Raw genomic sequence first — 72089 nt, forward strand, 5'->3', positions numbered from 1 at the left:
TTTTAGTTTTCTGAGGGGTGCTGTTTTGACAGATTGGAAACTTTTTTCTTTGAATAAAAAGCCATCACTCTTTCATTAAATTCAGTGCCTAGATGTTTCCTAAGAGCCTTGGGTCGTTGTTCCAGGAATCTGTGGAGAGTACTGACTTGGCCTGCTGCTGCAAAGACAAAGGAATCCTTTCTCAGAAAAAACTCAAGACTGAATATGGTACACTGGATTTTCCAGAGACGGCTGTGGACAAGGCCTATCGAAGTCTTTTTGGGATACACAGTCCCACATCCCCCTTCCCTCCCACTGCATTCACAATGGATCACCTCTCAATTAAATTTCACCAGCTCATCCCCTGTATTTTTTTATTTGACTGAAAACATGGGTTTTTTAAACACACATGGGGCTCTCCTTTAGCCTGCACAATGTGGGTATATCTTCACTATTTTTTCCTGCTCATAAAAATACATGCTTTCCACTAAACAAGTTAAATAATCACCCATAATTCACCCACAAGTTTGGTGTACTTTCTCCCAGTATTTTAAATATGCAAAGATATTGTTTTATTTGCATTTACTACCTGTGTAACTATATGCTTAGCCTTTCCACCACCCCTTTTATTTTTAATTCAGGGACAAGGTAGCGAGAGTCTGGCCTAGTGACTTCCGACCTTTCACTTGTGATCTCTTATCCATCTTTGGCCAGAGGCCTCTTTTTGTAGCCCAGCCTGCTCTCTTGTGGACCTTGAACAAATATCTCCAGCTACTGCCAAATGCCTGAGATTTGTTAACCACACCATTACATTTATTTTTGCTAATACTAGTTAACAAACAAGCTTTTCTAGAAGAGCTAGGGGGAACATGTCATCAGAGACAGAATTAAAACAAAATAGCCTTGGTAACCTACTTGCACCTGAGTCTTCCTCAGACTGCAAAGTGGTCACCAGCAATTCAGAGAGAGGCTCCAGTAAAAAGCAGCTTCACTTTTTATCACATAACCTAACCATCTTGAGGTTATGTGTCAAAGGAAGAAGACGTCTCCTTTTCTACTATAGAAAACCTATGAATCTGTGCCTATTCATTTTTTTAAAAAGTCAACTGCTTTCTTCTTTACTAAAACAATTTAGAGGCCGGGCGCAGTGGCTCACACTTGTAATCCCAACACTTTGGGAGGCTGAGGCAGGTGGATCACGAGGTTAGGAGTTCAAGACCAGCCTGGCCAAGATGGTGAAACTCTGTCTCTACTAAAAATACACCAGGTGTGGTGGCACATGCCTGCAATCCCAGCTACTGGGGAGCCTGAGGCAGAGAATTGCTTAAACCGGGGAGGCAGAGGTTGCAGTGAGCTGAGATCATGCCACTGCACTCCAGCCTAGGTGACAGAGTGAGACTCGTCTCTTTAAAAAAAAAAAAAAAAAAAATTTAGGTTTGTCCTTCCAAATTGTTTATCAAATTGTGGTAGATTCAGGAGTTGGGTTACACACAGTAACTGGGTAGCTGATAAAAATCTGTATTTTTATAACTAGAAGAGCCAGGAAGTCAGCTTTCTGCTAGCATCTTTCTCCTAATATACCATTGGCACATGAAGCTATTATTTCAGAGCTCAATTCTATTTCCTGACTACACAAAAAGCCAATGCATTAAAAAAAGAAAAGGCCCCCCTTTATATACGAATTAAAGTTTATTTTAAACTGTTTTGTACATCTTTTTAAAAAATGAAAATTCAAAAGTCTTAGAATTAAGCAATGAGTCTTTGATATCATAAAGCTGTGTAGAACAGTAATTAAAATACTGGTAACATTTTACCCTCGTAAAAATGTCACAGAATTCAAATCTCAACTTGGATCCTCAATGATTCAAGTGGTTTATCTTACACAATAAGCATTTGGTCAGTTGCAAGATGAAATTCCCCCAGGCGTGCTGTCCTTAAGTCCTTCCTCCTCACCATCCATCAGCTCACACAGTGGGGTAGCTGGCTGCTGTAGCGATTCCACAGTGGTTGTCCTTGTCTTTGGCTATTTTTACATAGCCATTCGAGCCCCATTCTGGACCCCAGCTGAAAGAGGAGCAGGTTTTCCATTTTATACAAAGAATCAAGGGAAAATTGGCTCCATTAATAATAATAGCTAATACTTAAACAGTGCTTTCCATGTGTCAAGCACTATTCTAAGTGCTGTTAATATCCATTTGTAAATGTCTGGAGGCCGGGCGCGGTGGCTCACACCTGTCATCCCAGCACTTTGGGAGGCTGACGTGGGTGGATCACCTGAGGTTTCAGGAGTTCAAGACCAGCTTGATCAACATGGTGAAACCCCGCCTCTACTAAACTTAAAAAAAAAGAGTTAACTGGGCATGTAATCCCAGCTACTTGGGAGGCTGAGGCAGGAGAATCATCATTTGAACCCAGGAGACACAGGTTCCAGTGAGCCAAGACTGTACTGCTGCACTTCAGCCCAGGCAAGAAGAGCAAAACTCCATCTCAAAAGAAAAAACAAACAAACAAAAAAACCCCACAAAAATTAGCCAGATGTGGTGGCGCATGCCTGTAGCCCTAGCTACTTGGAAGTCTGAGGCAGGAGAACCACTTGAACCTGGGAGGTGGAGGCTGCAGTGAGCCGAGACTGAACCACTGTACTCTTGCCTGAGTAACAGAGCAAGACTCCATCTCAAAATAAAATAAAATTGGCTGGGCACGGTGGCTCATGTCTGTAATCCCAGTGCTTTGGGAGGCCGAGGTAGGCGGATCACATGAGGTCAGGAGTTCGACAGCAGCCTGGCCTACATGGTGAAACCCTGTCTCTACTAAAAAAATACAAAAAAAGTTAGCTGGGTATGGTAGCACACCCTTGTAGTCCCAGCTACTTGGGAGGCTGACGCAGGAGAATCACTTGAACCCAGGAGGTGGAGGTTGCAGTGAGCTGAGATTGCGCCACTGCACTCCAGCCTGGGTGACAGAGTGAGACTCTGTCTCAAAAAATGAATGAATGAATGAATGAATGAATGTATTGATTCTTGTGGGTCCTTCACTTTTTAAGAATACTGAGGCAGAACTGGAACTCCACTGCAGCAGTGTGTCTCCACATGCTACCTTATATCACATCTCAATTAAAGAATGCTAATTGTGAGAAAATGGATTCTGACAACCTTCAAAGCCTGAGAGCTACGGAGTGAAATTCGATGACAAGGCATCCAATGACAACAGAAGGACGCACACAGACCACTGGACTCCCAGATGATCTTTTAGACTCAGCAAAGAACCAGCAAAGGCAGATGTTTCTGCTTACTATTCCTTGTTGAAAAATTAGAGACAGAAAAAAGCAATCAGCTCTCAAACCTACAGGTCCACAATCCTTCGTCTGAAACCTTTGGGGCCTAATGTGTTTCAGAATTTAAAAATTTTCAAAACTTAGCAATAAAATATTACACATACATAGCAGTAACTCCAAAAAGCTTGGTACAGAATCTTCTAATCAAACCTTAGTTATTTCTGTGTTCACTCTAAGTAGAAGAAAGACTTCTGGAATTTCAAAATGGAGCTTTTGTGAACTTGTATCCAAATACTGATTTGAAACAAAAATTACCTTTTCAATTTTGAGTTTTATACCTGTTTTTGATGAGCCAATACTTGTTGTTATTTGAATTTGCTCCTTCAAAGCCGTAGCCAACCACCAGAACACCATGATCCAGGTTTTTGCTGCTGCAGTCTGGTTCAAAATAAATGCCTGGAAGAGTAAAATCAGTGCTGGGGTGAGAAGCTCCAAGTGACATGTTACAGTAACCCACCCAACCACTCTCCATAAGGGAGGCATCTCTAAATTCCGTGAAATGCCATAAACAAAAGCCAAATAAGGACCCAAACAATACTGGCCAGAAAACAGTAACGGCTGATAAACGAAAAAAGTCAACCTCAACTCACTAGAAATCAACTAACTTCAACCAAAGTTTAATATATTTTCTACCAAAAAAAAAAAGAAAATCCAAAAGATAAAACCTATTGTTTACAGCTAAGGTAATTTAGATACTTATCTCTGAGCCCAAATACCAATTAGCATAATCCCTTTCTACTCCTAGGATGTCAGTCTAAAACAACCCCAAAATAAACAAACAAAAACTTGAAGGGGGTTCTGGGTTCTTTACAGTTTTTCACTAATTACAGTAGTAAAAAACTTTGAGAAAAAAAGACCCAATAACCGGAAAACAGTTTGGAAAATTAGGTTGTCTCTATACAATTACATAGCCATTTAAAAATATTTATGAGAAGTTTAACATAACTAAGCATTTTCTCATGGCAAATGCAAATATCACCATGTTAAATGCACACTCTCAAAATACTCCATTCCTGCAAAGCAGGACTTCATATCAAAGAATCAATCATGATGATGTTTCCCAATTCTGCCTAAATTTCTATAATAAAATGACACTTACCTGATTTGTAGAACTGGAAGGACGAATGGCCTGCATCCATAGCAACAGAGATGGGCCCCACAGTTGCCACTGCTTTCATCAGGGCCTTCTCCTTTCCAGCTGGGACCACCTCGAAGCCGGTGTCATTAGCAACAGAATTCTCAGGTCTGTACTTACAGATTCCATCCTTTTAAAGTTAAAGGGGGAGATCACTACCATCTACCACCTGGGGAACATTAGCTCTAGAACCAAAACACTCAGCAATTTGCAACCTAGGATTTCCAAATTAACACCCTCATAAATCGTCCCATGAAATAAAATGCTATCATTGATTTAAAAATGAAAAATTAGTCGACATTTCTTCAATGAGAACCCCTATGTCAATCTGTCCATAAAGAATTTTCACAATGGATCAAGTTCTATTATATGTAGAATGGTTTGCTTATTCTCCATGTTACGCAGAAGCAAGAACAGCTATGTGTTAACCATCTAATGTTACTTATATGTTAACCATTAGCTGTTGACCATCTAATCGGAGAACTGTGCAAAGGCTAGTAATTTTTTTTTGTTTTTGAGACGGAGTCTCACTCTGCTGCCCAGGCTGGAGTGCAGTGGTGCGATCTTAGCTCACTGCAAGCTCCACCTCCCGGGTTCACGCCATTCTCCTGCCTCAGTCTCCTGAGTAGCTGGGACTACAGGCGCCCACCACCTCGCCCGGCTAATTTTTTTTTTGTATTTTTAGTAGAGATGGGGTTTCACCATGTTAGCCAGAGTTGTCTCAATCTCCTGACCTCGTGATTCGCCCGTCTCGGCCTCCCAAAGTGCTGGGATTACAGGCGTGAGCCACCATACCTGGCCAAAGGCTAGTAATTTATAATGACAATACTCACAGTTCGCAGATGTAGATTCTACCATATAAAATGTGAATTCTGAAAAAAGTATCTGTTATCTCTGAAAGGGTTTCACCTTCCACAAGCAGAGGATGAATGACAAGGAGCTCCATTTACCATTGCTACGTATGGATAGGATTCCTCCGAGTCCAGGCCTCCGTTCTCCTTGACATACCGGAAGGCGCTATTCATGAAGCCACCGTTGCAGCCCTGATTGCCTTGAGGATGCGAACAGTCCACCAGATTCTGCTCGCTCAGTGAGACAAGTTTCCCAGTTTTCCGGAACATCTGTCCCTCAAGAGCACCAGTCGCACTAAAAGCCCAACAAGAACCACACTGTTTCTAAAAAGGGGAAAAAAAAGCTGTCAATTTACAAGACCAATATAAATACAGTAGCCCATATATTTGAATTATCTGAATATTCTTTAAAAAAAAACAAAAACCAAAAAACCCATCACCACACTTTGGGAGGCCGAGGCGGGCAGATCACTTGAGGAGAGCAGTTTGAGACCAGCCTGGCCAACATGGTGAAACCCTGTCTCTACTAAAAATACACAAAAATTAGCTGGGCATGGTGGTGAGCACTTGTAATCCCAGCTACTCAGGAGGCAGAGGCAGAATTGCTTGAACCCAGGAGGCAGAGGTTGCAGTGAGCCGAGATCATGCCATTGCACTCCAGCCTGGGCAACAAGAGCAAAACTCTACCTCAAAAAAAAAAAAAAAAAAAAAACACCAAAAACCAAAATACAAAAAACCCATCATCATGTGTTGTGCCACCATCTACCACAGCAATGACACCAATTCCTTCTTGGCTTTCCTGTGGAGACGGGAGGTCTGAATCTGACGCTGTCTCACCTGATTCTTCACTGGCGTCACGTAGCCTTTCTTTCTCCAATCCACAGACTTGGGAAGATCAAGAAACAGAGGCTCACGGAACACTTTCCCCTTCCTGAGTTTCTGGTTTCGAAAGCAACCCATCACCTGCCTGAATTCTTCATTGGTCTTCAAAAGAAGTAAATACAATGTTAAAAGTGAGACTATTTTGGTGAAGCACTGAGGAGAAGCAGCACAGAGTTCAGCAATCCTCGCCACACTCACCATGTCACCAAAAGCATTCATGGCCATTGTGAAGCCATGCTTCCCTTGGCTGTATTCCCCATTGTGCAGTTCAATCATTTTCATATTCTTTTCCCACACTGCTCTCCTCCATCCTTCTTCACTCTAGAGGCAAACACACAGCTGATGGACTTCATGTCTACTTACCCAACCCATGTTCACCCAGCCGATGTGCAGGCAGAAATGAAGAGAAACCATGGCCAGGGATGGCTTGATACATCTCTGGGAGCTGTTCTCCAAGCTGAGACACAACGGAGATAGATGCCCAGACTGCATCTATAATGGGTGCTGTTAGGTTATTGCCTGGTAAGGTCTGGCCTCTAGAAGCTACTCTCTGGCTATCAACTCCCAACAGCAAGGACCATCTCTCCAGAGTCCCTCTGGACAGTTTCAGATGTTACCAACCGCGCCATATAATCTTCTGTGTGTTGCCTTCCACTGGTACCACTTTGTATCCAAATTTTGGTCAAATTTTGGAACAGCGGAGGCTATTCCCAAGCAAAAGGCAGCCAGGACGAGCGAAAGATTCATGTTTCAAAACCTAGAAAGGGAAAAGAAATGCGTATCTGATTAGACCAATCCTAAAAAGCCATCTTACAGTCTCCGTGGAGTAAAAAGATTCCAATTCTTCTCCCTGGCATTTCCCCAAGGACTGGAACAGGCTGAAACAGGCCTACTGGAGGTATTTGATGCGCCCATCAAGATGAAAAGCAGCCTGCGGAGCTGGAGGCGTTGCAACAGCATATGCGATAATTCAGGGTATGAGAAGGGTGTGAAGATACCTGACGGATGAGAAGCTTAACGCGAACACTAGGGAACAGCTGGTCCAGGTTTCGCACCAATTGCACTGAGGTCATTCAGGCAAAACGTCACTAATGAAGACATACCATCCCAAGCAGGTGCAAGCGGATCCCCAAGGAACACCACCTCACACCTTCTTGGCCGATACACAGCAGGAGATGAGCTATGTCTTCCAACCTCTCCTTTTGGAATAAAACCTTTCTGGAATCCCTTTCCCGGAGACACTGGGAAGGAGGGCACCCACTACTCCCGCCGTCCCACACCTGGGTCTCTGCTTCTCGCTCCCCTAAACCGGGGCAGGGTCACGAGGCCGCGCCGTTGGAAGCCAGGGGCCCCAGGGCCAGGGCGCGGACGGGGCAGGCAGCTCCCGGGGCTCCGGGCGGGCCAGGGCCGCGTCGCCTGCTCTCGCCCTCCGCGCCCCGAGAATGTTTGCGGCGGCGCAGGGAGTGGGGGCTCCGCAGCCGGGATGCGGGGGTGAAGCCGCCCGATCCGCCTCGGCGTCAGCCCGCAGGGTGACTGACCTGCACCGCCTGGGAACTTCCAGTGGTCCCGGCGCCTCCCTGGGGTCCCCAACCGCCCTCTCCCGTTCCCCACCTCGAGGCTGGCAGAGCGCTGGGCAGAAGCTTTCACTCTCGGGGGTCGCGCCCGCCTCCGCTCAGTGTCCCTGGGTTCCCCCTTCTCAGTGTCCCTGGGTTCCCTCCTCCAGTCCCCCTTCGCCCTGCCCCTCGGTCTGCTGGGGGGCGCTCACCAGCAGCCGTCGCAGCTGCGCAGGCGCCCTCGGCTAACAAACCTCCGCCTCACAAATCTCCGCGGTTCTGGCTCAGGGTCGCCCGACTCGGGATTTAAGTTTCCAGGCGGCCTTCCCCGCCCCACCGCCTGCCCGGCCTGCGATTGGCTGCGCCGGCCACTGGGCGGGGCCCCGGGCGCTCTGAGCCCGCACGTGACGCAGCCCGGTCCCAACCTGTCTCAGGTCTGGGCGCACCTACCCCAATGAACCCGGGCTGCTGGGAGCGCAGCCAGGCGCCCGGGGGCTGCGCGGAGGACGGGGAGGCGCCTCCCTGATGGGCTCAGATCTACCGAGTATCCCGACCTACTGCGCTGAGCAGCTTGAGAGTGGTGGAAATTGCTTTTACTTACCTACTGTCTGCTTGTGGGTTACAACGTCTCTTCCTCAGTATTCCAAGTGTGCTTCTTTTGAGATTTAATAACTTTACTTTAAAAATATTTAATATCCGCCGGGCGCGGTGGCTCAAGCCTGTAATCCCAGCACTTTGGGAGGCCGAGACGGGCGGATCACAAGGTCAGGAGATCGAGACCATCCTGGCTAACATGGTGAAACCCCGTCCCTACTAAAAAATACAAAAAACTAGCCTGGCGAGGTGGCGGGCGCCTGTAGTCCCAGCTACTCGGGAGGCTGAGGCAGGAGAATGGCGTAAAAAACCCGGGAGGCGGAGCTTGCAGTGAGCTGAGATCCGGCCACTGCACTCTAGCCCGGGCGACAGAGCGAGACTCCGTCTCAAAAAAAAAAAAAAAAAAAAAAAAAAAAATATATATATATATATATATAATATCGGCCGGGCACGGTGACTCACACCTGTAATCCCATCACTTTGGGAGGCCGAGGCGGGCGGATCATGAGGTCAGGAGATCCAGACCATCCTTGCCAACATGGTGAAACCCTGTCTCTATTAAAAATGCAAACATTAGCTGGGCGTGGTGGCGGGCGCCTGTAGTCCCAGCTATTCAGGAGGCTGAGGCAGGAGAATTGCTTGAACTCGGGAGGGGGAGGTTGCAGTGAACTGAGATCGTGCCACACTGCACTCCAGTCTGGCCACAGAGCAAAACTCTGTCTCAAAAAGTAAAAAAATAAAATAAAATAAAATATTTAATATCAGGGTTGAGGTGATGCAGTTTGAGGAACTACTCCTTTATGGAGAAATATATGTAGCTAAAGATTTAAGGAAATCAATAATTCAGAAACATTTCTAATTCTTTTTAAAGTTATATAAAAAACATCCATTATAAAAAATATGTTTTAGAAAATAAACGTCCTTTGTCCCCTCTCCATAACCCTTTCCTAGGCATATCTTTTTTTTTACAAAAATGAAGTTATCATGCATATTGATTAATAAACTCTTAAAGATTAAACTGAATAATATGCACAGTTTTTACTTGTTAATTTGAAAATTTGTTAAATCAAGTTTAGCCTAAAGCTGCCTCCCTATATTATTTACATTTGGCCTGAAGGTTTCTCTGTACATAGCGAATTGTCACGTAAATGGAGGTGTAAACAGACTGTAGCCTGCTCTTGTGCCCATCCCCGAAGTTCTGTGAATCAAAGAGGTTCAATTGTTCAAACCATGTTCAAATAAGGCAAACGTGAAGCTGTAGCCAATCCTGCAGTTTCTGTGCCTCACTTGCCCTTTTCTGTCTATAAATCTTCCCCTATGTGGCTGCACTGGAGTCTCTCTCAGCCTAGTCTGGCGCCAGAGGCTGCCAGATTCACGAATCGTTCTTTGCTCAATTAAATTCTCTTAAATTTAATTTGGCTATGGATTTTCTTTTAGCAAATTAAAAACAAACCGACAACTTCTCAGAAGCACCATCAGGCAAATACATGCTTTTAAAAATCAATTTATTAATAATTATATGTCCTTCCTTTAAAGAAATAGCAGCTTTTCCCTCTCAAACACAACTGGGGCCAAAGCTCTCAGGTGGTTGTATAAAAAATACAAAAGTATATTGTATTGCAGGCCAAGGTAGGTGGATCTCCTGAGCCCAGCAGTTTGAGACCAGCCTGGGCAACATGGCGAAATCACACCTCTACCAAAAATACAAAACAAACCAACAAAAACTAGCCAGGCATGGTGACGCAGAGCATGCGCCACTGCACTCCAGCCGGGGATACCTTCTCAAAACAAAACCAAAACCAAAAACAAAAGCGTGTTGTACTACAAATAGCTGGAGTTTTTTTTTTTTTTTTTAAGAAATCATTGTGTTGAACACAATCACCATTCACATGTGGAAATAAATGAAGACCACCACATAAGAACAAACAGAGGCCATATATTCAGAACTTGCTATGACAAGGGAGATAATTCGAAGACAAGGGAGAAGAAAAGCTTTAGGGGAAAAAGGGGCAACTTCAGATATGTCCTCTTTGCAGAATGTCATCATGGAGAAGCTGGAGGAGGGATAACTAGAGATGGAGCATCTTATGTGATTTGTTTGTGGAGCATGTTTGGGTTTTCTGGTTTGTCCTGGGTTGGAAGCAGAGGCAAAAATGAGGAAGTTGTCAGTCACTGATTAAGTCCTGACTGTTCTGAGTTGGTCTCTGCAGATACTACGCTTCATTTCTTCCGTGGGTCAGAGTTCTATTGCCATATACTGTGGCCATTGTCTATTTGGTTACTCCGTCTATCACAAGAAAGCTAAGTTATTCTAACACGTGGGTTTTACAGTTGCCCTTGGGCCACAGCTCCCTAAGATTGTAGGGTGGAGAAACCTGCCAAGACATGAAGATCTGCGCCTTAAGCAGTAGCCTGACAGCAGACAGTGGCAGGTGCTGCCCTGATAGCGCCTGACAGCAGATGAGTGGCAGGTGCTGCCCTGAAGAAGGGCATCCCCTTGGTTTTTTGGAATGTGAGACAAATGTAGTGGAGAAAACATAGACACTTTTCAAACCAAGTGTGCTCAAAATCTAAAATTATACCAGAAATATGTAAAAGTGGAAGAAATATGGGAGAAAGCCAATAAGCAAGAGGGTGGAAGACGTTATTGCTTCGACTTAGGACACCTCTTTGTATCTATTCATATCTGTAAAAAAATGCATTACAGAAATGTGGTATTACTAGCCAGGACAGATATATTTAAATATTTGTTTCTTTCCTTACTCTTCTCTTCCTATTTCTTTGCAAAATAATTTTGATGAGTGATACATTTTAAAATGGTCACATTTTAGTGAAGCAACCGAGCCTTGGCTATGCCTTTAATACAATGGAGTTGGCAGAACTTCCTGATTCCTATTTAAAACGCAGTGCCTGTGAAAGTATATTCTCACGTGCATCTGTGTGGCTTTCTTTTACTCACTATTAAAAGAGGATATAGGCCAGGCATGGTGGCTGACGTCTGTAATCCCAGCACTTTGGGAGGCAGAAGTGGGTGGATTACTTGAGGTCAGGAGTTCGAGACCAGCCTGGCCAACATAGTGAAACCCCGTCCCTACTAAAAATACAAAAAACAATTAGCCAGGTGTGGTGGTGCATGCCTGTAGTCCCAGCTACTCGGGAGGCTGAGGCAGGCGAATCGCTTGAACCCGGGAGGTGGAGGTTGCAGTGAGCCGAGATTGCGCCATTGCACTCTAGCCTGGGCAACAGAGTGGGACTCTGTCTCAAAAATAAATAAATAAATAAATAAGGATATAATTCTTTACCCAGTCTCTGGAAGTTTTAAACCATAGGGGAACTGGTAAGCTTAGTGTGGTGGCATTCAAGACCCTGACATCACTTAACACCTCTCCCCAGTATAACCACCTCCGATTTGTTTAAATTCACTGAGCCAAGAATTACTCGTAAGAAGCATTATCCAGCAAACTGTCCACTTGTAAAATGGTTTATCACCATTGATAATCATACAGGTTCATATGAAACCACTTATGAAATAACTACTTTTCTGGGTTACTGTAACTGTGCTTTTCCTGTAGAGTTCAACTATCAGCCAATTCATCAAGCACGTAGTACATCAATCAATGAGAATTCAGCTCTTACTCGGTACCAGTTCTCTTCTGGTGTAGCATGAGCATTCACTTCCACATTCTTAGCTTTCCTAACAGCTTTCTGAGGTTCAGTCTTTCCATATTTAAATATGTGGTTCACTATAGTAATTTCAGTTCTACAGCAAATCGAACAGGACAGATATATTTAAATGGAACTATGGTGAAGCACTTTTGTATAGTAGGTAACAAGGAAACCAATTCACAAGAGAAATGGTGGAATTTCTCTCCTCCTCTAAAACAGTGATCCACAAACTCTCAGCCAAATCTAAAAAATTCGTCAAACCTCAAAAAGTCTTTTCAAGAAACAAGGTGTATTCATTTCCTGTGTCTGCTGTAACAAATCCCCACAAACTTGGTGGCTTGAAACAGGAGTCCTTTATTCCATCACAGTTATGGAGGCCAGAAGTCCTAAATCAGCATCACTGGGCTAAAGATCAGGTGTGACAGGGCTCCCTCCTTTCCTCCCTCCTGAGGTTCTAGGGGAGAATCTGTGCCTTGCCTCTCCCAGCACTGGTGGTTGCTCGCATGCCTTGACCTGTGGCCGCATCACTCCAATCTCTATGACTACATTGCCATCTCTTCTGGCTGTGTCTAATCTCCCTCCCTCTTATAAAGACATCTGTGATTGCATTTAGGGCTCACCCAGGTAACCCAGGATAACCGTTCCATTTCAGAACTCTTCATGGATTCACATTTACAAAGTCTTTGCTGTATAAGATAATAGCTTCAGGGGCCAGGAATTAAGACCCGTTGTTAGTGGGGGCTATAAACATCCTGCTACATATGGCATAAACAAAAATCAGTTTCTTGACAATGCTGATGAAAACTTTGTGTTTATTATAACTCAAGGCTGGCCGGGCGCAGTGGCTTGCCTGTAATCCCAACACTTTGGGAGGCTGAGGCCGGCGGATCACTTGAGGTCAGGAGTTTGAGACCAGCCTGGCCAACCTGGTGAAAAACCATCTCTACTCAAAACACAAAAATTAGCCAGGCGGGGTGGCGGGTGCCTGTAATCCCAGCTACTCTGGAGGGTGAGGCAGGAGAATTGCTTGTACCCTGGAGGCGGAGGTTGCAGTGAGCCGAGATCACGCCTCTGCACTCCAGCCTGGGCAACAGAGTGAGACTCTGTCTCAAAATAAAAATAAAAAAAAAATTAAAAATTAAAAAAAAAAAAAAACTCAAGTCTGGCTTGACTAGATAGTTGGGCCCTACACTCCCTGGGAACTTCCCATACTGTGACTTCTTTGCTCCATCTCAGCCTCAGATCCCTGCCTCACGTACCTGAATACTGGCAACATTTCCTGCCTTGCGTTTCCCTTGCAAAGCTTGACATAGCCTTTTAAGTTTCAAGACCCTGGCCAGGTGTAGTGAGTGGCTCATGTCTGTAATCCCAGCACTATGGAAGGCGGAGGTGGGAGGATTGCTTGAGGTCAGGAGTTCGAGACCAGCCTGAGGAACACAGGAAGAACTTGTCTCTACAAAAAAATAAATAAAAATAGCCAAGCATGGCAGTGCATGCCTATAGTCCTATCAACTCAGGAGGCTGAAGCGGGAGGCTGGCTTGAGCCCAGGAGGTTGAGGGTGCAGTGAGCTATGATTGTACCACTGCACTCCAGCCTGGGCAACAGAGGGACACCCTGTCTCAAAAAACAAAAAAGTTTCAAGATCACCACATAGCAGCTTTTACCACCCCTCCTTCCTCTTTTCACAGCCAGCTGTCCCGTGGTCTCTGCATAAAAAAGCATTGCTAACCCACCCTATTCCTGAGATACTTGCTGGTTTCGGCTTTGAGCATCTCCTTGTTGCAATATCTTGCATTAATAAAGCCTTTCCTTACTAATGTAGGAACTTGCATTTTTTCCCCTTGACACTCTGCATCACTTTAGTGAGTGGTGAAGACAGAGAAGGCTCTGTGCTGTGAGAGGCTCGGCCTGCAGATGCACCTGTCCTGGGGTTGCTCCAGAGGAAGAGTGTCTCTATCTGTGACTTCCTGGGTTTCCAATAGCTAAGGAACTCTTAGGCGTGGGCACTGTTCTGAGTATTTCACACGTGCTCCTGAGGTCATCTTCCCAACAACCCTATGATGCTGCTTCTCAAACTCCAGCTTTATCAGAATCACCTGGAGGCTCCTGACAGCTCAGGTTGCTGAATATAACCCCAGTTTCTGATTCAGTAGGTCTGGGACAGGGTTCCAGAATTTGCTTTCTAAAAACTTCCCAAGGTGGGCCGGGCACAGTGACTCGTGCCTGTAATTCCGGCAATTTGGGAGCCCGAGGCGGGCGGATCACGAGGTCAGGAGCTCCAGACCAGCCTGGCCAACATGGCAAAACCCTATCTCTACTAAAAACACAAAAATTAGCTGGTGTGGTGGTGCATGCCTGTAATCCCAGCTGCTCAGGAGGCTGAGGCAGGAGAATTGTTTGAACCCGGGAGGCGGAGGTTGCAGTGAGCCGAGATCACGCCACTGCACTCCAGCCTGGGTGACAGAGCAAGATTCCGTCCCCTGCCCTACCCCAAACAACAACAACCCACACAAAAAACACACAAACAAAAAAACAAAACTTCACAAGGGATACAGGGGAACCCACTTTGAAAACCACTGCCCTAGGAGATGGGGGCTCTTCTATGCTGCATTTTACAGATGAGGGTGGTCAGGGCAGTGGGAGGTACAGAATCAAGGGTGGGGACAGGCTCTTTTCTAAAGTGAATAAATAACTTAAATGCACGTTAGGCCAGCAGGGCTTAGAAAAGGAAGCTGAGCTTGTGGGCTCTTGCCTGGTCCCTCCCCCAGTGCCCATCACTTGCTTGGCAAACTGCACTCTGGGAGCCAGAGGGTACTAGGAGAACTGGAATGTGAGCACCAAGGCTGTGCAGGTAAAGCCCCGAGGCTCCCCAGGGCAGTCTCTCCACTTCAGTGTGAATGAGGCTCAGCTGGATTCACACTGAAAGGAATAAAAGGCAGGTGAGTCACGCAGCAGGCAGGTTGCCCGGGCAGGGCTAGGCCTCCACACCTTCCTACCCCACCAGCTTCCAGGAGGGCGTTTTGCCCGGTGCTTCGTGAGTGCTTTTGTGCTTGATCATTTCTAGGAGACAAAGGCTCTGGCTCTTACCTGTGCTAATTAAATGTCAGATTTTAAGCCTGGCTCCAGTGATAATATGTCAGTGACTCATGGTTCTGAGAAGCCCAGCTATTATAAAAGGTGAGGTCTATTCATTCACCAATTTTAAAAACAAATACATAAAATATTCTTTTAAAAAATTTGAGACCACAGAAAGGAAATAGAACCAGATAATCAAGCCTCCCTGATTATCTGTATGATCCCCTTAAAAACCAAAACAGGGAAATCTTCTCCATATAAGCTCGAAAGTTTTTCTGAGCTATAAACTCTGCACTGGTGGTTTTATTTGTTTTTTTTATGTTCCTTGTTTTCTTCTTCCCACCTCCCCACATCAGAGATTGCTCCCCGCTTGTTTTGGTTTTCTTGTCCTCAAATCAGACCCACAGCTATGGTCCCAAGCACTTCTAAACTTCATCCTCAAATCCAGAGGATCCACTGAGGACCCAGATTCTCCTTAGGAGAACTAGCCCACCCTCTGCAAAAGGAATCTGATCATTTTTTGATCATTGCTAAGATATAAAGAGGAAACAACATGTAACAGTTCAGTATAAAACTCACAGTTGTGATCCGAGGAGGAACAATTGCTTTATTGATTGATTGAGATGGAGTCTGACTCTGTCGCCCAGGGTGGAGTGCAGTGGCACGATCTCGGTTCACTGCAACCTCTTCCTCCCGGGTTCAAGCGATTCTGCTGCCTCAGCCTCCAGTAGAGCTGGGATTACAGGCGCCTGGCACCACACCTGGCTAATTTTTTTGTATTTTTAGTGAAGACGGGGTTTCACTGTGTTGGTCAAGCTGGTCTCGAATTCCTGACTTCAGGTGATTCGCCCACCTTGGCCTCCCAAAGTGCTGGGATTACAGGTGTGAGCCACTGTGCCAGTCCTCAATTGCGTCTTTTAAATGCATTTTCTGTTCATAAGATCCTCTGTCCAGATGCTTCTCTCCCACTCTAGGAGGAGGAGTCGGGCGCTGGCAGAAGGCACAGATCTCCCATGTTCGCAGTCACACTCCACAGTGATTTGGCAAGGCTTGGAGTTGGGTGGTTCTGCCTGTATTCCCTTTGTTAGCACCTCCGGTTTGCTATCAATGGAACAAGGACCATACAAGCTGACCTTTCCCAGGCTAATAGGCCTCTACACTGGGGATATGGCCTGAGTGTCCTCTCAATCCACCCACACATCTGCACAGCACCCTTCTCCTCATGCACACTTCCCCAGCTTCTAAATTTCCATGTGCTCTGTATGGAAAGTTGCTGATACGCAACATTCATGAGTTAGCCTCCAGTGATGGTTGCGTGGCTCTGAGGAAACTAAGAGAAATTTGACCAAGAAAAATTAGAGAGTGGTAAAAAAGATTTTTTCTCCAAGTTCAAAGGGAGAAATGGAACAAAATGATAACTTGCATGATATAAGGAAAGTGTTTTAGTTATACCAGGAGGGCAAGCAAAACTAAGTTGCATATTCTTTCTCCTTAACCAAGTGAATTGAAGACAAAGACTTTGTTTTATAGAACTGGGGACCCCAGTGTATGATAGATGCCCAGTAAATAGCATCGCAGAATGGCAATTTTTAGGCTAAGAGAGGAGTTGTTGCTAATTTGGCTACAACTTGATGGAACCTGGCACTTGGCCTAGAGCTCAGTGGGTCTCAGGTGGACTTGGGGAACTTCTTCTGCCCCTACAACACACAAATCCTTGCTGTCCTTTAGATGCTTAGAAATGCCTCAGGGAGCTTAGAAGTCTCTGTTTCTTTTTCTTTTTCTTTTTTTGGATGGAGTTTCTCTCTTGTTGCCCAGGCTGGAGTGCAATGACACGATCTCGGCTCACTGCAACCTCTGCCTCCCATGTTCAAGCAATTCTCCTCCTGCCTCAGCCTCCCGAGTAGCTGGGATTACTGGTGCCCTCCACCATACCCAGCTTATTTTTGTATTTTTAGTAGAGGTGGGGTTTCACCTTGTTGTCCAGGCTGGTCTTGAACTCCCGACCTCAGGTGATCTGCCTGTCTTGGCCTCCCAAATTGCTGGGATTACAAGTGTGAGCCATGCATCAGGCCAATGTCCTGTTTCTTAGAGAGTCCCCACCACCAGGAGTCAGCCAGTATCTTCAGCGAGCGTCCTGTGCGGCCTCACCACCCCATCCTCAGGAATGCTAGAACTCTGCCAGAGTCCACAAGGCCAATGCGAGAGGCCTGTAGAGATGACTTCTCAGGATGACCAGCCAGGTGGCCCCCACTCCTGCCTGATCCCAGGAGTTTTCACACAGGGAGGTGGGACTCCCTTCTGCTGCTCCTACCCCAGAGCGCCCTGGAGGGATATTGAGAAGAAAACAGTTTGGGATGCTGAAGTTAATGGTACAAATGAGCACAGAGGCTACTTAAGGACAGACACTTCTTAACCTAGTGTCTGATCTAGAGACATCCAAGAATATGCAGCATAATAAATCTATTTGAGATAATAATGGTCCATTTCCCCTAGGATCTAGGAAACCCTGGGGCATTACACCTTAGACAACAGAGATAGAAGCTTTGCACCCAACAGGCAACCAAGCCTTTCTGTGAGCGCAAAGGGGAGTTACCATCTGAAAATGGATATTTGGTTATTTTGCCCAACTGATGAAGGAGAAGAAAATTGGGGACTTGTGTGATCTTTCATTTGATTTTATACTTTTGGTTTTTTATTTTGGATTGGAGAAGCACTGAAAAATAAATCATGAATGCTATCCCTTCTTCTATTTATTATTTTGATTGTGGTAATAAAAGAGTGAGTTGATAAATAAGTGTTGCTGGAAATACCAAACTTTGATAACCAAACTGACAGAATATCCAAAAGCTTTCATTTTAAAATGTCTCCATGTTACAGCAGACGCACCAAAACAGTGACATCACATTGTACACCTTGAATAGATACAATCTTTCTCCATTAAATATTTTTAAATGAGAAAAGCTCAGTGGTTAGTCTGAACCATGTAAAGCAATTAAGCTTCAGGATCTCCTGCAAAGATGAGGATCGAGCCAGGAACAGATGCTGTTTGAGGCAAACCTGTAATTTTGTGAAATGAAATCAAAAGATAATAATAAAAGTAGTAACAGTAAGTGAAAAAAAAAGCTCCGTAGAAAATGACTAACCGGTAGGAGCAACAATTATCAGTACCCTTGACCCAAATTATCACTGACTTTGGAATGTAGCTATTCCCAATCCCATTTCTAGCAGGCATACATTTTGTACAACTGACTTACTTTCTCAGAGCTTTGCTTTCATCCACTACAAAATGTGGACAATATCAACTACCCCATGAGGTAGTATTAAAAGTTAAATGAGAGGCCAGGCATGGTGGCTCACACCTGTAATCCCAGCACTTTGGGAGCTCGAGAAAGGTGGATCACCAGAGGTCAGTCTGGCCACATGGTGAAACCCTAAATATACAAAAATTAGCCAGGCATAGTGGCACGTGCCTGTAGTCCCAGCTACTCAGGAGGCTGAGGCAGGAGAATTGCTTGAACCCGGCAGGCAGAGATTGCAGTGAGCTGAGATCGTACCACTGCACTCCAGCCTGTGTGACAGAGCAAGACTCTTGTCTAAATAAATAAATAAATAAAAATTAAGCGAGAGAACACAAGTATTGATATAGTCAGCCATCTACAGAAATTTCTCCCCTGAAAATTGGCATATCGTTGAGAAGTCACATTCAATCCAAAGGCAGAGTAACTTTTCTGTGAAAATCGTTGCCATTGAGATTGTGTATACTGACCATGTTTATTGCTTTAACCATTCTTGCCCATCTGTGATCCCACTTTGATACTGTGAAATATATATTTGGTTTCGACCCTGTTTCCTGACATACGACTCCTAAAATCCTTAGAAACACCAAAATGGTGTCTTTCTGTTTGCTAATGATTGACTGGTGGCTGGCAGTCCTTCAGGAGCTTCAGGATGGGGCTTGTCACAGGAAAGTACAAGGCAGGATTAGAGGGGTAGGACTTGCAGCCTCACCCCCCAAACCTCTAGGGAGGGGAGAGGGACTGACGGTTCAATTGATCACCAGTGGTTTAATCAATCATGCCAACATAATGAGGCCTCCATAAAAACCCAAAAAGGACAGGATTCAGAGAGCTTTCAGATAGCTGAACACACGAAGGTTCCTGGTGGGTAATACGTGGAAAAGGCATGGAAACTCTGCACCTCTTCTCCTGTACATTGGCCTGTGCATCTCTTCAACTGGATCCTTTATAATAACCCAGTAAATGTAGGTAAGTTTTCCTGAGTTCTGTGAGCCACTCTAGTAAATTAATTAAACCCAAAGAGGGCATTGTGGGAACCTGTACTTGAAGCCAGCTGGGCAGAGGTTCCAGAGGCCGAGCTTTTGACTGGGTTCAGGGATGGGGGTTTGGTCTTGGAGACTGAGCCCTCAACCTGTGGGATCTGATGTGGTCTCCAGGCAGATAGTGTCAGAATTAAATTGAAGGACACCCTGCTGGTGTCCACTGCAAAACTGATTGCTCATTTGCTGGTGGGACCACCTATTTAGTCACAGAAGTCTTTTGTGTTGATTGTTTTGGTGTGAAAGCAGAGGAAAACACAGTTTGAGTTTTTCCACTTTCACATTTGGTGTCAGAGGAGTGGGATTTGTTAGAACGGCTCCGGCTCACAGAAACACATAGTTTGGTGAAAGAAAGGATGCAAGGGTAGGGACAAGACCAGAATCCTTTGATTCCTGGGTGGCCACATGGTCATGCACGCCACATGGTCATGCACGGTGTGGAGCTATTGAGTTACTAAAGGTAAAAGTTATGGGTGTAAGAATTAATGGAAAAAAAAAAGAATTAACAAAAGAGGAAAGAAATACAAAAGGTGGCTCAATAGTCAATGACAGGTTTATTTTAGATAAAATAAACCTGAGAGGGGATTCTGGCTGAGTTAGGTCAGAGGGGTCAGAGGCCTCTTTTTTTTTTTTAGATGGAGTCTTGCTCTGTCCCTCAGGCTGGAGTGCAATGGCATGATCTTGGCTCAGTGCAACTTTTGCCTCCCAGGTTCAAGCGATTCTCCCTGCCTCAGCCTCCCAATTAACTGAGATTACAGGCACCCACCATCACACCTGGCTAATTTTTGTATTTTTAGTAGAGACGGGGTTTCACCTGTTGGCCAGGCCGGTCTCAAACTCCTGATCTCAGATGATCCTCCTGCCTCAGCCTCCCAAAGTGCTGGGATTATAGGCGTGAGCCACAGTACCTGGCCCCTACTCTCTTACAGACTAAGAGTTTGTTTTTAAGGATTCAGGGTGGGAGAGTTTATCAGAGGCTTGGACTGCTTCTGCGTCTCTTTGTTGTGCTTATCTGGGAGGGAGAGTTGTGTGTCTGCTCCCATACATCTTCCTGCAGCCGTATCCCCCGAGTCTGCTTTTAGATTTCCCATCTTAGTGTCCCTGAAAGGAAAGGAATGTGCTTATTAAGACGCACTGTTTTACTGGGGCCCATTGTATGAGGGTGAAGTTTGGCAGTTACCCAAGAGACTCCCCCACTCCCCGCTCTGTGCCTGAGCTTATCTGTGTTTTCTTGTCTTTTTCTGGCTGCTTGTTGTTAGAAGAGAAGTGATTTTCTTGAAATGCACGAGGCTAAAAAGGGAGCTGGAACTTAAAGTGGCAGTGTTTGTCCGAGATGATGGTGCTCCTGCTCTGTCAACAGGATTTTTTTTTTTAAGACAAGATCTCTGGCTCTGGCTCTGTCGCCCAGGCTGAAGTGCAGTGGTGCCACCATGGTTCACTGCAGCTGACTTCTTGGCTTCAAACAATTCTCTCACTTTGGCCTCCCAAGTGCTGGGATTATAGGCGTGAGCCACAGTACCTGGCCCCTACTCTCTTACAGACTAAGAGTTTGTTTTTAAGGATTCAGGGTGGGAGAGTTTATCAGAGGCTTGGACTGCTTCTGCGTCTCTTTGTTGTGCTTATCTGGGAGGGAGAGTTGTGTGTCTGCTCCCATACATCTTCCTGCAGCCGTATCCCCCGAGTCTGCTTTTAGATTTCCCATCTTAGTGTCCCTGAAAGGAAAGGAATGTGCTTATTAAGACGCACTGTTTTACTGGGGCCATTGTATGAGGGTGAAGTTTGGCAGTTACCCAAGAGACTCCCCCACTCCCCGCTCTGTGCCTGAGCTTATCTGTGTTTTCTTGTCTTTTTCTGGCTGCTTGTTGTTAGAAGAGAAGTGATTTTCTTGAAATGCACGAGGCTAAAAAGGGAGCTGGAACTTAAAGTGGCAGTGTTTGTCCGAGATGATGGTGCTCCTGCTCTGTCAACAGGATTTTTTTTTTAAGACAAGATCTCTGGCTCTGGCTCTGTCGCCCAGGCTGAAGTGCAGTGGTGCCACCATGGTTCACTGCAGCTGACTTCTTGGCTTCAAACAATTCTCTCACTTTGGCCTCCCAAAGTGCTGGGATTACAGGCATGAGCCACCACATCTGGCCACGGGTGGAATTTAGAGATGGATCCAATTCTCAGGGAGTTGGTTCCCTGGATGCATAAGGAAATGCAAACTGATAAGAAAAAAGCACAATATTCAATCCCTTGGTTACTGTTATCTGTATTAGCTATGTAGACCAAAAGTTGAAATAACAGGCACTTTGTAAACTTAAAGAAATTAATTTTTATCCTGAGCCAAGTTTGAGGACTAATAGCCAAAAAACAGAAACTCAGTGCAAACTGAGAATGTGTCCCATGCCCTATTTACATGTTCTGTCATATAGAAGATGGGAGGAGGGGGCAAAGGTGACATTGTTCCAATTCTATTTACATGTTCTGTTATGTAGAAGATGGGAGGAGTAAAGCAAAGGTGACATTGTTCCAATTCTGATTGGCGCTCAGTGGCTTTGTACCTAAGATAAAGCAAATGAGCAGTTAATGTATATGGGTTGAAAGACTTAGGAAGTCAGCAGGCATCTTAGGGTCTGAAGAGGGGTGATTGATTCTATCCTGCCTTTGTGCTCCATCTGACAGGCAATGTTGTCATCAATACCTGCCGGTGAAATATTTGAGACTCCAGCCTTTCAGGGGAGGGTTGAGCTTTAGCCCACAGGTCTAGCATCTATGGCCTGCATGTCCAACCTGCAGCCATCTTGAATTGCCTAAACAATTTCTTTTCTGGGCTGGGTGCAATGGCTCACATCTATAATCCCAGCACTTTGGAAGGCTGAGGTGGGAGAATCGCTTGAGCCCGGGAGTTTGAGACCAGCCTGGGCAATGTAGTGAAACTCTGTCTCTACAAAAAGTATTAAAAAAAAAAAATAGCCAGGTGTGGCAGCATGCACCTATGGTCCCAGCTACTTGAGAGGCTGAGGTGGGGTCCTGGAGGTTGAGGCTGCAGTGAGCCATGATAGTGCCACTGCACTCCAGCCTGGACAGCAAAGTGAGGCCCTGTCTCAAAAATTTTTTTTTTTTCATATTTTTCTTTTTCTGACAGCTGAAACGAAAATCAAAGAGAGTGCTGGGTCAGAGCTTGATGCTAGACCAAGCTCAGATTTCAGTGAGTCTGAGCTTTGCCCACAAGCCTCAAAGCTACGTACAAAGGAGGAAATTATGCGGGGACAACAGAAATACCTCTGAGACCCATGATTACCAAGAAAGTAGTCAATGTGGGGGGAGGACCAAGGAACTGTTGAAACCAGAGGGTGTGGTGGAAGGAATCGTTTCACTTTGGAGACCAGTATCGTTAGCTTTTACTAAAGCGGATTGTGAAGTCACTGACTCAGGAGCAGGGTCTTTGGTTTTGTATGCTGCAGGGTGCAAGAGCATGTTTGGGTCGATGAGGGACCCACAGTTCACTATTGAACATCACAGATGACTATACATGATGCAGACACAGAGGAGGTTATTTCCGAGGGAACAACCAACCTGGTGGATTGGAAAAAAGCCACTGTAAGGTCTGTTTACCCTGAGAAGGGAAACTGTTCCTCTCCCCCTATAAATGTCAAGTGGAGCAACCCAGACGAAGCAACTGATATCCTTCATATGTAAGCCACGTGGGACTGGTTTTCTGATGAATGAATATTCACCTGCTGAATGTGCCTGTTACCCAGGTCATGGTAAATGCTGTGGTTAAATGCATGGTAAATGCTGTGGACCCCTTCTGCATGGGCACCTTATGCAACTTTATTGCTGTAAAATCCAGCTATGGTCAGAGAAGGCTTATGTAATGTACAGCTTTCCCTCACGGGGCTTACGGATGCTAATAAAACATTACGGTAATTAACAAGAGAATGGGGAAAGGCAAAAGGGAGAGTCAAAAGCTCATCCCAGGAAGTGGAAATGTTTAGATGTTATTAAGAAATAAGGTGAATGTTTAAAAAAATTGATAAAGGTGAAACAAAGGGGAAAAGGAAAAGAGAGAGTCAGGGGACTCATCCCAGCCTGTGGAAATCTTTAGATGGTTATTTAAAAATAGAATGAATAAATAACTTGATGGAGTTGAAACAAAGGTCTTAATACCATGGAAGGTTGGATGGATCAAAGGGAGTCCAGTCCCCATTCCCCAATATTAAAGGATCCCAAATCAGTTTTCTGTATTTTCCCTAGTTTGGAGGAATTTTAAAAGGCAGAAAGATTAAAGATTACAATGAGAAATCCCAACTGGAATTGCCTGGGGCAATAGTTAGACTGGCTAATCAAGGTAACCAGAGACCAGAGTCACTTGGCCAGACCCTTGCTGGAGATGAAAAGCCTTATATAAGAGAGGGTGAAAGTGGTCTGGGGATGGAGAGAGAAGTTCCTGAGACTAGAGCATAAAAATGTAAGCATTGATAGGATTAAGAAAGTTGGAACGTTTACACAGTCTTCATGTAAAGTAGTTGTGTCTCCTTTACTTAAATGTTTTATAGGAACAGACATTGCACGTGAGTGGGGAATATTATCCCTACTTATTTCTGGAAAACAGAAGGCATGTAAACCATCCTAAAAGCAATATTAATTGGACATGCTAAAGGGGAACCAGTAAGATTACCTGAGCCCACACGGAGGAGAGCAGAAGCTGGAGTGCCTGGAGAGACAGATTCTCCATGTGAATACCCAGTACCCAGAAAAGCTTCATCATGATGAAAAGAAAATAGTTGGCTGGGCGCGGTGGCTCATGCCTGTAATCCCAGCACTTTGGGAGGCTGAGACAGGCGGGTCACGAGGACAAGAGATTGAGACCATCAGCCTCCCAAAGTGCTGGGATTACAGGCATGAACCATCGTGCCCAGCCTATATACATTTTTTTAATATAAAATTATATATATATATATTTTGAGACAGGGTCTCACTCTGTCACCCAGGCTGTCATGGCTCAGTGCAGTCTTGACCTCTTGGGAACAAGTGATCCTCCCACTTCAGCCTCCCTAATAGCTGGGACCACAGCTGCATGCCACCATGCGTGGATAATTTTCGTGTGTTTTGAAGAGATGAAGTCTCCCTGCGTTGCCCAGGTTGGTCTCAAATTCCTAGGCTCAAGAGATCTGCCTGCCTCGGCGTCCCAAAGTGAGGGGAGTACAGACAGAGGCAATTTTAATTTCCCTTCCAAAGGTAGAAAAGTTTGGATATTAATGGAGAGAGAGGAATGGTAGCTGAGTGTAAAGAAATGAATAAATGGGTTATAAATCGAGGGAAATCCAATGTTACTCGAACACCTTGAAAGAAGCTCGGAGCAAGAGACTGTACTGTCTCTTAGCTCAATGATCCCAGGTGCCTGAAAGGGTGAAAGATGTGTGTGCGGAGACCACTCGCTTCTGGAACCTGGCAAGATGGACTGGAAGCCTGCGAACCTGAGTGGCCTTGCCCTGGCAGACATTCATATAATCTGATGGACTGGACTAAGTATTAAGGACTGAATTGGATTCCACTAATGTATTTTTTTTTTTTTTTTTTTTTGAGACGGAGTCTCGCTCTGTCGCCCGGGCTGGAGTGCAGTGGCCGGATCTCAGCTCACTGCAAGCTCCGCCTCCCGGGTTCCCGCCATTCTCCTGCCTCAGCCTCCCGAGTAGCTGGGACTACAGGCGCCGCCACCTCGCCCGGCTAGTTTTTTGTATTTTTTTTAGTAGAGACGGGGTTTCATCGTGTTAGCCAGGATGGTCTCGATCTCCTGACCTCGTGATCCGCCTGTCTCGGCCTCCCAAAGTGCTGGGATGACAGGCTTGAGCCACCGCGCCCGGCCTGATTCCACTAATGTAACAATATCTTTTGAGTTATATGTCCTTTGGTTGTGAGAGACCCTGGTTCAAAGACCAGGGGTGGACTGTGATTGGTCTTCAACCCGATTCCTGACTTACAACTCCTGAAATCCTTAGAAACACCAAAATGTTGGGGTTTTGTATGCAAATGACTTGACTGGTGTCTGGTAGCCACTAGGTAGCTTCAGGATGGGAGCTGGTCACCAGAAAGGCCAAGGCAGGGTTAGGATTGGGACTTTGAGCCATGTCTGGAGAGGGGAGAGAAGTCTAAGGCTAAACTGGTCTCCAGTGGCCAATAGTTTAATCAATCATGTCTACTTAATAAAACTTTCATAAAAACCCAAAAGGACAGGGTTCGAAGAGGTGTCCTTTTCGAACAGGAAGGGCATGGAAACGCCACACCCCTTACCCCATACCGTGCCCTCTGCATTTCTTCACCTGTATCCACTGTAATATCCTTTATAATAAATGGGCAAATGTAAACAGGTGTTTCCTTGAGTTCTGTGAGCTGCTGTAGCAAATTACTCAAACCCAGTTGTTCAGAAGTTCTGGAGAACTAGACTTGGGACTGGTGTCTGAAATGGGGACAGTGTTGTGGGACTGAGTCTTCAACCTGTGGGATTTGAGGCTATCTCCAGGTAGATAAAGCCGGGATTGGATTGGAAGACACCCAGCTGGTGTCCACTGCAGCAATGATTGCCTCCTTGCGGGTGGGTGAAATCCCTGCACATTTGGTCTACAGAAGTCTTCTTTGTTGGTTGTTGTTGAGAGAGCAGAAAGAGCACTTTCAGTGTGTGTGTGTTTCTTCCATACTCATACTATTGTCATGCACTAGAGAGGTGTTGAACTTGATTCAGGGAAACACCCTCAATAACCATAACATCATGGGAGTTCCTGCCCCTTCGGGATGGTCCTCTGCCAGTTTTCGTCTGTTTTAAAACTCATTGTCACAGAACTCTCTGCTCCAAGGATTCCACATGGACCTTTAAGTGAATTTGAAGTCTTCTAAGAAGGATAATAGAATTGTCAACTATGCTCCCAATTCCACTTTGGAAAAGGGAGTAGGCGTGAGGTAGAGGGTCTTGAGGTGTCCATGAAGCCATCTCCTCCCCTCGGTGGAGGGAATCTCAGAAAGTATGGCCACCTACTCTTCTCCCGATCTCATCAGGAAAAAGAGAAGTCCTGAATGATGTTACGTAAAAGTACACCATGCTACCCGTTGTCTCAGAAGACATTCTGACCAAGGCTACTGGCGCCTTTTTTTTTTTTTTTTTTGAGACAGAGTCTTGCCCTGTTGCCCAGGCTGGAGTGCAGCAGCACAGTCTTAGCTCACTGCAACCTCTGCCTCCCAGGTTCAAGCGATTCTCCTGTCTCAGCCTCCCGAGTAGCTGGGACTACAGGCATGCACCACCACACCTGGCTAATGTTTGGACTTTAGTTGAGATGGGGTTTTACCATGTTGGCCAGGCTGGTCTTGAACTCCTGACCTCAAGTGATCCGCTCACCTCGGCCTCCCAAGGTGCCGTGATTACAGGCATGAGCCACTGCACTTGGCCATCCTGGCACTTTTCATCATGAATGTAACGTGCCTTGCCAATTCAGGTTTTCAGCTCTAACCATTCGTTGGGTAGCTCTGCTCTAGCTCACCCTATTGTGACCTGGTGTCTGGTCTCCATTTTCAAGGAGTTGCATCACTGCACCGTGGAACCCTAGGCTCCTGTACAGCGACTCCTGTTGGTGATTTCCAAATAATGGCTGAGGTTCCCACTCCAGGGAGAACAGGTCATGGTGCGGATGGGGCAGCTGTTGGAGGTCTGCAGCCTTGAAGTTTCAACCCGAACACCCTCACCACCTTAGAGGTCCTCCTCGGAGACAAAGCATCCATTTGAACAGATGGGTAAAGGACCCATCTGCTGCCCACCACCAAAGGTAGCAGAAAAATGTCTAACATCATAAAAGGCATCAAATAACACACACTCTTCTATTTAGATCTAATAGATCTAACAGATCGTCTATTTAGATTTAATAGATCTAACAGATCGTCTATTTAGATCTTCTATTTTAGATGTAATATTATACCATGGACATCTTTCTTTGTCGATACATATAGAGCATTCTACTGTTAGACCACATCATAATTCATTTAACAATCTCTTTTTCTCCTGTTGATGGACATTTAGATTTTTTTCACTTACAAAAAAAACTGCAATGAATATCTTTGTGCATGTGTTTTTACAGATGTTTAAAAATATTATTATAAAACTAATATCTGGGCCAGGCGTGGTGGCTCATGCCTGTAATTCCAACACTTTGGGAGGCCGAGGCAGGTGGATCACCTGAGGTCAGGAGCTTGAGACCAGCCTGGCCAACATGGAGAAACCCCATGTCTCTACTGAAAATACAATAATGAGCCGGGCGATGCTTCCCTGGGGAAGAAGAAATTGCACTCATGGGCTTGGCTGTGCTGGACAGCCCCAGCATGGTTTTCCTGAGAACCTGCCCTACAGATTTTACACTTGCCTGGCCAGGCCCCACAATTACATAAGCCTATTCCCTGCAATAAATCTTGTCATGTGTATCTCCCACTGGCTCTGCCTCTTTGAGCACAATGGGGATGTGTTAAATCTAAATTACTATATATCTGCAAGGTATTTTACAGTGCCTCTGGATTGTGTGAGAACACAGTTTACAGTTTCAATGTGCTGGGGAGGATGACAAAATAGAAAGACTGAAAAGATCTCTTGTTGCATGCTGCACCTGGGTGAGTCCCATCTGAAGAACGAGTTGTGGTGGTCGCTGCAGGAAGGACTCTGCAGATCCAGACTGAAGCTGGCATCAGACCGTGCATCATGGTCCAGGTTCTCCGGAGAGAAAGAAAGAAAGAGAATGAATGAGAGAAAGAAAGAAAGAGAGAGGGAGGGTGGGAGGAAGGAAGGAAGGAAGGATGGAAGGAAGGAAGGAGAGAGAAAGAGAAAGAAAAGGAAAGAGAAAGAAAGAAAAGGAAGAAAAGAAACAGAAAGAAGGACGAGACTGAAAAAACACAGGTCTGAGTGCTGGAATGTGGCTTGACCTTTAGCAGGCTGTGTGATATTTAATATAATAATAATATTAATAATCTCTTATTTTCTTATTTATAAAATATAAAAGGTAGGAGTTGGATCTTTTTTTAGACCTAAAAAGGACCTTTTTTTTTTTTTTTTTTAATAGAGCTAACAAGGTTAAACTATATGTTTGCTTAATATTCATGATTTGGCTTTAAAATCTTTTTTTATTGTCAGCTTTATTGAGGTATAGTTAACATACAATGAAACTCCCCATATTTAAGTATACATGTTGATGAGTTTTGAATACATATATACAAAATGCAAAATGCTTACAATTGTGTCACCACCACCACCATCACAATCATGATTTAGAACATGAGTCTCCCCCGCAAGCCTGGCCCCTGTCGGACACTGATGAGCTCTGTCCCTATGGTTTTGCCTTTATTAGAATCTCATAGAATAGATGTATGTATTTTTTTTGCTTCCTTCACTTAGCACAGTGCTTCTGAGACTCATGTTTGATCATTAATGCATTTTGTTCTAATTTTGCATTGGATGTTTGTATATCTTCTGAAATAGACAGTTTATATTCTTTACCCATTTTTTATTGGGTCATTGATTTTTTTCATTGGAGATGTATAGAAGCATATTTTTTGAAAGGCAATGAGTAATATGAAAGTTGATTTTATTTTTCCTAAAGCTTCTTGAGTGCATCTTGTCCTACCAAATTCCCCACTTGGCACCACCAATGACTGGAGACGCCATTCTTTGTTCTCTCTCTACCACCTCTGCCACCTGGAGGTGCTTGCTCCCTTCCACTGCCCAGGCTGCCACAGAGGAGCACAACCTGGCCCACCCACACTGGCCCGATTCTCACCAGTGCCCAGGCGGACAGAGGCTGGGTCCCTGGAGGGCAAAGGGGAGGACAGAGCACCAGCTTCTACCCCTGCTCCTAAGCGGCTTCCCCAGCTGCAGAGTTATAGACTCTGGCCTTTGTCATTGTCCCTGAGTCTGTGCACCTGGTCCTGGGACCAGACACCCCACATGGCCAAATGGGCAGGAGAGGCTCTCCATCTCATTACATTCTGTTTCCTTACTAGCTACAAACACTCAGAAAACCTCACAGGGCTGGGCATTCTCCACCAAGGCTACTTTCAAATCCTTAGCAAAAAAGAATGCCAGACACATCTGCGAGGCTGGAGGAATGGGAAAGCTGTTTGGACAGACAAAATTACTCCAGCCCCACTCACCATCAGAGGCTAACTGAACCCTCCAACCCCATTTCTCTCCTTTCCCAGCCTGCACCGTTAGGACATGGTGCTGAGAAGAGCCCATCATCCCTCAATGCTCTGCAATGGGCAGCAGGGAGGGAGGGAGGCCTTGATCCTACTACACTGGGACAGGTGTGTGCCTGGCTACCTAGGGAAATACTGTGGCCCACAAGGGCTAGGCTGCATTGTGTGTTATTGATGGGGCACCACCCTTCAGGTACGTGCCCAGTTAAGCAGGCTGTCATGTACCAGCCTCAGTACCCAACCACTAAGTGCACAGTCTCGGGGGGAAAATACATCTTGTTTTCCACACAGCTGACTGACCACACACTGAAGACACACAACCTGCTTATAAACTGGGACTCTCCTGTTGGAATCTTCTGGAAAACTTGAGTGTGCTTCTCAGGCAGGAGTTTACCCTTTAAGCAGGGAAAAATGGAATTTGTGGCTCAGTTTTTCTTTCTATTCTATCTCTATCTAGTCCAAAATGGAACTGAGGAGGAATAAAACAGCAAGGAACTCTGAAATTAGAATGGCAACAATGGAAGAAAATTGTCTTGGTTCAACTCCAATGGCCACCTTAGATCTCTTATTAAGAGCTATTAACTGGAAAACAATTGCATGATAGCCTTCCTATGATAATTCCAAATTTGTTTGTATTTCGGAATTTCTTTCTAGAATGCTCCAAAATTCCCATCTCTGAACTTATGAAGTCTTCTCTAGAATCTGCAAATTCTCAATGTCTTTAGAGCCTCGCTGGTCACTTGCTGGATAGGGGTTCTGTAAAAGGATTCTGGGAAGTTTGACTCGGTGTTCAACAAAGGCCCTTCCAAATTTTTAGGGTCTGATTCTGGGATTCCCAAGGGGACCTGGAGCCTTTCTCACATCTTCTGTGTGGAAGAGCACCTGCTTCATCCTCTGTTGCAACACAAAGAACCATTGTGAAGCTCCATGGTGAGTTTCTATGAGTTTATTCCACCATGTGTGGCTCAGGCAGGCAGGATTTACAGGTGTGCCTGTGCTGTGTTTCATATTCACATGTAGAGTTCCAACAGTTTACTTTATCAGCTGTCCTCTCTGTCTTCCTTGTGTTCAGTCAAGCATCAAATCCAGTGTCATCTCTGTGTGGGTACTCTGCAAATGCTAATTGGTGGTGACAAAATAATGATGTTGACAAGTGACCCCATAAAACTGATGAATCACTTGGTTGGAGAGTTCCAGGTTCAGCAGTTATGTAATGTTGCTTCACCAAACAGGTAATGTTTCATACCTCAGAGCAGCATGGAATACTTTACCTGCCAGGGCCTACTCATTTCTATTCACAGCTGAAAAGTCTTCTCTGAAGAGTAGAATTTTTTTTTTTTTCCAATAAACCCTGTAGGCAGACATTTCGTGTAAGAGATATAGCTGTTTGCTTTGATTCAGGCTTCTCCCAAAACTGGCGCCCAAACTCCCACACTGGTTGGCAATCAACTCAACAAACAGATGGAGCAAGAGCCTGAATCAGATCATAAAACAAATAAACGAATTCATGTGAGTCTTAACACTTCAATGGTATTGTTCCCACCTTCCTGTGGAAAGGCACGGACATCTTAAAATAAACAGGCTATGGAGGCCGGGCACAGTGGCTCACGCCTGCAATCCCAGGACTTAGGGAGGCCGAGACGGGAGGATCATGAGTTAGGAGATTGAGAACATCCTGGCTAACATGGTGAAATCCCATCTCTACTAAAAATGCAAAAAGTTAGCCGGGCGTGGTGGCGGGCGCCTGTAGTCCCAGCTACTCGAGAGGTTGAGGCAGGAGAATGGCATGAACCCGGGAGGTGGAGTGAACCGAGATTGTGCCACTGCACTCCAGTCTGGGTGACAGAGCGAAACTCCATCTCAAAAAATAAATAAATAAATAAATAAATAATAAATAAATAAATAGGCTATGGAGAAGGTAGGTTTAATAGGTAAGTTTTTGGTTAATGGAAAATTTGACAATTTTTGACCTCCAAAAGCGCAACTTTGTATGGTTCAACCCAATGAAAGGTTTAAGAATTCTCAGAATGTATATGTTTCAGTATCGGTATTGTTAATATAAAAATTAGCACACTCCTAATACTTCCTTCTGGGCAAATTCATGCTTGTTCTTACTTGGTATCCCTTTTTAGGTAATGAAGAAAATGTATTTCACATGTTTTCTAAAAATTAAAAGTCAAAAATTTTAATTGAAAATTAGAATATTTTTCCTTTGCTACAGAATCCAAAATCCAGTACATTTTGCAAATTGATGCAAGTTGTGCAGATTTGACCCACTGACCTCTGATACTCAGTCTACACAATCATGAACAATTTTTTTTTTTTTTGAGGCAATTCTCCTGCCTCAGCCTCCTGAGTTGCTGGGATTACAGGTGTGTGCCACCGTGCTCAGCTAATTTTTATATTTTTAGTAGAGACAGGATTTCACCGTGTTGGTCAGGCTGGTCTTGATCTCCTGACCTCGTGGTTCACCTGCGTAGGCCTCCCAAAGTGCTGGGATTACGGGCGTGAGCAACCATGCCCAACCATGAACAATTTTTAAAACATGAATTCTTTTTTTAAAATTTTTTTATTTTTTTGAGACAGGGTCTTACTCTGTCACCCAGGATGGAGTGCAGTGGTGTGATCTCAGTTCACTGCAGCCTTGACCACCTGGGCCCCAGTGATCCTTCTACCTCAGCTTGAGGAGCTGGGACTACAGGTGTATGCTACCATGCTTGGCTAATTTTTATATTTTTGTAGAAATGGGGTTTTGCCATTTTGCCTGGGCTGGTCTGGAACTCCTGGGCTCAAGTAATTTGCCTACCTCGGCTTCTCAAAGTGCTGGGATTACAGATGTGAGCCACCACACCCAGCTGTGAATTCCTTTTGATAAGATATGCTCTCTCCAGTTGCCGAAGTTCTCTATGCTATCTACAGATTTGCTTGAACATTTGTATTTTCCTATAGGGCCCTCCAGCATTTCAATTTTCCACCTTTGTCTTAGATGACACTGTTATCTCTTTGTTCCTCCTCTGATGTGATGAAACTTTGATGAAGTCAGGGTGTTAGGAGGGGAAGCCACACTTCCTCCAGGGATTCCACCTTATGACCACTATTTTTCTCAGAGTGAGAGCAAAAGGAGACAAGATTCCAGGAGAAGATGCTCAGCTTCTCTCAAATGCAAAAGATGCAAATTAAAGTAAGATAACTTGTTATTTTTAACCTCTAAGTTTTATAAAATTAAATAGATTAAATAGTATTTAGGGTTGGTGTGAGTGTGGAGAAGGGGGTAAATGAGTAAATTTACCCATTTACTGGTAAATTGAGTTACTTTTTTGACCAAAAAATTGAGAATATTTATGCTTTGTAAAAATGTACATACTGTTTGCCTCAATGAATCCACTTATATTCTACAAAGTAGTCACACAAGCATGAATATTACATACTTCACCTATTCAAAGATTTTTCTTGTAGCGTAGTTTATAATATAAAAAAACTGAAAAGAATCTATAAGTTTATCAATAAGGAGATTTTAAAATTATGGTTACATGTGATGGTTAAGCAGGATGAATTGTATCTCTGTGTATAGTTGTATCTGTGTGTAATGAAAAGGTGTGCAGGATAACTGTAAGTACAAAAAACAAACTTCAGAACAATGTTTATGGTATAATCCTATTAAAAAAACAAAATATTAGTACTTTATTTGGCAAACTCTCCTTCATAAATTAGGGAGGGATAAAGACTTCTTCACACAAACAGAGGGAGGGAGTCCATCACCACTAGACTGCCTTACAAGAAATACTAAAAGGAGTTCTTCAAACTGAAAATGAAAGACTGATAATTAATCATATGAAAACATATAAAAGTATAAAATTCATGGATAAAGGTAAACATATAGTCATAAGTATTAAAAGCAACTTTACAATAACTCATTAAGTGATACACAACATGAAAGATGTGAAGTGTGACATCAAAAACAGAATGTGTACGTGTGTGTGCAGAGCTTTTATACAGAATCAAAGTTAAGTTGTTTTTAGCTTAAAATGGACTAGTATAACTATAAGATGTTTTAATATGCCTCATAGCAATCATCAAGCAAAAACCTATAGCAGATACACTAAGATGAAGAGAAAGGAATCAAAGCATACCACTACTGAAAATCCTCACATCACAAATAAAGACAGCAAGAGAGGAAAAAAATAGTAAAAGAGCTGCAAAGCAACCAGAAAACAATGAGCAAAATACAATAATCAATCCTTCTCTATCAATAATTACTTTAAATGTAAATGGACTAAATTTGCTGATCAAAAGACACAGGTTGGCTACATGGATTTAAAAAAAATACAAAAACAAGGCCAGGCCTGATGGCTCACATGCGTAATCCCAGCACTTTGGGAGGTAGATGTGGGTGGATTACTTGAGGCTGGGAGTTGAAGACCAGCCTGGCCAACATGGTGAAACCCCGTCTCTACTAAAAATACAAAAATTAGCAGGGCGTGGTGGTGAATGCCTGTAGTTGCAGCTACTAGGGAAGCTGAGACAGGAGAATTGCTTGAACCTGGAGGCAGAGTTGTGGTAAGTTGAGATTACGCCACTGCACTCTAGTCTGGGAGACAGAGTGAGACTGAGTCTCAAAAAAAAAAAAAAGAAAGAAAAAACAAGACCCAACTATATGTTGCTATAGGAGACTCATTTCACCTTTAAAGCTACACACAGACTGAAAGGGAAGGGATGAAAAAAGATATTCCATGCAAATGGAAAGCAAAGAGCACAAGGCTAGTTATGTTAGACAAAATAGGCTTTAAGTCAAAAACTCAACAAGACAAAGATGGGTTATTATATAATGATAGAGGAGTCAATTCATAAAGAGGATAGAACAATTTTAAATAATATGCACCCAACATCAGGTACACTTAAATATATAAGGCAAACATTTACAGATCTAAAGGGAGGAATAGACAGCAATACAATAATAGCAAGAGACTTCAATACTCCACTTTCAACGATGGATAGATCATTCAGACAGGAGAACAGTAAGAAAACATTAGACTTGAACTAAACTTTAGACCAAATGGACTTAACAGACATAAATAGAACATTCCATCCAACAGCAACTGAATGCACATCTTCTCAATAACACATGGAACATTCTCCAGGACAGAGCAAATGTTGGGCCACAAAGCAAATCTTAATAAATTTGAGAAGATATAGATCACATCAAGCATCTTTTGGGACCACAATGGTATTAAACTAGAAATCAATAACAGGAGAAAAACGGGAAAGTTCACAGATACATGGAAATTAAACAACACGCTTCTAACCAATCAATGGGTAAAAGAAGAAATCAAAGGGGAAAATGAAACATTTTGAGACAAAGAAAAATGGAAACAAAACATACCAAAACTTATGGGATGCAGCAAAAGCAGTTCTAAGAAGGAAATTTAGAGCAAGAAACGCCTGCATTAAAAAAGAAGAGGCCAGGCATAGTGGCTCGCCCCTGTAATCCTAGCACTCTGGGAGGCCAAGGTGGGAGGATCACTAAAGCCCAAGGGTTTGAGACCAGCCTGGGCAACACAGGGGATTCCTATCTCTACAAACAAACAAACAAACAAACAAACAAAAAATAATAAAATTAGCTGGATGTTGTGGTACCAGTCTGTAGTCCTAGTTACTCAGGAGGCTGAGGTGGGAGGATCACTTGAGCCTGGGAGGTCAGAGCTGCAGTGACCCGAGACTGTGGCTCTGCATTCCAGCCCGGGCAGCAGCGCCAGACTCTGTCTCAAAAAAAAAAAAAAAGAAAAGATTTGGACTTGATGGTTCTGTGGAAAACAAAAGAAGTGAGGTGATGGATAGGTTAATTAGCTAGATTTAATCATCCCATTTTTTTTGTGTGTGTGTATATACATATATCACATTGTACCCCATAAATGTTTATGATTTGTCAATCAAAAATAATATTAATTAAAAAAGAATGCTGGGCGCGGTGGCTCACGCCTGTAATCCCAGCACTTTAGGAGGCCGAGACGGGCGGATCACGAGGTCAGGAGATCGAGACCATCCTGGCTAACACGGGGAAACCCCGTCTCTACTAAAAAATAAAAAAAACTAGCCGGGCGAGGTGGCGGGCGCCTGTAGTCCCAGCTACTCGGGAGGCTGAGGCAGGAGAATGGCGTGAACCCGGGAGGCGGAGCTTGCAGTGAGCTGAGATCCGGCCACTGCACTCCAGCCTGGGCGACAGAGCGAGACTCTGTCTCAAAAAAAAAAAAAAAAAGAAAAAGACCTAAACCTGATCAGAACTCATGATGATCCAGCATAAACACAGAGTCTGCTTGTTTCTCTCTCTTTAGTATAGGAAATCATAGCAGTACAGATCGTGAACCTTACTTTTTGGTACACAGTTTTTATGTGCTGTAATAGAGTCTCAGCATGTGTAAGGTCTGTTTAATTATTTAGCACTTCAGGGCTGGGCGCAGTGGCTCATGCCTGTAATCCCAGGACTTTGGGAGGCCAAGGCGGGTGGATCACCTGAGGTCGGGAGTTCGTGACCAGCCTGACCAACATGGAGAAACCCCATCTCTACTAAAAATACAAAATTAGCCGGGTATGGTGGTACACATCTGTAATCCCAGCTACTCGGGAGACTGAGGCAGGAGAATGGCGTGAACCCGGGAGGCGGAGCTTGCAGTGAGCTGAGATCCGGCCACTGCACTCCAGCCCGGGCGACAGAGCGAGACTCCGTCTCAAAAAAAAAAAAAAAAACAAAAAACAAAAAAGAAAAGCAATGTTGAAAGAGCATTGAGAGAAAAGTTAGGCATTCAAAATGCAGTATTTCTCTGAACTGTTTCTCTGAAGTTTTCTTATTTGTATAAAACCCAATAAAACAAAAAATCATGGTGCGTATCCTAAATATATGTAATTTTTATTTGTCAGTCAGACTTGAATGAAGTTGGGAAGGTGTGGAGCTGGGCTGGTGCTTCCTGGGGAGGAGGAGCCGCGTGGAACTGGTCTAGGAGGAGGACTCGGCGCGGCCTGCGGTGCCGGGTCTTGCCGCCCGGGGGCTGCTTCCGTCCTCTTCTCTGCGCAGCTTCGCGCACTTCCCCTCGCCAGCGGGCTAGGCACGGAGGAGACCCGCCGGAGCCACGGAGGATGAGGCGGCCCACAGAGCCAGCAAGACGGACGAGAAGGTGCAGGAGAACACGGCCGGAGCACTGGGTTTGTTCACCGAGCTTCAGAATATTCTGGAATTACTGCGGTCCACAGGAACTGGAATGTTACTTAACGTTAGTCTCAAGCAGAGTGCCGATGAAGAAGCTGCATCTTTAGCCAAGTCTCTCGTCAAATCCTGGAAAAAGTTACCAGATGGGCCGTCCACCGAGAAAGACCCCGACGAAAAGTAAATAGAACCTGCCATGATATGGCAGAAGAGCAAAAGAAAGTAGCTCCAGCGGCAATGTCAGCAGCAGAAAGGATGAGACAAATGCTTGAGACACTTGTTTCATCTGTTCCTCGGCACGAAGCGCTTCTGATTCTGTGCGGATAAAGAACAGGGAGATGCTTGCTGCAGCTCTTCGAACAGGAGATGACTGTATTGAAATGGGAGCTGGGCCGGGCGCGGTGGCTCAAGCCTGTAATCCCAGCACTTTGGGAGGCCGAGACGGGCGGATCACGAGGTCAGGAGATCGAGACCATCCTGGCTAACATGGTGAAACCCCGTCTCTACTAAAAATACAAAAAAAAAAAAAAAAAACTAGCCGGGCGAGATGGCGGGCGCCTGTAGTCCCAGCTACTGGGGAGGCTGAGGCAGGAGAATGGCGTGAACCCGGGAGGCGGAGCTTGCAGTGAGCCGAGATTGCGCCACTGCACTCCAGCCTGGGCGACAGAGCGAGACTCCGCCTCAAAAAAAAAAAAAAAAAAAAAAAAGAAATGGGAGCTGATGAGGAAGAATTAGGATCTCGAATTGAGGAAGCTATAGATCCAGAAAGAGGGAACACAGACATGAAGTACAAAAATAGAGTCCAAAGTAAGGTATCAAATCTTACAGATGCAAAGAATCAAAATTTAAGGAAAAAGGTACCGTGTGGGAATATTCCTCCTGCCTTACTTGCTAGAATGGCGGCAGAAGAAATGGCTAGTGATGAGCTCAAATGAACAAAAACTTGAGGCATGAAGCCATCAGAGAGCATCAGATGGCCAAGACAGGTGGAACCCAGCCTGATTCGCTCACATGTGGCAAATGTAGAAAGAAGAATTGCACTGCCACACAGGTACAAGCTGGCAGTGCCGGTGAACCAATGACAACGTTTGTTGACTGTAATGAATGTGGAAATCAACAGAAGTTCTGTTGAGATGGAAAAATTGGCAAAATATCTGGACCACTAAGAAAACAGATTTTGTAATTAGCTTAAACCTAGGACAAGCAACTAGTTTTCCTGCAAATCAGATTTTTAGAGCAACATACATCCTGTGAGTTAGGCTTTGTTTTTGACCCAGCATCCCTTCCTTAAGTGCCTTCTTTAGTTCCTGATCAGTAGGGAGACCACAGAATAATTGTCCGGGATCTGTTTTAAAACTTTTTGTTTTCATTTTTATAAATAAGTCGATATTAAACTTCTATAAATTAAACTTCTGGCAATTTTTTTCTTTCTTAAAGGAAAATATACCTTAAATTTTTCTTGTCTTTTTTGTTTTTGAGACAGAGTCTCACTCTGTCACCAGGCTGGAGTGTAGTTGCACGGCTCACTGCAACGTCCACCTTCCAGGTTCAAGCAATTCTCCTGCCTCAGCCTCCCGAGTAGCTGGGACTGACTACAGGTGCACACTATCATGCCCAGCTAATTTTTGTATTTTTAGTAGAGACAGGGTTCATCGTGTTGGCCAGGATGGTCTCAATCTCTTGATCTCGTGATCCGCCTGTCTTGGTCTCCCAAAGTGCTGGGATTACAGGCATGCGCCACTGCGCCTGGCCTTTAATTAATTAATTAATTAATTGACATGGAGTCTCACTATGTTGCCCAGGCTGGAGTGCAGTGGCACAATCTCAGCTCACCATAACCTCTGCCTCCCGGGTTCAAGGGATTCTCCTGCCTCAGCCTCCAGTGTAGCTAGTATTATAGGCGTGTGCCACCGTGCCCTGCTAATTTTTGTATTTTTAGTAGAGACAGGGTTCATCGTGTTGGCCAGGATGGTCTCAATCTCTTGATCTCGTGATCCGCCTGTCTTGGTCTCCCAAAGTGCTGGGATTACAGGCATGCGCCACTGCGCCTGGCCTTTAATTAATTAATTAATTAATTGACATGGAGTCTCACTATGTTGCCCAGGCTGGAGTGCAGTGGCACAATCTCAGCTCACCATAACCTCTGCCTCCCGGGTTCAAGGGATTCTCCTGCCTCAGCCTCCAGTGTAGCTAGTATTATAGGCGTGTGCCACCGTGCCCTGCTAATTTTTGTATTTTTAGTAGAGACAGTGTTGCACTATGTTGGCCAGGCTGGTCTCTAACTCCTGACCTTGTGATCTGCCCGCCTCGGCCTCCCAAAGTGCTGGGATTACAGGCATGAGACACTGCGCCCGGCCAACTTTTTTTTTAACAGTGTGAAATATACACAGTAGAAATTTTGTTATTCTCTGTTATAAGTACATAAATGGAAATACATTTTTTTCCCATATTGGCATGTATCTACAAATATTAAAGGAGGAGAAAAGGTAATATACTTTTAGGTTTACCACATATGGTGTGTATTCAAATAACACATGACCAGCTTATCAAAATTGTACATAATATTTGAACTAACTTGTTAATTTGATTTTAATAATTATACCCAAAAGCTTGGGATGCTAGATACTACTTTGCATTTGTAACTAACTGTGATCCTCATTTCTTGTAATTTACTGTGCTTGTATATTACTTGTTCTTAATAGATTTTACTTTGGAAACAAGACTTTGTTGAGATCAGTTTGGTTTTGTTGTTAATTTACCTGTTTGGCTTTATAATGTATTTTAGTTTTGCAGAATAACACTTGTAGATTAGAAGGCTTTTCATAAATCCCCTCACAGTCGAAGAGGAAGACTTCCTACTATTTTATTTCCCTCATAGGAAGACATACTCGAAAGAAAATGTTTAGCATCTTAGTATAGTGTAGCTATTGTGAAGAGCTCATGACTTGATCTTGATTTGGAAATCTGTACTGACCAAGGATTAAGCTTAAGGATTGTAAAATCATTAAAGCTGTGGTCTTTTCAAGTGGAGGTTGATAGAAAATATTTTTGTCCTAAGTCATATTTGCTGACTTTGTCTGTCAATGAGGGAGGTTGTTGAACAAACTGAATCTATGGGCTATAGCAAGTAGCTTTACAGCAGATCTTACTATGAAGTTTTACTTTGTGTTTAACTGGATACCACTTTTTCTGTTGAGAATAATAAAAAACCGATTTTCACAGGTTCCTTGGGGTACACTTGCTCTAGCACACCTTGAAGGCCAGTGTTGCAGAGCACATTTTATCATGCAGAATCAGCATTCTATCGCACACCTGGAGAAAGATCTCAGTACATGCTTTGCACTCTCCTTTGCGCCCCCTTCCAATTTCTTACTGCAAATCATTTTGATGTAATACAGAAAACAGCATTTAAAAATGTCCATGTTAAGAATTGGTCCACCGGTACCAACACACCTCTATTTTGTCAGTTCATAGTTGAAGCTTTTGTTTTATTGTTTTCAAAAATAAAGTATATTTTTGGAAGAATGAATTTAAGAATGAAAAAAAACTGTGAAAACAGCCTAAGTTACCATATATGTGTATTTTGATATGCAGATGTAGCAATATGCATAGAGAGAGTCTAGTAAAGTGCTCTTCAACTTGGGGAGATTTCAGACCAGGGGACATTTGGCAGTGTCAATAGACATTTTTGATTTTCATGCCTAGGTGAATAGGCCAGGGATGCTGATAAACAACTCAAAACAAAGACTTAACTTAACTGGCTTCCAAATCAATAGGACTGAGGTTGAGAAGCCCTGGTTGCAAATTGCTATAAGAATATTGGCAATGATCTCTAGCATTGATAGGGACATTAGGATGCTGTGTAGGGAACAATTTTTTAACTTTTAAAATTATTTATTATTTATTTATTTTTAAAAGTTAAGACAGCATTTCACTGTGTCGCTCAAGCTGGAGTGTGGTGGTGTGATCTCGGCTCACTGCAACCTCCGCCTCCCAAGCTCAAGTGATCCTCCTGCCTCAGCCTCCTGAGTAGCTGAGACTATAGGCATACACTACCACATCTGGCTAATTTTTGTTGCCTGAGGGTCCCACAGCGCTGGGATTACAGAAGTGAGTTGCTGTGCCAGGCTTTTTTGTCGTAATTTAAACAAAGTACTTTTTTTTCAACAGGTAAGTTACCGGTTCCACACCTCTTCAAAAAAATAAACAAAAAAAGAAAGGTTTGAAAAAATCTGGGTCGCTTCTCCATCCTCACCCCTATAATATGCATTGTTGTTTTCTTTATGCACGTATTTATGCATATCAAACCAAGTAGAAACACAGCTTCTTATTCTCTCTTTTTCTTTCCCACCATAAGGTACATATTATATTTGGTTTAGCACTTTTTTCTTCAACAATATGCCTTACACTTTTGTATTGTCTGTGAAGTCATTTTACAATCATATATATATATATATATTTTGAGACAGAGTCTCACTCTGTTCCTTAGGCTGGAGTGCAGTGGCACAACATTGACTCATTGTAACCTCTGCCTCCTGGGTTCAAGTGATTCTCCTGCCTCAGCCTCTTGAGTAGCTGGGATGACAGGTGTGCACCACCACACCTGGCTAATTTTTTGTATTTTTAGTAGAGATGGGATTTCACCATGTTGGCTAGGCGGGTCTTGAACTCCTGACCTCAGGTGATCTGCCTGCCTCAGCCTCCCAAAGTGCTGGGATTACAGGTGTGAGCCACAGGTGTCTGCTCTTAAAATCATATGTATTCCTTTGAAATTAAAACAAATGAGAAATATTGAGCCTTGGTTGGGAGGGAGTTGGAATTTTCGGGAGGGGTTAGTCATTTTCATTCACAAAGATGACTATTCCACTTCTAGCGGCTGGGAAGCTAAAGAATAATTTAAAATTGACACAAAAAAAGCTATTGCAGGCATAGAAGTAGGTACCAGTAGATGCCTTCTCAGTCCTGATGTGGCTGTATTGAGAACAATAGTTCCATGTCTTTAGACATCAGTGCTTTTTATCCAGGAATACCTCTCTGAAGCACTCCAGGGCTCACATACCTGCTCCTACTCACTGCACTGAACTTAGAGGGTCCACGTGCCCAAAGGGCAGGGCACCGAGGGCAGCCTCTTGTCAAGAGACAGTGAAAACCGAGGCCCTCAGTCCTTTGACCCGTGGAACTGACATTCTGCCAACAACAGATCTTCCCTCGTCCAGCCTATCAGACATCTGATGACAGCCTCGGGGGCCCCTGAGCAGAAGACCTGCTAAGCTGTGCCTGGACTCCTCACTCATAAACACTGTGTGATAAGAAATGTGTGTTGTTTTGAGCCGCTACATTGGTTGTAATTTTTATGCAGCAATAGATAGCTATCACAGTTGTGAAATCACCACTTTTGACCATGACTAAGAGCCAAAGCAGGTGCCAATCACTAAAATTTTCTTGTCAAAGAGGGCACTGCAATGTCATTCCACTGGTGAAGAGAACTTGGAGCAGAATTCCCGAGTTTCAAGGAATCGCAGGAAACAAAATCACAGGAAACAAAATCACCCGCACTACAAGCTGGGGTCTGCGGGGTGCGTGTGTGTGAGAGATGTGAGCTGGGGCCTGCGGGGTGCGTGTGTGTGAGATGTGAGCTGGGGTCTGCGGGGTGCGTGTGTGTGAGAGATGTGAGCTGGGGCCTGCGGGGTGCGTGTGTGTGAGAGATGTGAGCTGGGGTCTGCGGGGTGCGTGTGAGAGATGTGAGCTGGGGTCTGCGGGGTGCGCGTGTGTGAGAGATATGAGCTGGGGTCTGCACGTGCGTGTATGTGAGTGATGGAAGCTGGGATCTGCGGGGTGCGTGTGTGTGAGAGATGTGAGCTGGGGTCTGCAGCGTGCGTGTGTGAGAGATGTGAGCTGGGGTCTGCGGGGTGCGTGTGTGTGAGAGATGTGAGCTGGGGTCTGCGGCGTGCATGTGTGTGAGAGATGTGAGCTGGGGTCTGCAGCGTGCGTGTATGTGAGTAATGGAAGCTGGGGTTTACAGGGTTGTGTGTGTGTGAGAGATGTGAGCTGGGGTCTGCAGCATGCGTGTGTGTGAGTGATGGAAGCTGGGGTCTGCGGGGTGCGTGTGTGTGAGAGATGTGAGCTGGGGTCTGCGGGGTGCGTGTGTGTGAGTGATGGAAGCTGGGGTCTGCAGCGTGCGTGTGTGTGAGAGATGTGAGCTGGGGTCTGCGGGGTGCGTGTGTGTGAGAGATGTGAGCTGGGGTCTGCAGCGTGCATGTATGTGAGTGATGGAAGCTGGGGTTTACAGGGTTGTGTGTGTGTGAGAGATGTGAGCTGGGGTCTGCAGCGTGCGTGTATGTGAGTGATGGAAGCTGGGATCTGCGGGGTGCGTGTGTGCGAGAGATGTGAGCTGGGGCTGCGGGTGCGTGTGCGAGAGATGTGAGCTGGGGCCTGCGGGGTGCGTGTGTGCGAGAGATGTGAGCTGGGGCCTGCGGGGTGCGTGTGTGCGAGAGATGTGAGCTGGGGTCTGCGGGGTGCGTGTGTGTGAGAGATGTGAGCTGGGGTCTGCGGGGTGCGTGTGTGTGAGAGATGTGAGCTGGGGTCTGCGGGGTGCGTGTGTGTGAGAGATGTGAGCTGGGGTCTGCGGCGTGTGTGTGTGTGAGAGATGTGAGCTGGGGTCTGCGGCGTGCATGTATGTGAGTGATGGAAGCTGGGGTTTACAGGGTTGTGTGTGTGTGAGAGATGTGAGCTGGGGTCTGCAGCGTGTGTGTATGTGAGAAATGTGAGCTGGGGTTTGCGGGGCGCGTGTATGTGAGAGATACGAGCTGGGGTCTGCCGCGTGTGTGTACGTGGGAGATGGAAGCTGGGGTCTGGGGGTGTGTGTGTGTGAGCGATGGAAGTGCCATCCTGATGTGTGTTTCTGCTCCAGAATAGCTTCAGATCTGGAGTGTAGTCATTCTTGAAAAAATTTTGGAAATAGACAGCAGTGACGGCTGTACAACACTGTAAATGTCGTTAATGCCACTGAGTTGTAACTCAAAATACTTATAATGGCAAATTTTACGTTACACATATGTATTAAGAAAAGTTAAATACAAAACAGTGTAGAGTCAAATCCTCAACTGTGCACAGCACATTCTCCAGCCTGTAAAGGGAAACTTGCGTGGAAAACCCGTGTTCTTTCAAATCCTGGTAGTAGAAGAGTAAATTGGTAAACATCTGCCAGTTGAGCAAAAGGCAAAAAGCCCAGGTGTTGCCTTAGGTTTTTGTTTTTCCCTCCAGGTAGGAAAAGAAGGGGCCCGAGCATTCCCCAAGGTGAACTTCAGGTGGACCTAAAATGCTAAAAGTTTCTGTTGTTCTCTTCTACAAACAGCTAAATTAGGTACTAGGGCTGGGGCAAAGTGTTAGATAAACTGGAAAAAGAAAAGAAAACCCCCTAAAAACAAAGAAAAAGAAAAAAAGAAGAAGAAAGAAAAGAAAAACTCATTTCAGGTGTTGTGAGAGCCTCCCATCCCCCATTCTGGGCATTTCTTGGCAGCTGTAATGTTAACCCTCAAATGCCAGTTGCACTGCTGGAGGTTTGAGGAAACTTGCAATGGAATGGAAAATTTTAAAAACTTGAAAGGGAGTTTTTAAAAGCTGGCTTTGTGTCTTATGGCTACTGCATCTAGATATACGATAAAAAAAATTCTATGCTTGTAATTTCATAAACATTGGAGGAATCATCCTGGCCAGGAAAGCTGCCAAAAGCAAACAAAACCCAGGATGGTATACAACTGCTTTGCTTGTTGTAGCTGGTGAGCAAATTGAAATGTAAGTTTTTGAGTCTTAAAAGGAAAATAAGTTTCCATAACTGACAATTTTTGAGCCTCTGAAAAAAGGGAGACAATATGAAAAGACAGGCACTCAGTAATTGGAGATACACTTTTAGAATTTTAAACATTAGGTTTTAGTTCCTAATGAGCTCTTGTAAGATCAGATGCCTGCACCTTAGAGGCTGATAATTTTCTGGCCTCTGAGCAAATTTATGAGTAGGTCCATTTGGACTCAGCAAATAACGAGCCAAGCAGGGCTTAGGAAAGCTTAGCCTGTCACTGGGACCAGCAACAGCGCTTTCCCACTCTGCAGGGCTTTGGCTTTGCTACAGCAGAACAAAAGCTGTTGGCTTTTTGTGGGGAATCCTAACTCACAGATCCTAATTGCCTGGATGTGCCTCTGAGATGAAATGTTACACTATCTGCTGCTGGCTCTTTCAGCCTCAGCACAAACTGTGCTGAACGAAAAACTCTTTAAGCACAATAAACAGAACTCAGACTCTGGTATCATTGCAGATTAGGACATGCCTGCACGGGATCCCAAACTATGAAAGCACCATGGATGCTGGCTGGACTGTGTGCATCACTCACAAATACCCACAAGAAAGGGCTTGCTCTCTTACGGGACCATCTACAATCAGGCTTCTGATCAGCTTCGTGTGTCTGGCACGAAAAGTAATTGCATTCCTAAACTTGTGATTTCTGCCCCAAACAAGTTTGGGGTGGACACACCACAGGGACTCTGAACTCCCTGCCTACTCCTGGCAGATTGGACTCTTGTCCTCCTTTGGGGGATGTCTCTTACTGCTGTCTATTGATTATTTTATTTGGCTTTCTGGATTACTTGCAGCTTGCAACAGCAGCCTTCCTTCTGTTTCTCCTGGTATACTCACTTCAGTAAAGCAAATTGGTCTGCTTCAGCCCATTTTGAATTTTTTTTTGTAATTCAAGATTTTGTCCTAATTTCTGAACATGGTCTGTCTTTTTACTTAAATTGCATAATACTGTTTTCCTGTGACAATGTTGTTATTCCTCTTCCAGACAATCCTTCCTGACCACATGTCTGAATGAAAGTAGGGTATGATTTCAAAAATGCAAAGTTACGATTGCTGAAAAGGACACACTGATTTTGCAATAATGAGAGAAAAAACAAAATCCAAGTATCTGGAAGGTCCAGGAAGGGGGAAGGCATTCGTGATCTCTGTTGTTCAAGGCTGTTGCTGAAAGCTCTCTCCTCCTCTGGAAGAAAAACCCTCTTGTGGTGCCTTTCCTAGCTGCAGAGAATGTTTTGAATTCAGACTGACGGCTGAGGCAAGGTCATGGGGCAGGGCAGGCTATTGTCAAAGAAAACCAGTGTCAGACAGAAGTTAAAGCAGCAAAGGCAAATTTTACTCAGACACTATGGCAGTAGGGAAAAGAGACATCAGTACAGAACTGGGCTCTATTCCAAATAGAACAAGCACAAGTAGGAATTTACGGCCAAGGGACAGGGGCCACTGGACACAAAATTACTAAGAGGAAGCATCAGGGATAAGGGGGTTCTGGTTAAACTAACTTAATAGATTCTCTCTCTCTCTCATTTTGGCTGGAACAAAACTTTACTGTTCAGAGACTCTGCTGGGCCACAGGTCCTCAGGATACTAGGCTGGTCTGGCCTCCTCTAAGGCATTCAATAATGTTAGTAATTAAATAGCAAAGCTCATCCCCCAACTGTAATGTACAATAGAGTCCCATTGTGACATTCCTGAGGAGTCTGGTCCCATGAGGTCAGGAACACAAGAGGCAGAGGGGGCCTCCTGATGCAGAGGGGGTTAAGGCCACAAACGAAAAGGGATAGGACACAAAGGAGAAGGGATAGGGTTTGGGGGCAGCTGGGCTGGTCCAGGAACCTGGCTGGAGGCATGGAGGCTCCCTTCCCCTTTCCCCCGCCCCCCTCGCCCCCTCTCCCCCAACTCTGTGGGTCTGGAGGAACCCGGGGGAGATCCTAGGCATGGGGATGCCTGAGGGTTTGCAGTCTGGCTGTGTGTCCATCCTACCCAGTGCTCAGGTCCTCGAGTGTTCTGGGCCAGTCAGGGTGCCACCAGGTGCATCTAGTAGCCCCTCCCATGCCAGGGCAGGGCCTTCCTTCATTGGAGGGGGAGCTGGAAAGGGCTTGAAAGCCGGCAGGGCAGCCCATTGGTCTTAAGGCCAGAGTCCCCAGGTTGGCCACATTTGCCGCACAAGAGGGTGAGGGATGAAGAGGAGGAACTGAAGGAACTGTAGGCCGAGTCAGGAGCTAGAGGATCTGGGGCTGGAGCCCGGTTAAGGGCTGGTTCAGTGGGGGTCCCGCTAGCAACGGCCTTATGGGTCCCGGCATTGGCCAGGAGCTCCTGGTCCAGGCGTCAGAACAGCTGCCCTGGTGTGTGCGGAAGACGCTGGCGGGTGTGGTGCTCAACTCTAAACTGGGGCTGGACTGGGAGAGCCAGGGTGCTTCAGGGTGCTCCTGCCCGAGCCCCGCTTCCCCTGCCCTGTGGCTCCCACGAGTGCTGCCCATCTCCATCCTGGCCACCAGCCTGCTCCTCGCGCCCGCCGGGCAGGGCTGAGGGCCGCAGCTGGGCTCCCCGCTCTCCTGGAGCTCCCCGGGGCCGACCCGGATCCAGCCGGTCCCAGAGCCGGCTGCGCGGGGCAGGGGCCGTCTGCGAGAGGCCAGGTGGTGGCCAGCGCCCGCCTGGGTCGCTTCCTCCCGGCCCAGGGCCTCATCCTCGCTGCGGGCACCAAGGGGGCGGCTCTGGGCTGCGAAGGCTGAGGAGTCACTGTCCTTGGAGTAGGAGCGGGGATGCGGGGGGCGAGGGGAGCGGGGAGCAGCTGATCCCAGGGCCTGGGCACCTCGGCCCCTGCTTTGTGCTCTGTGAGTGAACAGGGGTCACCTAGGACCCGGCGCTCCTTCGGGGGCACGAGGCTACCAGGGCAGGGCCCGGGGTTGGCGACACCCTCTGCTCGGCGGGGCGGGCGGTGGGTGGTGGAGGAGCTGCGGCGCGGGTCCTGACTGTCCACGGAGCATCCAGCAGGTCGCCACGACCACGCGCGCAGCCACGCGGCTCCCCCCGCAACCGCACCGAGACCAACAGGCCGGAGTCTCCCACGCGGAACTTCCCCTCTGAGGCCTTGATCTTGGGGAGCTGAGCGGGTGCAGAGGCCCAGTGTCTCCCTCGCCAGCTCGCGGGGCACTTCGGACTCGCCCAGATTCGTGCGCCACTGGCCGATGAAGGTGGCCGCACCCAGCGCCAGCCGCCCTGTGGGCCTGCAAGGTCACACTTCGGGATGCGCGGACCGTCGCATGGATTCCCATAGCCGGGCCAGCCGGGCCACCGTGGGCAGGGGCACAAACCAGGACCGCTGTGAGGACCCGGCAGGCGCTCAGTCCAGACTACGCCGCTGACCACTGCACCGGTCTGTCACTCAGGCCAAATGTCTGGTTTACCTGCTGGCTGTGAGAAACCTCAGTGCCTCCGTTTCCTCATCTGCGAAATGGGTACAGTAAGTTACCCGCTTGGTAGGATTCAATGGGATACTTTTTAATAAGCAACTTAGCGTCCATAAATATTGGCTACGTAGCCTTTTTTCTTGGAGAGGGGATTAGGGGCAGGCTGGGGCCTCCCTCACAGGCAGGGAGGTGCCCATTGTGAAGGGCTGGGACCTGGAGAGATGAAGACTACGGCCTGGACCCCCGGTGGAGAGGAAGGGAACCCGGTTCTGACCTCAGGGTGGGTGGGTGACCTTCATGGTTCAGGGCTGTGCCCAACCCACCTCCTGCGGGAAGGTCCCGGCTTCTCCCTTGATCCCCCTTCCCTAAGGGCTGTGCCATCGAAAAACGACATAGCAGCAGTAATGGTATCAGTAACAGCAATGAAGTGGCTGGGGCTGAGTGCGTGGTGATATTATCTCCATTTCACAGATGAGGAAATTGAGGCGCGGAAAGGGTAAGCACTCGCTGGAGGTCGCAGAGCCGTGGGTGGAGCCAGGGCGTCCAGGCTCCGCCGCGGCCTATCTGGGTGATCCAGCAGCCCAGCCGCGAGAGCCAGACCCCCTCAGCCAAGAAGCTCCCCAGAACCCCAGGCCGTCGTTTGTGGGGCCAGAACTGAGGGCCCAGGCCCAGAGTGGGTACAGGGCCGCTCAAGGTCACACAGCCCCAGGGAACAGAGGGTGCTGAACGCTGCTGTCCGGCCCCGGGCAGGGAGTGCTGGGGGTCTCCCCGCTTTCCTGGCTCACCCACCGGCCCTGGGGAGCATCGCACCTGCAGGGGCAGGAGCCAGGCCCAGCCCGCAGCAGGGAGGCGCCCGCAAGCCACAGCTGGATCTGTCGGGAGGCTGCGGCCTCCTAAGGATAGGCCGGGATGATAACGATATTGAGGGGAGGGGCTGAGGAATTTGATCAGGTATCAAGGGTGATCAGAGACCTTGGTAGAGGTGGGAATTTTGCCTAATTTGACTCAACAGAGTCTTGAATAAGCAGGCCAAGGTCAGAGCCCCAGGTGGGTACCTTAAGGGCTTAGAGGGACCTGCCTAGCGTGAGCTTAGCACCCTTGCAGGCTTGACATCAGGGAGTCCTGTCATCAGGGCTGACTCCATACTGAGTCGCTGGGGAACTCTGAGACCCACAAAGGAACTGAGAGAAACACTTTCTTCACCAGCATCTCTGTGCTCTTAACAGTATACAACAAATTATACAAGGCCTCCGAGGGGCCGCTGTAACTCCAAACTCTGGTTAGTGAAATTGTGTCATTTAGATAGAACGGGCAGGAAGAGAGCCAGCGTGTTTAAACATGTGACCAGCTGGAGTCCCTGGAGAGGGGACTTTCCATTTTCTTAGAAGCAGAGACTCCCGTTCTCACCTTGTCAGAACTTAAAACAAAGCAAGAGCCAGCAAAAAGACGGAGGGCTGTACCAAGAAACCCAAACAAAGGCAAATCCCTCCACCCAGACGGGAGTTCTTTAGCATGAATGAGGACTTGTGGCTCCAGGTTCCAGCAGGCGCCCAGAGCGCAACCAGCTTTTAGTGAGTATCTCACAGATGTGGAAGAGACCACCAGAGCCACGGAGAATGAAGTCACATGGCTTCCCCACTAATAAAAAGGAGGAATTAGTAGGTCAGGCCAATAAATGTTTACTCAGGAATGTGGGTTGCAACCTGGGTACCAATCAGAAACTGTACGACCCAAGAGAGCAAGGGCTCACATGGATAGAAACTTATTGAGATCACATCAAGTGTTTTCCAGATTATTTCATAAACAATGAAGTCTTCAATTGTTAGTAGAAGGGTCCTTTTGCATCAGTGGGTCAGCAAAAACCTTTGCATCAGTGGGTCAGCAAAAACATTTCACAGTTTGTAAAGACAAGGACCAGAGACAGTGGCGCCTTTGAGGCTTGTTTGACCTTTGCAAACACACACATATTTACATATATACATTTAAAGATAACACCTTGGAAATAAAAAGGGTTTCACTTTCCAGAATGGGTGGGAAGCACACTTTAATTAGCATTCGGAAGGGATATACATAAAAAAGACCATGAAATCTAAAAGAGTTTTCCCAAGACCCTCTTTCTAAATTAGTAAAAGAAAACAAGCATTTAAATTAAAATCTTCAGGAGGCTGGGCACACATGTTCCTGTAGTCCCAGCAACTCAGGAGACTGAGGCGGGAGGATCACTGAGCCTAGGAGTTTGAGTTTAGCCTGGGATAAGTATAGTAAGACACTGTCTCAAAAATAATAATAATTAAATCAAATCAAATCTTCAGGAGAACATTCACTCTCAACCCCATCATGTGCCCCGCTGGCAGAACTCCGACATTCCTATTCCCTCCCCTTTTCAGCCACCTAAAACAGCTGAACCAAAACTTAGACTAGCAACCCCTACGATGGCCTTCCCTACCCCTGTCTCAATTCCTACATACCCCTTCCAATACTCCCCAAATAAGAAAGAGAATTTACTGATGGTGTCTTACACTCTGGTCCAGTTCTGAGTTGCCTGTGATACAACAACCAAATAATTTGCCAAGGTGACTGAGGATCCCTCAGATTTGCTGAAGAATTCTCAACAGTCTGTACAAGTGATGTCCTAGAGTTTTCAGTTTCTATCAGCTGATACATTTGCTGGTGGGACCAGGAGGAGGAAGACATCGGACAAAAATCGGCGGGATGGGAAAATCCTTCTGATGATTTTTTTATTTATATAGATATGGGGACTCACTATGTTGCTCATGCTGGTTTTGAACTCCTGAGTTCAGTGATCCTCCCACCTCAGTCCTGTAGCTGGGACTACAGGCACACACACCACTCACATTTGGCCTCTTCTGATGATTTAAATCAAAATCTGCTCCAAGATATAAAAAGCCAAAGAATTTGGTTGACACATTAATTAAAGCTATTCTCATGGCTTTTCCAAAGCCAGTAGATTGGAATAAAATTTTGGCTTGTGCTCAAAGAGAAGGCAGACTAGTTCATGGTTATTCCAACAAACTAGAAGATAATATTTAAAGAAAATTCTGGTCTTTCAAAAGAACAGACTGATGTCACTAAAGTAGCACTTAACTCCATGTTTGTCAATGGTCCTCACGAAGATTTAGCCATGTTAGTTAAGAGAGCACAGAAAATTAAGATATTTAGGACCTGAACTCAGCTTTGGATCAAATGGACCTGATAGATTTACAGAATTCTTCACCCAAAAACAACAGAATATACATTATTCTCATTGCCACATGGCATTTACTCTAAAATTGAACACATAATCAGAAGCAAAACACTCCACAGCAAATGTGAAAGAACCGAAATCATAACAAACAGTCTCTCAGACCACAGTATAATCAAATTAGATTTCAAGATTAAGAAATGTACTCAAAATCACACAACTACCTGGAAATTGAACAGCCCACTCCTGAATGACTCTTGAGTGATTAATGAAATTAAGGCAGAAATCAAGAAGTTCTTTGAAACTAATGAGAACTAAGATACAAGGTACCAGAATCTCTGGGATGCAGCTAAAGCAGCGTCAAGGGGGAAATTTATAGCACTAAATGGTCACATCAAAAAGTTAGAAAGATCTCAAGCTAACAACCTAACATCACAACTATAAGAACTAGAGAACCAAGAACAAACAAACTCCAAAGCTAGCAAAAGACAAGAAATACCCAAGATCTAAGCTGAACTGAAGGAGACAGAGACACACACACACAAAAATCCTTCAAAAAAATCAATGTCCAGAAGCTGTTTTTTTAAATTATGAAAATAGACCACTAGCTAGACTAATGAAGAAATGAGAGAAGATTCAAATAAATACAATCAGAAATGTTAAGAAGGCTATCATCACTGACCCCACGGAAATACAACCATTAGAGAATCCCATAAACACCTCTATGTGCATAAACTAGAAAATCTAGAAGAAATGAATAAATTCCTGGACACATACACCCTCCCATAACTGAATCAGGAAGAAATTGAATCCCTGAATAAACCAATAATGAGTTCTAAAATTGAGGCAGTAATAAATAGCCTACCAATCAAAAAAAGTCCAGGACCAGATGGAGTCACAGTTGAATTCTACCAGAGGTACAAAAAGAGTTGGTATCATTTCTCCTGAAACTATTCCAAATAGTTGAAAAGGAGGGACTCCTCCCTAATATATTCTATGAGACCAGCATCATCCTGATAAAAAATTTAGCAGAAATACAACAGAAAAAGAAAACTTCAGGTCAATATCTTCAATGAACATTGATGCAATAATCCTCAATAAAATACTGGCAAACCAAATCTGGCAGCACATCAAAAAGCTTATCCACTGCAATCAAGTTGGCTTCATCCCTTGGATGCAATATTGGTTCAACATACACGAATCCATAAATGTCAGTAATCACATAAACAGAACTAAAGACAAAAACCACATGGTTATCTCAATAGACCTAGAAAAAGCCTTTGATAAAATTCAACATCCCTTCATGTTAAAAACTCTCAATGAACTAGGTATTGAAAGAACATACCTCAAAATAGTAAGAGCCATATATGACAAACCCACAGCCGACAGCATACTGAATGGGCAGAAGTTGGAAGCATTCCCCTTGAAAGCTGGCACAAGACAAGGATACTCTTTTTTACCACTCCTATTCAACATAGTATTGGAAGTCCTAGCCAGGGCAATCAGGCAAGAGAAAGAAATAAAGCGTATTCAAATAGGAAGAGAAGAAGTAAACCTATCTTTGCTTGCAGATGACATGATCCTATATCTAGAAAACCCCATTGTCTCAGCCCAAAAGCTTCTTAAGCTGATAAGCAACTTCAGCAAAGTTTCAGGATACATAGTCAATGTGCAAAAGTCACAATTATTCCTGTACACCAAAAACAGGCAAGCAGAGAGCCAAATCATGAATAAACTCCCATTCACAATTGCCGCAAAAAGAATAAAATACCTAGGAAGACAGCTAACAAGCGAAGTGAAGGACCTTTTCAAGGAGAACCACTGCTCCAAGAAACCAGAAATGACAAAAACAAATGGAAAAAAAATCCATGCTCTTGGATAGGAAGAATCAATATCTTGAAAATGGTCATACTGCCCAAAGCAATGTATAGATTCAATACTATTCCCATTAAACTACCATTGAAATTCTTCATAGAATTATAAAAAACTATTTTAAAATTCATATGGAACCAAAAAAGAGTCCAAATAGCCAAGGCAATCCTAAGCAAAAAGAACAAAGCTGAAGGCATCATGCTGCCTGACTTCAAACTATACGACAAGTCTACAGTAACCAAAACAGCATGGTACTGGTACAAGAACAGACACATAGACCAATGGAATAGAATAGAGAACACAGAAATAAGACTGCACACCTACAACCATCTGATCTTTGACAAACCTGACCAAAACAAGCAATGGGAAAAGGATTCCTTATTTAATAAATAGTGCTAGCAGAACTGGCTAGCCATATGCAGAATATTGAAACTGGATCCCTTCCTAACAAAATCAACTCAAGATGGATTACATACTTACATGGAAAACTCCAAACTATAAAACCCCGGAAGAAAAATCTAAGCAATACCATTCAGGACATAAGCACGGGCAAACTTTTGTGACGAAGATGCCAAAAGCAATTGCAACAAAACCAAAAATTGACAAATGGGATCTAATTAAAATAAGGAGCCTCTGCACAGCAAAAGATACTATCATCAGAGTCAACAGACAAACTACAGAATGGGAGACATTTTTTGCAATCTATCCATCGGTAGTGAACCTCCTCATGGGTCATACTTTGTACTGAATCCTTGAGTTCATCCTTTTCTTTCTCCAATGCAATTAGAAGCAATTAGCAAATTTTATTCTATTCATTAGTTTGACAAAAATATTATAAGGTATGAAATATATGGTCACCCAGTAGCTTGCCTTTTATGAGCTTTTGATTAACAGTATCTAATGGTGACATTGTGTGTCTCTATTGCCAGATCATGCCAATGCTCTCTTCACTAATGGAAATACAGTAATTCATGTCTTTAAATCTAATCAGATTAAAGAACCAATTCCAGAAACCTCAGAGCCAATTCAGAAAATTTATTCTTACGATTTTGTTCCTGTAGAACTATTCTCGGTACCAAACTCTGGATTAGCATTGTTGAGATAAATAGAACCATTATTATGTGTGTGTATATGTTGCAGTCTTAAATCTGAAGGTAGTCTGGAGGCAGAACTCCTTCCTCCCTGGGGAGACCTCAATCTTTTCTCTTTAGGCTTCCCACTGATTGGATGAGGCCCGCCCATACTATGGAGGGTGGAATGTAATGGACTGTACTCAAAGCCTCAACCTAGGTTTATCACATCTAAAAAATACCTTCCCCACAACATCTAGACCAGTGTTTGCTGAAGAAACTGGGCATGTGTTAGTCAGGGTTCTCTAGAAAAGCACAATAGGGTATGTGTGTATGTATGTGTCTTTGTGTGACTGTGATTTCTGTTTATGTGTGTGTTCGTGTATATTTACTTAATTGATATTTGTTTAATTTTTGGTTACTTATCTATTATCTATTTACTTATTTGGAATTGGCTCATGCAATTATGGAGACTGGTGAGTCTCAAGGTCTGCAGGGTGAGCTGGCAGGCTGGAGACCTAGAAGACCTGATGGTGTAGTTCCAGTCTGAGTCTTAAGGCCCAAGAACCAGAAGAGCCAATGGTATAGTTCCAGTCTACAGGCCAGCAGCCTTAATATCCTAAAAGAGCCAATGTTGCAGTTTGAGTCCAAGGTGGGAAAAAAAGAAAGCCACCGTCCTTCTTTAAAGTTCATTAGATAGCAGAAATCCTTCCTTACTTGGGGTCTGGTCAGCCTTCTGGTTCTCCTCAGGCCTCTCACTGAATGGATGGGGACCACCCGCATCAGCAAGGGCAATCTGCTTTACTCAGTCTACCGATTTAAACGTTTATCTCACCCAAAAACACCCTTGCAGAAACACCCAGCATAGTGTTTGACCAAACAACTGGGCACATCGTGGCCCAGTTAAGTTCACATATAAAATTAACCATCACAGGGCACTATAGTTGACTCTAGCTGACAGATGTGGCTATGACACTTGTTAAATCTCCAAGCAACATTGTGGATTTGTCTATTTTTTCTTTTCATTCTCTCGGGCCTTCATATGCAACCTCCAGGAAAGGGATGAGGGGTGCTAGAGATTGAGCTCTATATAGATGCTCAAACAATGATACTCAGAGAGCTTCTGGGGTGATGAAGAGACAGCCTGAGCTGCTGAGAGGGTGGCATGCCTGGGGAGGCACGGAAGCTCCTCATAATCCCCCCATACCTTGCCCGATGCATCTCTTCCCTCGGGCTGTTCCTGAGTTGTATCTTTCAGAATAAACCGGTAAGCCTTGAGGAAAGTGTTTCCCTGAGTTCTGTGAGCCATTCCAGCAAGTTATCACACCTGAGAGGGTGCAGTGCTTTGGGAATCCCCTGACTTTGTAGCCAAGCTGGACAGAAAGGTGGGTTACCTGGGCACTCAGTACTGGCAACTGGCATCTGAAGTGAGGAGGCCCTTGTGGGACTGAGTTCGTTTCCTGTGGAGTCTGACGCTGACTCTGGGAGCTTAGTGTTAGAAGTGAACTGAGTCACTGGACAGGTGTTTGGTGCCTGGAGAGTTGGATAATTGGTCGGTGTGACAAAACCCCCCACACGTTTGGTGTCCAAAGTGTTGTGAGTAAAAACAGCACAAATTCCAAACAAGCTTTTGCCACACCTCTCCTTCCCACATACTAGAGATTCCATTTCTTAATCCTGACCCAGATTCAAATTCCTTCAGCAGCTCAGCAAGACCATTGCTTCATTTGAACTTAATCTCATTGTGCTACAGCAGGAAAGTGTCCACAAAGCAAAGAGACAGAGGATAGAGGGACTGACATCATGCAATTTCTTTTCCCTCAAGGATCACTGTCCCCAAATGCCTGCTGCGTCCAATGCTTGAAAACACTTGTGTCGTATGTTGTCAATTTTGATAGCTGTTTTTTAAGTGCAAGTAGCTTGCTATGCTACCGTCATCAGCAGAGTAGTAGTCACAGGTATTGAGCCTTTTAGAATCACTGTGGCTGTTGTGCAAACAGTGAACTGAAAGAATTAAGATTAGAAGCAGTTAAGAGCCTTCTGAAATAAGTCCTGGGATTGCTGGAATAAGATGATGGCCTCAGGGATAAAGAGAAGGAAGCAAAAATGTTAGGTATCTCAGAGGCCAAAATGGAAAAGAATCAGTTTTGTTTTGGGGGGTTAGGAAAAGAAAGAGGTAGAGGATTCCTTCTATGGCTCCTGTGTGAGCATCCTGAGTTGGTGCTATCCAGTGAAACAGATCAGGTTGATTCTCATATTCATACTTGCTTCTTACAAAAAATTATATTTAAAAATGAGTAACAAGTTTCATTTAGTAAAGATTAAATGTTATTAAATCATACACTGAGTTTACTCAGTGTCTGATTGTGTGCTCAGAAATTACACTGTATGTTTTTACAGACACATACACTTCTATGAAAAGACTATAGGATGCACACACTGCTATGCAGAGCACAAATACACCAAGTGTAATTCTACAACACAAATGAACGGACGTTTTCAGAGACAGAAATCTATCTAAATTATCTTCCCAACGATCATTCTCAAAGGTGCACGTCTGTTAGCTCCGACGGGGTGGTGTCTAATCAGGGTCCTTTTCCCTGAGTTGAGAGTGAAGAGCATCTGTCATGGAGAAGTCACAGTCAGCTGGAATAAGGAGGCCGCCAGCAAGACATGCTGTCAGGCTCTCCTGGGTTTCCTCTGGAAGACTTCAGCCCACGCCTCCCCTCCTGGACACTGAGTGGGAATAACGAGAAGCAGAGGCCACCCCGAACAACGGAGCTCCAAGTGGAGCTCGGGGGTCAACTCAGAGTCCTGCTCTGTCTCCCCCTCATTTGACCCCAAAGAGCAGCAGAGTACACTGCAGTGGCTGTGAAATGGATTTTGAATAGATTATGATATTCATGAGGATTTTTTTAGGGGGAGTCTCTTTTGAGTAGTGTTTTTTTCAACAATTTTGGGGCATTTAAGTTAGCAATGACATCAAGAATCTGATGGAAACCATCAGCTGTCACCACAGCAACATGCGCACACCTGCAAACTCGGTGACTCATGGGCTCTCTGCGGGTCACTGATGGTTCTTAGGTTAGGAAGGGGCTGGAGGCGTCTCAGAACATTTATTTCCTGGTTACCTGATCCTAGCATCTGTAAGTGTGCTCAAGCGAGCGGATGGGCATGGATCTGGAATGCAGAGGAGCCCACGCATGAAGCAGCAGCACAGGCAGCAGCTTGCTCTGACAACACCCCTGACTTCTCTGCCCGGGTGGGTTACACAACCCAGCTGCCTGTCATCCTGATCATCAGGTCAGAAATGATTGGTGGTAAAGTTAGTCATTCAGTCACTTAGTGAAGTGGGCAGGCAGTGAAGTCTGCTTTGGAGACTACTTATTTAGTTCCAGTGTTAGGCAAGCAGCTGAGGTTCAACATCATTCGTTTAAACATTTTCGTTTATCTTGAGATATTTTTTAAGTTCCCTTTTCATTTTCTCTTTGACCCACTGGTAGCTCAAGAGTGTACTATTTAGTTTCCACCTATTTGTGATTTTTCCTGTTTTCTTACCATTATTGTTTTCTAATTTTCTTCCATTGTGGTAGGAAAAGATATTCTGTATGATTTTCAGTTTTTTTTTTTTTTGAGATGGAGTCTTACTCTGTTGCCCAGGCTGGAGTGCAGTGGCGCAATCTCGGCTCACTGCAAGCTCCGCCTCTCGGGTTCAGGCCATTCTCCTGCCTCAGCCTCCTGAGGAGCTGGGACTATAGGCGCTCACCAGCCACCATGCCCGGCTAATTTATGTATTTTTTAGTAGAGATGGGGGTTTCACCATATTGGCCAGGCTGGTCTCAAACTCCTGAACTTGTGATCCACCCACCTCAGCCTCCCAAACTGCTGAGATTACAGGCATGAGCCATCCTGCCTGGCTGATTTTCAACTTTTTAAAATTAGTTAAGATTTGATTTGTGACCTAATGTGATCCTGGGAAAGTTTTGTGGGCACTTGGGGAGAATGTGTATTCTGCTGTTATGTGGAAAGTTCCGTATGTGTCTGTTGGGTCCATTCGGTATATAGCATTGATGAAGTCAGCTGTTTCCGCATTGCTCGTCTGGATATTCTATTATTACAAGTGAAGAACTGAAGTCTCCTACTATTATGGTATTACAGTCAATTTCTCCCTTTGGATCTGTCAATATTTGCTTTATATATCTGTATATTTGGGTGTTAAATTCTAAATTAGTCTCAATAATTTGCAGTTTTTCAAATGGATTTTTGACTTTTTGTCAGCTTGGAAGAGCTTTTTTTTATCATACATATGAACTGTGAATAAAGTTTCTTAGTCGATTTGGGTTGTTTTAGTCCCTCAAAGGTACCTAACATTTTATAGTGAAATCCTTTCCCTTTCCTTTTATAGTTTCTGTATTTTAGTTTTGATGTAAAAGTTGTCATAATCTCTACAACGCACATAGGTTTTCCTTTTTTATTATCTGTTTCACCAACTAAAATGTGTTCTTCGTGTGGAAAAGGACACAGCCTGTCTTGTTCATCATTGTATCACCAGTTTCTAGAACAGGCCTCAAGTATGGCAACAACTTAGTAAGTATATTGCGAGTACATAAACGAAATTACTTTTATTTCCGTAAAAGCTATGTGTATGCACCTTGACTAACTCAAGTAAAATGGTCTGAACTGGAGAAAGGAACTTCTCCCCTCCCAGTATGTCATAGGGCCTTCAACTTGCACTGTTAGTGCAGCAAGACCTGCATCACTGCTGAAGTATGTCAAAACTTGCACTGTTAGTGCAGCAAGACCTCCATCACTGCTGAAGTATGTCAAAACTTGCACTGTTAGTGCAGCAAGACCTCCATCACTGCTGAAGTATGTCAAGACTCAGACATTCATCAATAGCTCCCATAAGACAAAGCTGACGTATGGTTTAGCCTCTGATTTTTCTTTTCTTTTTTTTTTTTTTTTTGAGATGGAGTCTCTGTTGTCCAAGCTGGAGTGCAGCCATGTGATCTCGGCTCACTGCAACCTCTGCCTTCTGGGTTCAAGTGATTCTTCCAGCTCAGCCTCCCAAGTAGCTGTGATTACAGGTGTCTGTCATCACGCCTGGCTAATTTCTGTATTTTTAGTAGAGACAAGGTTTCACCATGTTGGCCAGGCTGGTCTTGAACTCCTGACCTCAAGTAATCCACCAGCTTCGGTCTCCCAAAGTGCTGGGATTACAGGCGTGAGCCACTGCGCCTGGCCAATTTTTCTACTAAATTCTAAATTAGACGTTGCCCGTATATCACCTGAACATCACCCCAAGACTCTTTCTCTGTGACATGGTAAGCCCCATCTGGTAATTTTCCACCTGACCAAAATGGTTCCCATTGGTGTAATAAATTCTTACATGAATTTATTCCCTGTCTACAGCTATATGGACCACACATGAGCACTTCTCCATCAGGGGCCAACTGGAACCTCTTCCTGAGAATTTAGAATATTGTATCATTAAAAAAATGAAGTAAAACTGGGAAATAACAACAGCCGATATCTAGCTCTAGTTTTAATCAAAATTATTTTGTCACCCTCCTACATTATAGCTGCTCTGTTCTTCCTCTGACTTTTGTGAGTCAACAAAGTCATCTTTTGCCCAAGCTAATTCAAGTTGGGTTTATGACATCAGAATTTAAGATCCTGAAGTATTACAAAAAGAGACTAAAAATTTGATTTTTCTCCCCGAATTCATCCTTTTAAAAACCAGGAGTCCCTGTACCCAAATTCTAAGACTCAAATCTCCAACTCGCCCGTAGCAACCACCCTCATCTTCTCTTCTCTGGATTTACATGAGTGTATGCATTTGTGCAAGATGGAAGGGCTGTTTACATAGCAGAGGGTCAGGGAACCAAAATAACGTTATGTTGATGAACCAACAATGTTTCTATCTTAGTTTAACACTTGAGACACAGTACTAAATGAAGTTAAATTTTCATCACTAAACTTGCCGTGATTTTTATCTCTTCCATTCCTAGTATACTTGCTGAAATATGACTTCATTTATGACATTTCCAACTCATCAACCATGTCAGCTGGGGACAGAGTTAAAATAACTTTTAAAAACTGAACTTCAGGCCGGGCGCGGTGGCTCAAGCCTGTAATCCCAGCACTTTGGGAGGCCGAGATGGGCGGATCACGAGGTCAGGAGATCGAGACCATCCTGGCTAACACGGTGAAACCCCGTCTCTACTAAAAATACAAAAACTAGCCGGGCGAGATGGCGGGCGCCTGTAGTCCCAGCTACTGGGGAGGCTGAGGCAGGAGAATGGCGTGAACCCGGGAGGCGGAGCTTGCAGTGAGCTGAGATCCGGCCACTGCACTCCAGCCTGGGCGACAGAGTGAGACTCCGCCTCAAAAAAAAAAAAAAAAAACAAAAAAAAAAAAAAAAAAAAGAAAAAAAAAAACTGAACTTCAGACAAATGTGCTTGGCTCTGGGAAATCTTAGGAAGTTTTAGCATATTAAGCAAAATCCTGTATTTTTTTTTCTTACATGCTTGATAGTATGAATATTTATCTGGAATTTTATTTTGTGCTGGTTATTATATGAAGTGTGTACTGTCCTCATCAAAGAGTGCTTTATATAGAAATAATTTAAGTCAAAACATTCTTTCTTATATGAGTCTTCTTCAAAGGCCAAGTTAATAAAATTAATAGACTGAACCTTGTAACTCTCAAATATTTACATTTAAATTAGTGACATAAGATTGTATACATTAAAAAAGTCTATTCATTAGGATGTCAGGTAAATCCTAAAATGTAGAACACATACTTTAGGCAAGGAAAGTAATTTTTGTTTCCTCAAATTTAAGTATACAGGTTTCTTTCTTTTCTTTTTTTTTTTTTGTTTGATGGAGTTTTGCTCTTGTTGCCCAGGCTGGAGTGCAATGGCGTGATCTCTGGCTCACTGCAACTTGCACCTCCTGGGTTTAAGCAATTCTCCTGCCTCAGCCTCCCAAGCAGCTGGGATTACAGGCTTGCCCCACCACACCCGGCTAATTTTGTATTTTTAGTAGAGATGGGGTTTCTCCATGTTGGTCAGGGTGGTCTCAAACTTCCAACCTCAGGTGATCCGCCCGCCTCGGCCTCCCAAAGTGCTGGGATTACAGGTGTGAGTCACCACGCCCGACTAGTATATAAGTTTCTTAATTTCCTTTTTAAAAAATAAACTTTTAATTTTCAAATAGGTTTAAATTTACAGAAGAGTTGCAAGTAGAATACAGAGTTCTCCTCCACACCATACCCAATGTTCCCCATTTTAATGTCTTACATGACTGTGTTACTTTTGTCACAATTAATGAATCAATATTGATACATTATTAAGTTTATACTTTATTTCTATTTCCTTGGTTTTTATTTAATGTCCTTTTCTGCTCCAGGATTCCATATCAGGATACCACAGGACACTGAGTCCTTAGGCTCCTCCTGGCTGTTATCATTTCTCAGGCTTACATTGTTTTTGATGACCTTGATGGTTTTAGGGGGTACTAGTCAGGTGCTTTTGGAAACTGTTTCTCAACTGAGATTTGTCTGATGTAGTGGGATTATTAGTTTTGGGAGGGAAGATGTCAAGGTAAAATGCCATTCTCATCCTGTCATATGATACGCACTTTCAACGTGACTGTCACTGCTCACACTGACCTTGATCATCTGGCTGAGACAGTGTTTGTTAGGTTTCTCCAATGTGAAGTTACTCTTTTTCCTCCTCTGCTATACTGAGTTCTTGGTAGGATGTCATTATGTGAAGCCTGCAGTTTAGAAGTGGGGAGTTATGCTCTGCTTCCCGGAATGCCTAATCTCCTTTTGAAATGATTTTTCATGCTGAACACAGAGTAACTAAGAATAATACAGATATTGAATGACTAGTTGCAAGAAGTCCAGTATGACATCTGACATGAAAAATTGTCTATCTACCTATCTATGAAATGATTATGTCTATGTATACAAACATTAAATACTAAACTATGCAATATTGTCTTTACTGAAGGTAAAGATCATTTGATTATATTTCATGCAGTGAACTGAGAAATATCTAATTTTTCAGACCTGAATCCCATCATTTCTTCAGAATACCAACTCTTTATAGAATGTTGTTTTGGGGCCGGGTGCGGTGGCTCAAGCCTGTCATCCCAGCACTTAGGGAGGCCGAGATGGGTGGATCATGAGGTCAGGAGATCGAGACCATCCTGGCTAACACGGTGAAACCCCGTCTCTATTAAAAAATACAAAAAAACTAGCTGGGTGAGGTGGCGGGCGCCTGTAGTCCCAGCTACTCGGGAGGCTGAGGCAGGAGAATGGCGTGAACCCGGGAGACGGAGCTTGCAGTGAGCTGAGATCCGGCCACTGCACTCCAGCCTGGGCGACAGAGCGAGACTCCATCTCAGAAAAAAAAAAGAATGTTGTTTTGGAAGAAGTTTATATTGGTGAAAGTTTACTTTGACACATCTATGGGATAAGATGATTTTCTCCACTTCATAGATTTTGAATTCAGGATTCTCTACCAATTAGCAAAAATGGACAAAAAATGGGGCAACATGAGGAAATCAAGTCTGAGACGGTCCACAACTGATCCCTTTTCTTCACCATACTTAGGTAAATGCCATGGCACGAGTTGCTCACATTAAAGACAATGCAGCAAATCATAAGCAGCAGCACAGTTGTGATGGCTCCGGTCTCATGGGAGGCCCTAGAGGAGCAGCTGTTGTTGTGAAGATGTTGATTATTTTTCTGGTGTCTGTGAAGGAAAATCACAATGTAGCCACTGGTCCAACTCCTGAGAACCAGAAAAATTAAGTCCCAGAGTGTGATAACACTCGTATGAGAGATGGCAATTGCGTTACCCATGTGTGGTGTAGCTAAACACATTTTTATGGAGAGATTCTTGGTGACACTGCCATATTTGATAGTGTCAACAAACGGCACAAGCCTGATGTAGATGAGACTGTTGATGGCCCAGAGTGTAAGAAGAAGCATAGTTGTGTTTTGAGCATTTTGTCTTTCAGCCACGTCTACCTGGATTTGCCGGGGCTCCCACGGAGGGCCTGCACCATGCTTAGAAGATATGTTATAAGTCAGGGAAGTCCCCAAGATACTCTATATAAAAATGCAAATTCCTTACATCCAGCATAATTTAAAAGATTTTTAATACCGAAAGATTTTATTGCCAGTGGAATAACTTTGCAGAGATGTGTCATCATTGTACCACCAACAGACAAGTGAAGGAAAAGTAAGCCCAAGGGCTTCTTCTGCTGGGGACATATTAAAAAGATGTAAATAGGCATCAGCAGTAGCAGTAAGTTCCTCCAAATCCCAAAATCAATATGAGAGAGGAAAAAAAATTGCATAATTGTATTGCTGGAAAGCATGGTGTTACAGGCTCTGAGAATGATACAAATATTGTATGTGTATCATTTTCAGCCTGAAAAGACTGAAAAACATCAAATTAAAATGTAAATTAAAAGCAGAATGCAAAAGCATACATGTCCCAAGGAGAAAGGATTTCATCTCTTATGTAGTTCTGTTAAAAGGGAATACAAAAGGAATAGAACTATATTAAATATCATGCTGGAAAATTCCATGGTAATCAATTATCCCTCTAAATGTTCACAGGTAATTTTGGGATATGATGTAGGCCAATAGGAAGTAATGAGTATTTCCATAGTAAATAAGCCTTCATTTATGACACACATTTATTTTGGCAGTAATAATTAGTCTTTCTCCAGAACCCAGAATAAAATGATAAAAATCAAGTGGGTTTTGATCTGCAGTGCCATTTATATTTGATAAGATTTCTCGTTACGTTAGTCAGTCTGAAACAAATTACAGTGGAGTGTGGCAGGAAACTGTATCATGAACTAAAAAAAAAATACTCACTAATGCACTCATTATCCAGTTGGATGAAAACGCTCACTGTATACTCTGATGGAAGCCAAAGATGCTGATCATAATGAAGTCAAAACCATCAGTACCTGATTCACACTCTCACATTTCCTTAAAAATACCAGGAGAGGGGGCGTGCCCAAGATGGCCAAATAGGAACAGCTCCAGCCTCCAGCTCCCAGCGTAAGCGACACAGAAGATGGGTGATATCTGCATTTTTAACTGAGGTACCGGGTTCATCTCACTGGGGCATGTCGGACGGTTGGTGCTGGTCTGCGGGTGCAGCCCAACCAGAGAGAGCTGAAGCAGGGCGAGGCATCGCCTCACCTGGGAAGCACAAGGGGGAAGGGAATTCCTTTTCCTAGCCAAAGGAAATTGAGACACAACACCTGGAAAATCGGGCAACTCCCACCCTAATACTGCGCTTTACCAAGGGTCGTAGCAAACGGCACACCAGGAGATTATATCCCACACCTGGCCCGGAGTGTCCCATGACCACAGAGCCTCCCTCATTGCTAGCACAGCAGTCTGAGGCTGGGGGAGGGGCGCCCACCATTGCTGAGGCTTAAGTAGGTAAACGAGGCCACTGGGAAGCTTGAATTGGGTGGAGCCCACCACAGCTCAAGGAGGCCTGCCTGCCTCTGTAGATGCCACCTCTGGGGACAGGGCATAGCTAAACAAAAAGCAGCAGAAACCTCGGCAGAGGTAAATGTTCCTGTCTGACAGCTTTGAAGAGAGCAGTGGATTCCCCAGCATGGAGACTGAGATCTGAGAACGGACAGACTGCCTGCTCAAGTGGGTCCCTGACCCCTGAGTAGCCTAACTGGGAGACATCCCCCACTAGGTGCAGACCGACACCTCACACCTCACATGGCTGGGCACACCCCTGAGACAAAGCTTCCAGAGCAAGAATCAGACAGCAACACTTGCTGTTCAGCAATATTCTATCTTCTGCAGCCTCTGCTGCTGATACCCAGGCAAACAGGGTCTGGAGTGGACCTCAAGCAAACTCCAACAGACCTACAGCTGAAGGTCCTGACTGTTAGAAGGAAAACTAACAAACAGAAAGGACACCCACACCAAAACCCCATCAGTACGTCACCATCATCAAAGACCAAAGGCAGATAAAACCACAAAGATGGGGAAAAAGCAGTGCAGAAAAGCTGGAAATTCAAAAAATCAGAGTGCATCTCCCCCTCCAAAGGAATGCAGCTCATTGCTAGCAACGGAACAAAGCTGGACGGAGAACGACTTTAACGAGTTGAGAGAAGAAGGCTTCAGTTGATCAAACTTCTGAGAGCTAAAGGAGGAACTATGTAACCAGCACAAAGAAACTAAAAACCTTGAAAAAAGATTCGAGGAATGGCTAACTAGAAAAACCAATGTAGAGAAGTCCTTAAAAGAACTGATAGAGATGAAAACCATAACACGAGAACTATGTGACAAATGCACAAGCTTCAGTAACCGACTTGATCAACTGGAAGAAAGAGTATAAGCGATTGAAGATCAAATGAATGAAATGAAGCAAGAAGAGAAGTGTAGAGAAAAAAGAGTAAAAAGAAATGAACAAAGACTCCAAGAAATATGGGATTATGTGAAAAGACCAAATCTACTTCTGATTGGTGTGCCTGAAAGTGACGGGGAAAATGGAACCAAGTTGGAAAACACTCTTCAGGATATCATCCAGGAGAACTTCCCCAACCTAGTAAGGCAGGCCAACATTCAAATTCAGGAAATACAGAGAACACCACAAAGATACTCCTCGAGAAGAGCAACTCCAAGAATTGTCAGATTCACCAAAGTTGAAATGAAGGAAAAAATGTTAAGGGCAGCCAGAGAGAAAGGTCGGGTTACCCACAAAGGGAATCCCATCAGACTAACAGCAGAGTTTCTGGGCAGAAACTCTCCAAGCCAGAAGAGAGTGGGGGCCAATATTCAACATTCTTAAAGAAAAGAATTTTCAACCCAGAATTTCATATCCAGCTAAACTAAGTTTCAGAAGTGAAGGAGAAATAAAATCCTTTACAGACAAGCAAATGCTTAAAGATTTTGTCACCACCAGGCCTGCCCTATAAGAGATCCTGAGGGAAGCACTAAACATGGAAAGGAACAACAGGTACCAGCCATTGCAAAAACATGTCAAAATGTAAAGTCCATCGATGCTAGGAAGAAACTGCATCAACTAACGAGCAAAATAACCAGCTAATATCATAACGACAGGATCAAGTTCACACATAACAATATGAACCTTAAATGTAAATGGACTAAATGGTCCAATTAAAAGACACAGACTGGCAAATTGGATAAAGAGTCAAGACCCATCAGTTTGCTGTATTCAGGAGACCCATCTCACATGCAGAGACACACATACGCTCACAACAAAGGGATGGAGGAAGATCTACCAAGCAAATGGAAAACAAAAAAAAGCAGGGGTTGCAATTCTAGTCTCTGATAAAACAGACTTTAAACCAACAAAGATCAAAAGGGACAAAGAAGGCTATTACATATTGGTAAATGGATCAATTCATCAGGAAGAGCTAACTATTCTAAATATATACGCACCCAATACAGGAGCACCCAGATTCATAAAGCATGTCCTTAGAGACTTACAAAGAGACTTAGATTCCCACACAATAAAAATGGGAGACTTTAACACCCCACTGTCAACATTAGACAGATCAACAAGACAGAAAGTTAACAAGGATATCCAGGAATTGAACTCAACTCTGCACCAAGCAGACCTACCAGACATCTACAGAACTCTCCACCCCAAAGCAACAGAATATACATTCTTCTTAGCACCACATCGCACTTATTCCTAAATTGACCACATAGTTGGAAGTAAAGCACTCCTCAGCAAATGTAAAAGAACAGAAATTATAACAAACTGTCTCTCAGACCACAGTGCAATCAAACTAGAACTCAGGACTAAGAAACTCAATCAAAAGTGCTCAACTACATGGAAACTGAACAACCTGCTCCTGAATGACTACTGGGTACATAACGAAATGAAGGCAGAAATAAAGATGTTCTTTGAAACCAATGAGAACAAAGATACAACATACCAGAATCTCTGGGACACATTTAAAGTAGTGTGTAGAGGGAAATTTATAGCACTAAATGCCCACAAGAGAAAGCAGCAAAGATCTAAAATTGACACTCTAACATCACAATTAAAAGAACTAGAGAAGCAAGAGCAAACACATTCAAAACCTAGCAGAAGACAAGAAATAACTAAGATCAGAGCAGAACTGAAGGAGATAGAGACACAAAAAACCCTCCAAAAAATCAATGAATCCAGGAGCTGGTTTTTTGAAAACATCAACAAAATTGATAGACCACTAGCAAGACTAATAAAGAAGAAAAAGAATCAAATAGACGCAATAGAAAATGATAAAGGGGATATCACCATCGACCCCACAGAAATACAAACTACCATCAGAGAATACTATAAACACCTCTATGCAAACAAACTAGAAAACCTAGAAGAAATGGATAGTTTCCTGGACACTCACACGCTCCCAAGACTAAACCAGGAAGAAGTTGAATCCCTGAATAGACCAATAGCAGGCTCTGAAATTGAGGCAATAATTAATAGCCTACCAACCAAAAAAAGTCCAGGACCAGATGGATTCACAGCCAAATTTTACCAGAGGTACAAGGAGGAGTTGGTACCATTCCTTCTGAAACTATTCCAATCAATAGAAAAAGAGGGAATCCTCCCTAACTCATTTTACGAGGCCAACATCATCTTGATACCAAAGCCTGACAGAGATACAACAACAAAAAAGAGAATTTTAGACCAATATCCCTGATGAGCATTGATGCAAAAATCCTCAATAAAATACTGGCAAACCAAATCCAGGAGCACATCAAAAAGCTTATCCACCACGATCAAGTGGGCTTCATCCCTGGGATTCAAGGCTGGTTCAACATATGCAAATCAATAAACGTAATCCAGCATATAAACAGAACCAGAGACAAAAACCACATGATTATCTCAATAGATGTAGAAAAGGCCTTTGACAAAATTCAACAGCCCTTCATGCTAAAAACTCTCAATAAATTTGGTATTGATGGAACATATCTCAAAATAATAAGAGCTATTTATGACAGACTCACAGCCAATATCATACCGAATGGGCAAAAACTTTGAAAACTGGCAGAGACAAGGATGCCCTCTCTCACCACTCCTATTCAACATAGTGTTGGAAGTTCTGGCTAGGGCAATCAGGCAAAAGAAAGAAATAAAGGATATTCAGTTAGGAAAAGAAGAAGTCAAATTGACCCTGTTTGCAGATGACATGATTGTATATTTAGAAAACCCCATTGTCTCAGCCCAAAATCTCCTTAAGCTGATAAGCAACTTCAGCAAAGTCTGAGGATATAAAATCAATGTGCAAAGCATTCTTATACACCAGTAACAGACAAACAGAGAGCCAAATCATGAATCAACTTCCATTCACAATAGCTTCAAAGAGAATAAAATACCTAGGAATCCAACTTACAAGGGATGTAAAGGACCTCTTCAAGGAGAACTACAAACCACTGCTCAGTGAAATAAAAGAGGACACAAACAAATGGAAGAACATACCATGCTCATGGATAGGAAGAATCAATATTGTGAAAATGGCCATACTGCCCAAGGTAATTTATAGATTCAATGCCATCCCTGTTAAGCTACCAATGACTTTCTTCATGGAATTGGAAAAAACTGCTTTAAAGTTCATATGGACCCAAAAAAGACCCCACATTACCAAGACAATCCTAAGTCAAAAGAACAAAGCTGGAGGCATCACGCTACCTGACTTCAAACTATACTATAAGGCTACAGTAACCAAAACAGCATGGTACTGGTACCAAAACAGAGATATAGATCAATGGAACAGAACAGAGCCCTTAGAAATAATACCACACATCTACAGCCATCTGATCTTCAACAAACCTGACAAAAACAAGAAATGGGGAAAGGAACCCCAATTTAATAAATGGTGCTGGGAAAATTGGCTAGCCATAAGTAGAAAGCTGAAACTGGATCCTTTCCTTACACCTTATATGAAAATTAATTCAAGATGGATTAGAGACTTAAATGTTAGACCTAAAACCATAAAAACCCTAGAAGAAAACCTAGGTAATACCATTCAGGACATAGACATGGGCAAGGACTTCATGTCTAAAACACCAAAAGCAATGGCAACAAAAGCCAAAATTGACAAATGGGATCTAATTAAACTAAAGAGCTTCTGCACAGGAAAAGAAACTACCATCAGAGTGAACAGGCAACCTACAGAATGGGAGAAAATTTTTGCAATCTAGTCATCTGACAAAGGGCTAATTTTCAGAATCTACAAAGAACTCAATCAAATTTACAAGAAAAAAAAAAAACAATCCCATCAAAAAGTGGGGAAAGGATATGAACAGACACTTTTCAAAAGAAGACATTCATACAGCCAACAGACACATGAAAAAATGCTCATCATCACTCGCCATCAGAGAAATGCGAATCAAAAGCACAATGAGATACCATCTCACACCAGTTAGAATGGCAATCATTAAAAAATCAGGAAACAACAGGTGCTGGAGAGGATGTGGAGAAATAGGAACACTTTTACACTGTTGGTGGGACTGTAAACTAGTTCAACCATTGTGGAAAACAGTGTGGCAATTTCTCAAGGATCTAGAACTAGAAATACCATTTGAGCCAGCCATCCCATTACTGGGGATATACCCAAAGGATTATAAGTCATGCTACTATAAAGACACATGCATACGCATGTTTATTGCAGCACTATTCACAATAGCAAAGACTTGGAATGAACCCAAATGTCCATCAGTGACAGACTGGATTAAGAAAATGTGGCATATATACACCATGGAATACTATACAGCCATAAAAAAGGATGAGTTCGTGTCCTTTGTAGGGACATGGATGCAGCTGGAAACCATCATTCTTAGCAAACCATTGCAAGAACAGCAAACCAAATACCGCATGTTCTCACTCATAGGTGGGAATTGAACAATGAGATCACTTGGACACAGGAAGGGGAACATCACACACTGGGGCCTATTGTGGGGAGGTGGGGGGGGGAGGGATAGCATTAGGAGATATACCTAATGTAAATGACGAGTGAATGGGTGCAGCACACCAACATAGCACATGTATACATATGTAACAAACCTGCACATTGTGCACATGTACCCTAGAACTTAAAGTATAATTAAAAAAAAAAAAAAAGAGTGGCTTTGTTCCAAGAGAGTTGGGATTTGGGACCGGACAGCAAATGAATTCTAGGATCACAAATGTGACTCTAGGAATGTCAGACGTTAAAACATAACCAGCCTGCCAGAGTAGAAGGCCAGGAGCACAGGGGAGGTTGGTCTGCAAAGACAGGAAGGGACATTTCACCTAGGAGCACAGGGGAGGGTGGTCTGCAAAGACAGGAAGGGACATTTCACCTAGGAGCACAGGGGAGGGTGGTCTGGAAAGACAGGAAGGGGACATTTCATCTAGGAGCACAGGGGAGGCTGGTCTGGAAAGACAGGAAGGGGACATTTCATCTAGGAGCACAGGGGAGGCTGGTCTGGAAAGACAGGAAGGGGACATTTCATCTAGGAGCACAGGGGAGGCTGGTCTGGAAAGACAGGAAGGGGACATTTCATCTAGGAGCACAGGGGAGGGCGGTCTGGAAAGACAGGAGGGGGCATTTCACGTAGGGGCACAGGGGAGGGTAGTCTGGAAAGACAGGAAGGGGAAGGATGAGGAGGAGGGGAGAGAAGATGAAGTGGGGAGTATTAATTTCACCTCAAATTTACTTGTTTTCCCACTTTCTTCTCCAGAGTATAAAAACAAGGAGTGCCAGTGTGGGCAACACAGTGGGTCCCCATCTCTAGAAAACTTTAAAAAAATTAGCTGGGTCTGGTGGTGCTACTCTGGAGACTGAGGTGGGAGGATTGCTTAAGCCCAGGAGTTCAAGATCAGCCTGGGCAAGACAGCAAGACCCTGTCTCTATAAAAATCTTAAAGATCAGCCAGATGTAAAAAACAAACAAACCCAACCAAACAAAAAACAAACAAAAATATTTGGTAGGTGTGGTGGTGCACCCCTGCAGTCCCAGCTACTGGGGAGGCTGAAGCAGGAGGATCACTTGAGTCCCGACATCTGAGGCTGCAGTGAACTAGGATTGTGCCACTCCTTTCAGCCTGGGCAACAGAATGAGACCCTGTCTATACAAACAGATAAAACAAAACAAGGAGCAAGAGAAGATCTTTAAGGAACGATTGCAAACTCCCTTCTTTGAAGTCACTATGGAAAAAGATTGTGACTCAGTAGAGTGGAAGGTAAGAGGGGTGGGGAATCTTCGTGGATTGGGATTGGGTTAAAGGAGCTCTAGGAAAAGGGGAGGGGAGCTTGAATGGTAAGTGTCCATGACAGGCAAAGGGCTCCTATTCCTGACACACAGGAAAAGCACTTGCAAATCAGAGAAAAAGACAAACACCCTTGGTGGGAAACTGATCAAAGGAGTTGAATATACAAGTATCAAAAGAAGGAATACAGGTGACTAATAAACATATGACAAATGCTCAGTCTTACAGGCAATCAAAGAAATCCAAATCACTAGAGCAAATCACCTGTTATTTGGCTTTTTTTTTTTTTTTTTTTTTTTTTTTTAAATAATAACGTCTAGCATTAGTGGTTGTGCGGGGAACACAAGTAATCCTCTCCACTAGGGGCAGTTTGCCTGCATGCCGTCACACTTTTTTTTTTTGTATTATGGTAAAATACACGCAACACAAAGTTTGCCATTCTGAACTTTAAACCTCCTGAGTAGCTGAGATTACAGGTATGTGCCACCATGTCTGGCAACTTTTTGTATTTTTAGTAGAGATGGGGATTCACCACGTTCGCCAGGCTGATCTCGAGTTCCTGACCTCAAGTGAGGTCTTGGCCTCCCAAAGTGCTGGGATTA

General features: G+C 44.2%; 1 protein-coding gene and 1 pseudogene across 1 annotated transcript; one reads left to right on the forward strand and one right to left on the reverse strand.

The window, feature by feature from the left end:
* Positions 1 to 1649: 1649 nt before the first annotated feature.
* Positions 1650 to 8185, reverse strand: CTSV (cathepsin V). Its single transcript, XM_033236688.1, has 8 exons — positions 7947 to 8185; positions 6803 to 6938; positions 6380 to 6502; positions 6137 to 6283; positions 5399 to 5623; positions 4413 to 4578; positions 3592 to 3709; positions 1650 to 2043 (listed from the first exon to the last, which is right to left on the reverse strand). Exons 2-8 carry the CDS (start codon positions 6926 to 6928, stop codon positions 1944 to 1946), a joined length of 1005 nt encoding a protein of 334 aa, XP_033092579.1. The 5' UTR covers positions 6929 to 6938; positions 7947 to 8185; the 3' UTR covers positions 1650 to 1943.
* A 23336-nt stretch (positions 8186 to 31521) lies between these two features.
* On the forward strand, positions 31522 to 38114 carry LOC117099446 (annotated as a pseudogene).
* The last annotated feature ends 33975 nt before the right edge of the window (positions 38115 to 72089 follow it).

The sequence above is a fragment of the Trachypithecus francoisi genome, unplaced genomic scaffold (genome assembly GCF_009764315.1).
Source record: "Trachypithecus francoisi isolate TF-2019V2 unplaced genomic scaffold, Tfra_2.0 Lachesis_group16, whole genome shotgun sequence".
Taxonomy (NCBI): domain Eukaryota; kingdom Metazoa; phylum Chordata; class Mammalia; order Primates; family Cercopithecidae; genus Trachypithecus; species Trachypithecus francoisi.

Excerpts from the sequence above, each read along its gene's own strand:
- CTSV (XM_033236688.1), bottom strand. The coding sequence starts at position 6,928 with ATGAATCTTTCGCTCGTCCTGGCTGCCTTTTGCTTGGGAATAGCCTCC. Across the intron at positions 6,284-6,379 it reads TGAATGCTTTTGGTGACATG|ACCAATGAAGAATTCAGGCA; the intron begins GTGAGTGTGGCG and ends CTTCTTTTGAAG. Across the intron at positions 2,044-3,591 it reads TATTGGCTCATCAAAAACAG|CTGGGGTCCAGAATGGGGCT; the intron begins GTATAAAACTCA and ends CTCCTCTTTCAG.